At 38.2% G+C, this 72,089-nt stretch overlaps 1 protein-coding gene across 2 annotated transcripts; it reads right to left on the bottom strand.

Moving 5' to 3' along the window:
* Positions 1-20,531: 20,531 nt before the first annotated feature.
* LOC148034896 (uncharacterized) lies at positions 20,532-46,882 on the bottom strand. Of its 2 annotated transcripts, none has more exons than XM_087679843.1 (9): positions 46,612-46,882; positions 46,066-46,142; positions 25,768-26,034; positions 25,453-25,548; positions 25,156-25,284; positions 24,988-25,037; positions 24,789-24,886; positions 24,393-24,677; positions 20,532-21,618 (listed from the first exon to the last, which is right to left on the bottom strand). In XM_087679843.1, the coding sequence occupies exons 3-9, from the start codon at positions 25,911-25,913 to the stop codon at positions 21,055-21,057; spliced, it is 1,368 nt and encodes a 455-aa protein (XP_087535969.1). In that variant the 5' UTR covers positions 25,914-26,034; positions 46,066-46,142; positions 46,612-46,882; the 3' UTR covers positions 20,532-21,054. The 2 variants fall into 2 exon arrangements, with proteins under 2 accessions (XP_087535969.1, XP_087535968.1); XM_087679842.1 differs by having other exon boundaries at positions 46,073-46,142.
* Between the last annotated feature and the right edge of the window lie 25,207 nt (positions 46,883-72,089).

Below are 72,089 nucleotides of genomic sequence, written 5' to 3'. Positions count from 1 at the left end.
TTAACAACTACAATCCTTTGATTTTTACTAGCCAATCTTTCAATGTCTCCCATTGGATGTACCCTTGGATAGATCAGCCACAATTGAGCTAAAGTGAAGATTATTGATGGGTTGGCTATCCTCACATGTGCACAAATGCAAAACATACATTTTTTGTATCAATAGTAGGCTATAAGCATTTTGGCACCATGAAAGAATAACTCTATGAGTAATTTCCCCTACACGTCTTTTTGATGCAATGATGATACAAGTAGTGACTATTTGTGGTGGAAAATGCAACATTAGTGTTTATATGCCCACGATATATAGTGCTTTAATGTGCTTGTAGGTTGCCCAATGGTAGTGTGTTGCACATGGCCTCCTTGTAGATGATATCATTCCATTTTCATACAAATAGCTTATCCTAGGCTAGTTTCATCTAGCATATCCTTCCTTAGCCACTCATGAAGCTCATATAGTAGCTATCTCCATTCATTTCTTGCACTTCTTAAGTACATACTCCTATCAATGCATGATAATATTGTTGGTGATGTTGAGATATCGAGCTCCACTCGTGATACGCCAGGGTGACCGTTGTGTATTTATGTCACCGACTTGTCAGTTGCAGACGCGGTTGGTACACCGCCCATGAATAATAGCTACATGATAGCTATCCTTATCTACTCTAGTTCGTGGCTCAGTTAGTATGCCACCTTAGTTAGTTGAGTTTGGTTTGAGACCCATATATAGGGTTCTTCTATTTCTTTGTAGTAGAGTTCTTTTGGCTTACACAACTAAGAAGAGGAAAACTGTTTTCAGCCTCCACCCTTGTGTGTCTTCCCCCATTGTGCAAGCAAGAAAGCTTCAAGCGAGACTCCTTCCTTCTCTCCCACAATCTTGACATGGTATCAGAGCCTTGTTCGTGGTAAGGAGCTCAAGAAAGCAAGCCAAGCTCGCGGTGTTCTGGTAAGAGGAGCAGTGTTGCTTTCATTTTCTGTTTTGGGAGCAGATCTCTGCAGGTAGCACAGCCGGAAATTGCAAGAGTGCATTGTCTCAGGTTGAGACGCCCTTCGCGGTGAAGCAAGAGGGCAGTATATGCTGCGGGAAAGAGCTTTAGCTCTTGGCGACCCTGTTTTTTTGATTTGAGGCCATTTCGGGGCCTGTTTTGGAGGCGGAAGTTTTCTGCACGCACTCAGGAAAAGGCCCTGTTTTATGCTGTGCGACCACTGTTCTACAGGTCGGTGAAAAGTTACCACACAGATTGCATCGTATGCTTGTGTGCAGAGACATTGGGAGTTACAGAATCATCCCTTTTGCCTGTTGATGCAAAATCGTCACTAGGAAGTGACTGTGTGGTCAAATACCACTTTCGCCAGTTTTGCAGATTTGCCCTTGTGAGGGTGAAGCTGTGTTTTTTGCAGTGACAAAATTTTTTGCAGTATTCTGTAATGGCGTCTGATTCTCTTTCACAGATTGTAACTGAAAAGCTTGACAAGAACAACTTCCAAGCATGGAAGTTTAGAATGACGAATTTCCTTATGGGAAAAGGATATTGGGAATTTGTTGCAGGAAATAAAAAAGAACCAGTTCTTCCTGATGTTCCCAATCAACAGCAAATGCAGGCATTCAAAGCATGGCATGAGAGAGCCAGGAAAGTTATGTACTGGCTGTCTATCAGTATTTCAGACTCTATGATTGTGCATATTCAGGATGCAAGTACGCCAAAGGAGGCATGGGATACTTTGTTAAAAATGTATAGCACAAATACGCAAGCCAAGAAAATGCAGCTCAAGCAAGAGTTGCATAATGTGCAAAGAGAAAATATGAGCATCAATGACTACCACATGAAGGTGAAGAAGATTGCAGATGCACTTGCTTCCATTGGGTCGCCAGTGGAAGATGATGATTTAGTTTCCGTGACCTTGAATGGTCTAGGAAAGGATTATGCACAGTTTCGGACATCCATTTCAGTTCGTGAAAGATTTCCTGATTTTGAGGAGTTGATTGCTCTTCTAATTTCTGAGGAACAGAGAAATGGTGGTGCATCTTCTTCAGGAGGAACTTCAAAAGAAGCTGTCTTCTACTCAAATGCTGGAAGAGGTAGAGGCAGAGGTAGAGGAGGCTGATTTGGAGGCCGTGGCAAAAATCAGAATATGCAGCAAACTCAAGAAAACCAGTCCTATGGAGGAGGACGTGGTAACTCTAGAGGCAGGGGGAGCCAAAGAGGTCGTGGTGGATGGCAAAGAGGCCAAAATGCAAACAGTAATGTTGAATGCTACTACTGTGGTAAAATGGGTCATATGGCTAAAGACTGCTATAAAAAGCAGAATGACATCATGAATGGAAAACTGCAACAAGGGAATTATGCATCTTCTAGTAGACAGGGTGATGACAGAAATGAGCATTTGTTCATGGTGCAGCACATGAACAATTCTATGACAAGTGCAGAAGAAAGCAATGATGTATGGTATGTTGACTCAGGTGCATCAAACCACATGACAGGTCATGCAGAATGGATGGAGGATGCAAGGAAAATGGAAAAACCAGGATTTGTGGAGACTGGTGATGATACTGCACATCCTATTGTGCAGATTGGAAAATTTCCCTTGTCTATGCAGGGTGGGAAAAAGAAATACATGTCCGATGTATTTCATGTCCCGAATATCACCAAGAATCTGGTTTCAATTGGTCAAATGGTTGAACAGGGCTTGCAGGTCAGATTTAATCCTCATGGATGCTTTGTTGAGGATATGAAAAATAAAGGTCGCTTTATAGCAAAAGGAAAGAAGAAGGGCATAATGTTTACATTGGATGCAGACATGTCTGAATTGAGTGCAGCAATGTTTGCACATGGGACCGGTGTAGTTGCAGATATTGATATTAGGCATAAACGCATTGGTCATGTTAATGTACAGCGACTTAAATCAATGCAGGCCCAAAATATTGTTGCAGGATTGCCCAAATTCAAGGTTGCAGAAATGCATAAGGTATGTGAAGCCTGTCAGTTTGGAAAACAGGCAAGAAAACCATTTCCTAGACATGTTCAAGAGAGAGAGAAGCCATTGGAATTAATCCACTCTGATGTGTGGACAACTAAAGCTGCATCTCTTGGAGGCTGTCATTATTTTGTCAGTTTTATTGATGACTATAGCAGAAAAGTTTGGGTGTATTTTATGAAAAAGAAAAGTGAAGTTTTTGGGCATTTCAAAACTCTTAAAGCTATGGTTGAAAAAGAAACAGGCTTGCAGATAAAATGCCTAAGGTCAGATGGAGGGGGAGAGTACCTCTCAAATGAGTTTGCAAGGTTCCTGCAGGAGCATGGCATAAAGCAGCAATATTCATGCAGTTATACCCCACAACAGAATGGAATTGCAGAAAGGAAAAACAGGCATATTGGAGAGGTATCTCATGCCATGCTCAATGAAAAAGACTTGCCAGATTTTTATTGGGCTGAAGCAGTTGCTACAGCAGTCTACATAATGAACAGGACTCCCACTGCAGCAATACATGGAATGACTCCAGAGGAGAGGTATACTGGTAGGAAACCAGATATTTCTCATTTGAAAATTTTTGGTTGCATTGCCTATGTACATGTGCCAAATGAGTTGAGATCCAAGTTGGATCCAAAAGCTGAGAAGTGCATCTTTATTGGTTACTCTCTGCAGCAAAAAGGGTATAGATGCTATAACCCTTCTACTCATAAGTTTACAGTGAGCAGAGATGTTGTTTTTGATGAGATGAGTAGCTGGTATAAACCAGTAAATGTGATTGATGATGTAGATGCACAAAATGGTAATGCTGCACAAAATTCACAGCAGCAGTCACAAAATATTAGTGGACCTGGAGCGTCCTCTAGTAGTGGTTCACATTCTTCACCATGGACAGGCAGATTGAGATCAGGAGAATCTTCTCAAAGTAATGCAGATAGTGGTATGCAGGTATCACGAAAAGGAAAAGAGAAGGTTCATCAGTCCATATTTGATGTGAATGCAGGTCACTCTTATGTGGATGGTGAATCCAGTGGCTCAGAACAGAGCATTGATGATGAGTTGGGTATTCCTTCTATTGTTACACCTGGAGTAAGGAAGACCAGGGAAGTTTTGAGAGCACCTGGGAGTGAACCCACTTTGCGCAGGTCTACCAGAGTTAGGTATCCTGTGGATAGGCTGAAATATGATGGATTTACAGCCATTCACTATGCATATATGGTCAAGGTGATACAGGAACCAAAACCCACTTCCTTTGAGCAAGCCATGGGAAAAGAAAAATGGGAGAAAGCCATGGATGAAGAAATGGATGCCTTGGAAGCAAATGCTACATGGGAATTGGTACCTTTGCCTAAAGGTAAGAATGCAATTGGCTGTAAGTGGGTTTATAAGGTGAAGCACAATGCTGATGGTTCTGTGAACAGATACAAGGCAAGATTAGTAGTCAAGGGGTATGCACAAACATATGGCATTGACTATGAAGAAACATTCAGTCCGGTTGCAAGGATGGCAACCGTAAGAGCAGTCATTGCTATGGCTGCATCAAAGGGATGGTCTTTACATCAGATGGATGTAAAGAATGCCTTCTTGCATGGTGATTTGCAAGAAGGGGTCTATATGGAGCAGCCACCAGGTTATGTGCATGCTGTTCATCCTGAGTTTGTTTGCAAGTTGAAGAAAGCCTTGTATGGCTTGAAGCAAGCACCTAGAGCATGGTCTGACAAGATAGGACAGTATCTTGTCACTATTGGCTTTCAGATTTCCAAGGCAGATTTCTCACTTTATGTGAGAAAAACAGAGAAAGGTATTATGCTACTTGTCATTTATGTTGATGATCTGATTATGACAGGTAACAGTGATGAAGATATCCTTCATGTGAAAATGCTATTGAAGCAGAAGTTTGAGATGAAGGATTTGGGAGAGCTGCGTTATTTCTTGGGCATTGAGGTGATTAGATCACCAAGTGGGATACAGCTCTTGCAGAGGCAGTATGGATTGGACATGCTGTCCAAATATGGGATGACAGGCTGTAAGCCTATTTCAGTTCCTTTGGAGCAGAATGTGAAGCTGAGCGCAGATGCAGGTGAGCTTCTGGAAGACCCTACTATGTACAGACGCATAGTAGGAAGCTTGATTTATATGACTATTACCAGGCCAGATTTGAGCTATGATGTTGGATTGGTAAGTCAGTTTATGCAGGCTCCAAGGAAATCGCATTTGGATGCGGCTAGACGCATACTCAGGTATGTGAAGTCCACATTGCAGTATGGACTATTTTATGAGACTGGGGTTCAGATACAGCTGCATGGATACACTGATGCTAATTGGGCTGGTAGTATTTCTGATAGACGATCTACCAGTGGATATGTGTTCTCTTTTGGGAGTGCTGCAGTCACTTGGAGCAGCAAGAAACAGCCTACAGTTGCCTTGTCGAGCACAGAGGCTGAGTACAAGGGTGCAGCAATGGCTGCATGTGAGGTAGCTTGGTTGCATAAGCTACTTTATGATATGCATCAGTCTACAGATGGGCCAGTTGTCATTTATTGTGACAACATGAGTAGTATACATTTGGCAAATAACCCAGTCTATCATGCTAGAACAAAGCACATTGAGGTGCATTATCACTATGTGCGGGAGAGGGTTTTACTAGGTCTTATTGATCTAGTTTATGTCAGCACAGAGGATCAGGTAGCTGACATATTTACGAAGGCATTGGGCGCAGAGAAGCTGCGCAAGTTCAGAGACCTGCTTGGTGTGCAGGAATTGGGATTGAGCTCGAGGGGGAGTGTTGAGATATCGAGCTCCACTCGTGATACGCCAGGGTGACCGTTGTGTATTTATGTCACCGACTTGTCAGTTGCAGACGCGGTTGGTACACCGCCCATGAATAATAGCTACATGATAGCTATCCTTATCTACTCTAGTTCGTGGCTCAGTTAGTATGCCACCTTAGTTAGTTGAGTTTGGTTTGAGACCCATATATAGGGTTCTTCTATTTCTTTGTAGTAGAGTTCTTTTGGCTTACACAACTAAGAAGAGGAAAATTGTTTTCAGCCTCCACCCTTGTGTGTCTTCCCCCATTGTGCAAGCAAGAAAGCTTCAAGCGAGACTCCTTCCTTCTCTCCCACAATCTTGGCAGGTGAGAATATGCTATTTGTTGCATTAGTGGTTGCCAGTTTGACCATCAACCCAATCAACCTAGCTAATTAGTTTCCATATGCCATGATTAATAATAACATAGTATGCTATTATCTTTGACAATCTATGGTTAGGACATCTAAGGTGAGCATGTGGTATGATGACTATTCGTGGTGGCAAATGCAACATTAGCACTTATATGCCCATGACATATAGTGCCTTAATGTGCTTGTAGGTTCCCCAATGGTAGTGTGTTGCACATGGCCTCCTTGTAGATTACATCATCCCATTTGCATACAAATAGCTTAGCGTAGGCTATTTTCATCTATCATATCCTTCCTTAGCCACTCATGGAGCTCATCTAGTAGCTATCTCCATTCATTTATTGCCCTTCTTAAGTAGATACTCCAATCAATGCATGATAATATTGTAGGTGAGAATATGTTATTTCTTGCATTGGTGGTTGCTAGATTTGACCATCAATATAGTGGTTGCTAGTTTGATCATCAATCCAATCAATCTAACTAATTGGTTTCCATATGCCAAGATTATTAATAGCATAGTATTCTATTAGCTTTGACAATCTATGGTTTAACAATAGTAGGACATCTAAGGTGAGCATGTGGTATGATGACTATTGTTATAACTTTTTTTACTTGCTCCCAACATATACATATATAGCCTTCACTTAGCCTTTTGACTATTCATACTTTTACAAATCTCTACTCTTGGCCTAGACCTTTTTGTTATTTTCAAATATTTATGACCTTGCATGGGAGAGATCTTTACACTCAAATTTTACAAATAATTGATATTGGTAATTGTAGCACCCAAAAATAATAGTGAGTTGACAAAAGTGACATATCAAATGTTAATTCTTCATTTGATGGCTTCTTTTCCTTTTCTTCTTCACTTCAAAAGCTTTCACATGTGGCTTATTTAGTGCCCCTTTCTCTCAAATTCTCTTTTCTCCATCTTTTGGTCTATTGCATTGAAAGATGATGATAGTGGAGATATGTTGGTGATGGAATCACAATGGATATGCTACCTCCCTAGAAAATGCTAAAGTAAAATGTGAGAAAAAGAATGATGGAAAGAAGAGGGTCAAAAGAATATAATGCTCACATCACAAGGGACATGGCATTGATTCTAAACTTTGAGTCATGAACAAGAAATATAAAAGCGATTTGCCTCTTAAGTGCTTCCCATAAAACCAACTTAGCCATAGGACTTCTAAAAATTGGTAAATTAATACTTATAAAGATTGTATAGATTTAAAACTATACTACTCACAAATACCACCAAAAGGACTACAAAAATTCAACAACATATACAATAAGCAATATCCTTTTGATTCTTAACTTATCATCTCTCAAAACAACTCTACTTCTAGGTTTGGTGATGATCAATTCTTCTTGTTATTTTATCCTCATTCCTCATAGATAAATTTACATACAAGTTTTGGGACTACCAAATCACATATATATAATCATGTATATATCATTGCATCATATTTTGTACCACTTTTTTTGACAAAATACATATACTCATTTTTTGTACCAAAGGTTTGGTGATCAATCATATTTTGTACCAAAAATTTTTCACAAAAGATATATACTCATTTATATATATTTGCATCATGATTTTTGGTTTACATTGATTATCCATTTTTATTATGGCCTTCAACGAAGGGGGTGTGTGCGCATGCATGCACATGTATGCGCAAAGCTCTCTCTCTCCCTCCCTCCCTCCCTCCCTCCCTCCCTCCCTCCCTCCCTCCCTCCCTCCCTCCCTCCCTCCCTCCCTCCCTCTCTCTCTCTCTCTCTCTCTCTCTCTCTCTCTCTCTCTCTCTCTCTCTCTCTCTCTCTCTCTCTCTCTCTCTCTCTCTCTCTCTCTCTCTCTCTCTCTCTCTCTCTCTCTCTCTCTCTCTCTCTCTCTTATATATTATTATGGAGCATATGTACATTTCTAAACCCAATCTTGATTGTAAGAAGGAAGATATATTATAACCTTTGATATGTCATGTTGCTCTATTTATTGATTATTTAGGTGGAAAATTGGTGTTGCACTATGGGAAGATTAAATTTGCATGTAGGACATAATGACTATTTATGACTACTTTCCTATAAATTAGAGTTGGGCTCTAGTAGTGCAACATAAAAAGACTATGTCATGCCCATAATATCCACTTCTTTTTCAAAAAATTTGCTTTGGATAAAAACACATGTTATCTTGGACTCAAGTACTTGCTATAGATATCTTTGATTTGCCTAGCTTCACTGAGTACCTTTGCATCCTCTTGTGGACTTCCCTTCTCTTCCCAGCTTGTGGCTCATACATGTAGCACCCTTGCTCACCTTCTAGCTTGTTCTTCCAAGGTGTCATTCATAACTTCTATCTTGGTTGTAGCTACCAATATTACAAGGCATTAATTGAAAGTTATAAAGAAATCAAATGCAATAATTTGCATTAGTTAATAATACATGTGTAATGTAGTGTGACATGTAATAACCCATAGGTAATATGTAGTGGTTTTAAACCATTGTAATTTTTCTAAGATCTTAAGGATCCACCATAAAAGGAATGGTGATTATTGCAACACTAGAAAAATCCATATTTACAAGCATCAAATATATTTAAAGGGTATTAAATACAGGTTGAAAGTAAAGTAACACTCAATTCTGAATACTTAAATGCATATATGCAAACAAAACCTAAATGCATGATTGTAAGCAAATCCTTTGTAGTGTACAACATTTGGGTGTAGAGAGAGAGAGAGAGAGAGAGAGAGAGAGAGAGAGAGAGAGAGAGAGAGAGAGAGAGAGAGCGGGGGGGGAGAGGCAGGGAGAGGGAGAGGGAGGGAGGGAGAGAGAGAGAGAGAGATTTAATGAACTTCAAAGAGAAGATCCTAGTCTTTACACTTAATAAGTAGCAAATCCAAGATGTTAAAAAGCTAAACAAATCAAATATTGGTCCTATGATGAAATTTTGAAAATTTAAGAGATTTAAGATATCAAAGAGATACAATTTTTATCTTTCGAAAATGATCAAACAAACATCCAAAATACTTTCTCTTGTAACAACTAACACATAATCACAAATATCCTTAGTGCACTAGCTCCTATAACTACACACATAAACACCCAAATAAGCATGAGTACCACACAATCCAAGCCCATTTCTTTCCACTACAAAAGGAGAAAGAAATCACATAGCTAGATCTAGCTTTCACTAGAAACCTTCCATCCACACATACATTAATCAATGTCCGATCATACACCAACCAATATTTTAATATGCATGAACAAACATAGAGAAACTATTAATCTATATGGATCGTAACATTCAAAAAAAAAGAGGCATTGAAATTATGCTCCTCTACTTAGTAAGGAGAAATTTAGGAAAGATTATAGCTCCTCCTAACCCTGTTCCATATATTCATACCCATTATTGCATTTATTTTAAATCTTGTAATAGATCTTTTAATGTGACATTCTTCTATATAAATAGATGTGCAAAAACACATTCCTTCATTATCATCACCTTTCATTTAAGTCTGATTTTACAAGGGCATTCTCATTACCCCCTCCCACATATTATGCTCTCCATATATCCACTTGTCCACAACTAAGTATACATGCACTAACCAATAATACATGCATTAAAAATATAAACCATCCATCCTACAAAATTCCTCAAATGTTGTTAGTCAAATGAAACAAAGAAAAACCAATCAATGTAAAAATATATTCTTCTATTCATAAGTTTCATTTATAAGCTCCTTACAAAGTTTCAGTTCTACATTAAGCCAGCAACCGTTTAACCATGGTTTTTTTTTCCCATGTTTCTAGAATTGAGGCCTACTAACCCCAAATAACCTCCTAGTAGCCAAAACCCTAACCAAGGATGAAGGAATATAAGCCTTATTCACATTTCTTTTACTAACACAAACCTCAATAACATGAAAAGATAGTATTTGTTTTATATAGTTTATAAGACAAATATGTGGAGTAGAGGAAATTGTGGGGATTGGGACACAAGGTTGCCACCTCCCGAAAGCATTATAGAATACTTGACTATGGCATAAATATTAAGCTTTAAATTAGAGGCTACAAATAAAAGCCTCAATAAGAAATAATGATAAGAGGTTAAAATTTTACCATTGTTCTCCACGCAAGATCATGATAAAATAGGAAACAAATGCTACCTTTAATCATGATCACCATAACTTTCATCACATATTGTGCCTCTATCATGCTTAGCAACCTCACCCAAAATCCCATTAAAGAATAACACATTTTCTTATAGCATTCAATGGACCAAAATCCACATAAATTCTCTACTTTTTTCCCTTATTAACACTATGACTAATGGGAAAAGCCACTTTGTATGAGCTACCAATACATGAACTTATCCTCCTTCAATAGGGTTTCCATTTGCTACCAATAACTATTTTCAAATAGTAAAAAGCCTTCTTCCTTTTGAGCAAGAAGCTCAACTCCTTCTTCTACCTTAATTAGATGCATTGTGTTGCTTTCATGTTTCAACTATTTACAATCCTTACTAAGAAATTTTAGACACTTTTAAAGAAGGCAAATGATTTCTACTTTTCTTTTGTAGTCATCAATCATATATTGCATTTATATGTTTTGATTGTATAGAATTATGTTTTATATGTTGAACCAGGGCATATAACCTTTGTAATATCCCATTTATTGTATAATTACAAAGCTTTTGCGCAAACTTATCGTTTCCTACTTCATTCATTCAAAAGATATAGTACCCTATATAAATGGAGCTCAAGACCTCAAATTTCAAGAATAGAATAGATTAAATGTTCATTCACACTCTCTAGTGCCCCAATGTTCGTCAACTCAACACTCTCTAAGTAAATACAAAAAATATTTTAGACATCTTGATGTGGCATGCTTGCATCCTACACCAACAAATTCAATCAAACTTAAAATCTAGATATTAAAATAATGGCACATTAATAATTTTAATTGAATAGATAAAAGGATAATAATAAGAAAGTAACATCTTGGTGTTGCGTGCTTGCATCCTACACCAATGTGCTTAGGTTGGCATTTGAAAATAAAAGTTAGAAAATCTTTGCATTTTGGTACAACATGCTTGCATCCTACACCAATGTGCTTAGGTTGGTATTTGAAAATAAAAGTTAGAAAGTCTTTGCATTTTGGTACAACATGCTTGCATCCTACAGTAATTTGCTTAGGTTAGAATTAAAAATAAAGATTAGAAACTAGTAGCACCTTGGGGTACATGCTTGTATTCTATTGTAACATGCTTATACTAAAAATATCCTAGAGGAAGGGAGGTTGATGTTGTCATATATGTAGGGTGTAAAGCTAAGTGTCCTTTATTAGATCATTGGTAAATGGCTCCCTACCTATTTTTTCCATTGCTAGGTTATTAGTTCCCAACAAGAGTTTAAATGATTGTGATCCTATGCTCCACATCCATTAGAATGGTTGTAACTCATTGCAACTCAGAGGTACAATATCATATGCCATTGAGCACTTGGCGCTAAAACCTCATCATATGACTATCCTAGTGAATAAAGAATGAAACAAAAGATGTAGTACTAGGATTTCCTTTGCTATCATATGTAAAAACATTACTTATTTTTAAGAATAAAATAAGTACCATAATTTCCTCTAGCCATGTTCTAGGTTTCTCATGTGGGTGGAAAACCTAATGAAATCTTGCTCACTAAGGCCAAAAAAAAAAGTCACTCATAAGCAAAGTCATGTCAACTATAGCAAGGATGTAGAAATGGGACTTTGAAGTCCACTTTAGAGTAGCATCACCTATGAGGGCTAGAACTATTAAATTTTCCCAAGACAATGAATGGTTCAAACATGTCCAGGCAAACACCCTATCCTTGGTGCATGGCTTCGTGACCTTGATGAGGTATTTACACAAGGAAAAACTACTTCATAATAAACAAAGAACATCATATTTCACTTTGCCAAAACATTGAGGAGGGTGTCCATTGGCATCATTGATTGGGGCATGGTAGTAAACTCTCATTACATGTATAGCATGTACCCTCATCAACTAAGCAACCAACATTTGGATGAGATGATGTAATTGCACACATCCACATTTGGTGAAGCCATACATTCTTAGACATAAGCAATTTCTTATAGAACAATGGAAAGAATATATAGTGTTTCCATGAACAAAGAAGGGATACAAAGGCATCTAGATGCTAACAAATATGTAGATCAAATATCAAAAAACTGTGAAATTTTTTATCTTCAAGATTGTATCAGTCTATGGCTAGATATTGGCATATAAACTATATATATTAATGTTGGCTCGTGAGTTCTTGCAACTATTTTGTTTCCAATTTTGATTTTCTATCTATTTAACATTGAGTACCATTAGTTAATATCCTTTTGGAGAGAATACTCAAGATAAATGAGTTCAAGTAACATTGTTTCAAGTTGTATTTCACTACTTAGCTAAGAGTCCGAGATAATTTAAGAGTCTAGCACTTATCAATGTAATGGCTAAGCATCCCAATAACTAAATGCCATGAAGGATCATGGAGGTTTCCTTTTTTTTGCTAGGGCATGCGGGGACCTTTGATCTAACTACTCCTTTATGAGAGTTCATTTGAAGACCTGCCTTACTCTTTAAAATATGTAAGCCAACTATGCCCAAGATGTATGTGAGGGGGACCAAGGGCATGTGTCCCTTGAATTTCTTGGATTAACAATATGTTGGAAAAACTTGTCTACTATTGAAATGCTTGGTAGAGGTGGAGAAAGCCATGCCAAATAACAAAGAATTTCCCTTATACATGACTTAATAAGTGTATACACAAGGCATTCTAAAGAGAAAGATGAATTGGATAGATAAGCCTTTAAATACAAGCACATGCTTGGGGAGAGCAATAGTGAAGGCTAATGCATGATGGGAGAAAATAGCGCATTTGCACTACGAGACTAGACAAAAGATAGCACAATTGTTGGAAGAAGTGTAGCCCACATGAGGTAAAATGGCTAAGAGCTATAGAACATATGAGTGGGAGTCTCTAAATTAGTTCCCTAGTGAGCTCATCTACGACTTCCCTCTAGAGTTTACTAAGCAAGCAAACACAACTCGACCGCCCAACATTATTGAGTAAAGTTCTTTTGTAATCATGCACTTGTAAAAGCATTCTATATGGATCACGTCGACTTTTTATATTTTTGCATACCTCAAATTATACGTTACTAAGTTTTTGTATTCCTTGGATTTTAAGTTACTAAATGGTTTCAAACTTATGAATCACAACCTACTTTTAAAATTTTATGTTTTATCGATTGCAAATTTTATGCTTTGAATTATTCTCATATAACACCTTTGTATCTACATATTGGAGCTTGGTAGTCGTAGAGCCAATATCTTTCCACTAAGTAGGGGCAAAAAAACTCTTTGCTACATCAATTTGCCAAGAATTCCCAAACATCCCTTCCCTATATGGATACTTTACTCGTTGAAAGTATGCATTCTTACCTTGCTCCCTTGGAAGTAATCAATGCACGCTCTTCTAAAATCCAGCATTAGCCACTTGTTTTGTGTCTACTTAGACACCCAAAACTTTGAATCTAGGACAAGCCCTAGACCATGCAATGGGACATGCATTTGTGCCTAGTGTGACTCCACATTCCTTGTAAGGGTTGACCTCTCACATGAGTCAAAAGGGGTAAGCTACTCTTTCTAAGTGTCTCACAAAAATGTCAATAACTTTATCCCATCACAAGTCAATCATACACAAAAAGAGCACAAATGGCTACTCTATTCTGAGTGCCTCATATAGGCCATCATGAATTTTCATTTGTGAATCATACACAAAAGGAGCATAAATGGCTTTACCAATCAATCATCATCTTAAACCTTTTACCCAAATGCATATGACACATTTTCTCACTCCTTCAACATATCAAGGATTCTTGCCAAGCTAGTTGTGCCAAAATCTACACCCCTTGGCATAAAAGGTCCTTACACATTTGTCAGAGTGTTATCAAAATATTCCATATATGTATTGATACTGTCTGATTAATTTCACCACATGGTCAATATCCAAAAACACAACTAACATTTAAATACTTAGTCATGATGCATTCTCCTACACTCTTATACTTGAAAGTATTACTTACATAATGATAGTGACTTTCTTTGAACCTCCTCATTTTGCAATGGACCACTCATGGAAATGGTCTACAAAGAAATGTATATTTTCTCAAATATAGTTACTATAATGATCAATGACTTGCATTTGCTATTTGTCCAACATCTAATGCAATCATGTATCTATAAGAAGGTGCACAATTAAATACTTGGTAGTTTAAACATGTCTCCAACCATGTTTTCTATCCTATTCAATGGGCATTTTGTCAGTCTAGCAAAGTGAATCCTAATTTAACCATGGATATTAAGGAACTTGAAATATTGGGTTCCAAATGATATTCAAAAGGATGCCACATGCAACAAATGTGTCCCCTTTAGGTGCAACATCAAGTTATTTTGCTTTTCAAAACATGTACTTAATCCTTCTTGTCATACAAGCTCTCTCTTACATCGGAGAATCTTACACCACTTGTATCTACCAAAGGTTGGGATAATGGGCTGAGATGACCTTGCTCCACTACAAACTTGAGCATTTGAAGCACACTTTTTGCAATCAATCTCCACAATTTTAGAAGTGGCTGTTAACTCTGCCACTTCAAGGTTATTATTGTGTGATATTTTGGCCCCTTTATTTCTATGTTTATTGTTCTTCCAAAACTTCCAAAACAAAACTTTTACATTAGATGGTGGATTGCTACATGTAGTTATGTTCCCTCCTATTTTTAAGAGATACTTCTTAATGTATTTCTAGTCAAATCCATGTCTTGCCATTCCTAAATGTGTTTAGTTTTTAACTTCATTCTTATTGCATTGCCAGCATGTGTGGCATTACCTCTACTTTGCATAGTAACTTAACATTAGCTTCACATGTAGTGTTGACTAAGATATCAATCGAATTGTCAAATATTTTCTTCATAAATTTTCTCAATAAACAATAGGGTTTCAATTTTTATTACTTGTCTTTTGTGCACCAATATACTTTTTTAATGCATCATCTATATTTACAAGTATATATCTATCCTCTAAATTGTCATAAACTAGAGTCAGTGATTGGTGGTACACATGTGACCGATCTAATATGAGTGACGTTTCATAGAGTTCCCAAGGCATGATTGACGATTAATGTGACTGTAATTATAGAAAGTCAAGATTGAACCATATAAATCATTGCCTCTCGATGACTCTAGAAACCTCTATGAAATTAGTGTAATAAACTTGGTCGAGCTTGACCTACTCATCTATCCTATCCATGATTCCATAACTTACTCCATTGCCTCCATTCCATTTTGCATATATATCTTTCATGGTTTTTCTACTAACCTCATTATATTAGGAATACTTATGGCACTCCTTTCTCTAGATACTTCTACCAAATTTAGTGCACACTCATCAACAACTATGACTTCATCACAAGCAAACTTCATGAGAAGATCCATGGATCAATGCTCAAAGAGCAACAAGATTCACAACATATGTCTAGCCTCGTAATAAAATAGGTCAACATCGTAATTAAAAATATGTTTTTCATAGCATCAGAATTAATGTCTACTCCATCCTTTGAAGACCATATTGGACTCCAATAAACATATTAATAGTTAGGCATGCTAGATTTGCCCAAAGTCTCGATAAAATATTTTTTCAATAGATAACATTTGATTCTTTGGGCTTATAGATAGAAACACGAAGAATGTGCAACAAAGCTTGCATGACAAATACTAATGAAACTGAGATTCCATGTATAAAAGTGCCAACACACTCATGTTTTCATACCTTGGAGTGGAGTGTATTACCTACATTACTCTTTCTAAAATTAGCATAGATATAAAAGTTAGTTAATCCTTACAAGCCATGCTATACACATTTGTTCTAGCCCATATAAGATATTTTCAACCTAGAAACCAAGTTTTGTTTTTCTTATTCTATATGCCTGAGTGGCTACACCTTCTAAACCTCTACTTTTATAGTTGCATTTAAGAAAGCATTGTATACATTCATTTGGTAACTTTTCTATTTCTTTATTGTTGCAAGTGAAATGAGAAGCCTTACTAAATTGGTTTTGGCAACTAAAGTAACATGTTTCATTATAACCACTCCATGTTTTTAAAACAATCCTTTGGCAACTAGCCTATTTTATGCCTTTTGAACTTCCCCCTTGTTAAATTTCATCTTTCAAGCTCATTTACAATCGATGGCCTTTTTCCCTTTGGAAAGTTTACATGAATCCCAAGTCCTATAACCAACATGAATTTTCTTTTCCACAACCTTATTCTACTCATGTTTACTACATCTCTAAACAATGTGGATTCCTCTTACTACATGATATTGATAAGGAATACAAATCTAGATTCTTCAACCAAAGGGATTGAGTTGCTACTCTCTTATATGTTGACCTTCGTGATTCTTTTATTTGCCTTGTGGGCCTCCTAAGAGAAACCATTTGCTCTTCTTCACTTGTATCCTTATCTCCATCACTCTCTACATCAATTTCTATTCACAGTGATAGATGGTATAGACAAAACAATTTGGCTTTTGAATTCTTCTCCACAATGACACTTGTAAAACCTTTCCAACTTGTATATATTCATCCACATAACATCTCTAATCTAAGGAAGTCTTTTTTGTTAAAATTATATGTTTGGTGTTACTACTACCCATGAGAATGCATTTGAGAGATTTAGAATCCAAGTTATTTATGTTTATCAACCACATAAGCATAAGTAATGATCTCAAACACTTTCACATGGCTTCTAGTAGCTTTTGGCTTGTAAGCTTCAAAAGGAATGTATGCCTTTCAAGAGTTTTGTGCAAAACTTGTTCATTAAATAACAAGATGTATTGTGACTACTTTTGCATAAAACATAATAGGCACACCTTTCCTTTGAGCATAAATCTAGTGTCATCTACAAATAGCATGTTGTTACTCTTAGCCATACAATTTTGCTAAGGTGTTCCACAAGTCAATTGTCTTTGAATTTCATTTTCCACCAAACAAGCACCAAATTTATCAATAAGACACCCAATTTGTCCTAGCTTCAAGATACTTACTCCCATGTCCTCAATACAATCGTCCTATACTTTGCACTTGTTTTGAATTCTACAATAGAATACATGCGACACTCATCTACATATTGAAAATGAGCACACTGATGTGCAATTTAGGGATACTTTACAATTGTAGCTTGAGTAATTTCGTGGTGTATTTGAGACGTAGAAACGTTGGGGACCAATTATATGTTTGATTGTCAACAATGGATTAATGGGAACAACTATCCACTAGTCCTTTATGATGTATCATGTGTTTGTTAGCAAAGGGCTATGAAACTTTGCTACAAATATTGTAGAAGTAACATGATTCTCCCACAATTGCTACTAATTTCGAAAGCACCATGGGAGACATGCAATCCACTTAATACATATGATGAAAATTGAATGTAAATGATGCACATGCTCTTGAATTGTTTGCTCTACTTGTCAAAAGAGCAATCATACCTCATATTCACTCATGTGGAAAATACCAAATGAGCAATCATATCTTATATTTGCTCACATAAGACTACCAACCAAGCTTGAGATGCACTTCAAGCTTTATCAATTGCATACAACACAAGTTGCCTACCTGCTTAAATATCTAGAGCCAAAACATATCAATAAGCTTGATTGTGGATGTATTTTTTGCAAAAAGTGAAAACTCAAAGAGTAGCTCATTAATCAATGTTCTAACCACATTTCTATAGTCTTCTCAAGATTTTACATTTATACTTCAATTCATAATGAAGTCCAATAGTAATAAGATGGAACTTTTATGTTGCTAATGCAAACAAGCTCACAATATCAAGGTTAATGAAAAGTTGCAAGCTATAAAGGAAAGAAGAAACTTGATCTAATCATTGCTAATGTATCAAATTCTAGTTTTAAATAGGAGGATTTTGCACATTATGTCAAAGATAACTATGCATCATTGCATTTCTATACTCTTCTCAAGATTTCGCATTCATACTTCAATTCATGATGAAGTCCAATAGTAATAAGAAGATCAAACTTTTATGTTGCTAATGCAAACAAGTTCACAATATCAAGGTTTTGTGAAAAGTCACAAGATAAGGAAAGAAAAACCAAGATTTGATCATTGCTAATGTATCAAATTCTAGTTTACAAAGAAGGATTTTGCACATTATGTGAAAGATGACCATGCATCACCTCGGATGGCTTTAAAGGGAGGATGGATTGCAATATCATGGCACTAGTTTTGGTTGGCTTTCCCATGCATTGGCAAGGGTCAACATTCATGATAATCAATGGTGTCTTTACATAGAGTAGACCAACAAAACCTTGCTAAGAGAGCCTTCCTAGTCATTGATTCTCTTGCAAAATGGCCACCACATGGCTTGTCATGCCAAGCCTTCAATACAATCCCAATCTCCTCTTCTGCATCACATTTGCAAAGCATCTCATCTTTTACCTTTTTTGTAAGCCTTGCTTAGGAAAGTAGGCAGTTGATTCTAATTATGATCCTTTTGAGTATACCACACCAGAACAATTTATGTTTTGATGTTTGGTATTTTGAAATAGTGCTTACATAAAGGATGTACTTAATGGCAAGTGATAATAGTTACCAATATTCAATGCTTTGAAATAGTGTTATGAAAGTACTTATTATCACTCCTGCGCACAAGCAATGGCACCCAAAATGACCTCTTGTTCACCTTTCTCATGCATATTCCCTTGATTAAGCCACACATTAACTTTATTCCAAGAGTTGATCATCTTGATAAAGGTCTACCATACTTCTTGCCTATCAAAGACATCTATAAACTCTACTCCAAGTGGTGATCTAAATAAGGGCAGTGATGTCTAACAACATGCTTCCCTACATTTTGCTCATGATTCCAATATATCCTTAAATCGTTGATATAATTGGCATCTTTCTGTGTCAAGATTAGCTAGTTTACTTTAGGTGCATCATTACTATGGGATACTAAACAATGTTCAAGTAAAAAATTGCAAGATCAAAATATAGAAAGATTCAAGGTCATATTGCTAACCTTTTAGTCATGGAAGCTACTTTCAACTCTCAAAGACAACAACAATGCAAAATAGGTGAATGCTTCATCGATTTACATGTCCAATTGACATTTTCAATTAAATGTTTTCCAACATTACAATTGCAAGTTTTCATTATGTTGCAATCAAGTTGAGATGGAATTCCTACTTAAGGTCTAGGAAATACACATTTAATCAACTTGTAGTATGCCTCCCTCTTATTAAAGCAATACCCAACATGTTCTCATGAGCACGAACAACAATAAAATCATCATGATGTAATTTCCGAACAGATCGTACACTATATATTCAAAAAAGCTAGCCTTAAGTGACACAACAGCTTAGATTCCAAACATGTGAATGCTATGTAAGGAGTTGGGCATGCTCATTTCCTAGCTAGCCTTTGATGGAGTATCTACAAAGCAAGGGACAAAATCTCTAGCAAGCAAACAAGTCTTGCTTTGTCTTCATGAAGTTCTTTGGACTTGAGTTTGCCTCATGAATAATCAAACATGCAACATGCTACGTGTGGTGAAAGCTAAGCTGCCTTTGGTCATGATTAAACATCATCTAGAGAAGTATCTAGCTTATAGTGGAAGCAACTCATCACTTAAAAGTTTTAACTTCAACTGCTAAACTAGAAAACAAATTTTTAAAAGCAGATTCAAAACTACCAAGGATGGATCTGGCCTACAAATAAATTGAAAGACATGAAACAACATGCTAGATTACCTATAGAGAGCTCACCAGTGAAATAAAAGATTCTTCCTTTTTTTATATGGATCACTGTTTGAAATATTCTGATCATTTGTTCTCAGTAGGTCTTTTTATATGGGTTTCAAACAGCAAGTATTATGCCCATACAAAAAGGTGATCAGAATATTTCAAACAGCAAGTATCTATACCCATATAAAAAGGCCTACTGAGAAGAACTGATCAGAATATTTCAAACAGCGAGTATCCATAATTGGCAAACTGGACTTATATACCAGTGACTCTACACTACAAATCCGCAATTCGCAAAGCAGACGACAAAATGCCACTCCAGCAATACAAACTACTGCAAACAAAAACTCAACAGACATCACAAAAACGTTCATTTGATCTAAAAAGCAGTGCTTAGAGGACATTCTTACTCAATGAACAAAATGATTAGGGTGTGTTTTATCAAGTTAAACCCCTTTCTATTTCTTTCAAAGAGAACTGTAGCATGATAAGATATCAGAAAAGTTCAACAAGGCATAGAGAATGATAATTCCATTTTGTAGTAAACAGCTTGGCATTTCTAGAGTTTTGAAGCTTTTGCAGCTCCCCAGTATCCATAACAAGATAATAATTATTAAGTCTACAGTTCTGGATTTCCGAAACAATCTATTGTAGATTCTGGCCTATCAGTACAAATCCATTTTCTATTTTATTCTGAAATAGTTTGACCGTATACACCACCATCATAAGAGTCCATGCTCCTACACGGCATTCGATCTAGGATACATCTATTTCAGGGGAACAATAAAGAAAGGCATCTCTAGATGCCACAAATAGTATGCACAGAGATATAAACAACTAGGTGAAATCACCACATACAAATAAGCTAGTATACATAGGCCGAACACCTCATTGGCTTTTATGATGTAACAGTCATCTGCACATAATAAATGATATCAAAGGAAAAGAGCTGCCAATACTAGTCACATGCACAAGATCTCGAATTTTCCTGAGTTGATGTGGACAGAGTCCAAAACTCTTCTCAGATTTGACCTGCACTTTATGTTGCATGCTCCTGTGTACAATCATCTACTCTTGCACTTATTTCCTTGTCTTCTATAGTTTCACCTTGCATCTGATAATTTCCTTGTGTGACCTCTAGAAGAAGTGTCAGGAGTGCCTCGCACATTTGCGATGCATCAGATTCTTGAACGGCCTTGTTTGATCGAGAATAGACCATCCAACCATGATCGAGCTTCCTATCTGGTCTGACCACAACAGAACCTGGTATTTCAGCATCCTTCCGTGTCACAAGACCGTCACTTTTCTCGCCGTATCTTAGCTCCAAATGGAGGGCACATACAGCCATGGCAGCTGCCAAAGGTACAATTACAGGTAGCTTCGTGGCTGTTATAGGCTCCATCATGTCAGCTCCTTGAATAGTAGGTAAAGGCAGCCATGGAAGTTCTGCATGCGCAATGTGTGACATAGTAGCTAGAACACTTGGAGCAATGCTCACCTCAGTATGGAATGAGACAGTAGGGAAACCAGGAGGTAGTGGATGTTTAACCAGAAACTCCTGCCTCTTCTCATACGTCAGATCTTCTAAGGAGCGAATATCACCCTGTTATTACATGCTACATCAGTTTATTTGCCAACCAAATCAGGCCTGAACAGTTAGGTTCCTTTAGCACACATACTTGAGAGTGCTGACAATTGCTAAGAAGCTAAGAAGGGTAAAAGTCACAGGCAACAGCATTCTTGCACTAGCCAGCCTCTACTACTCAGTGAATGTGCTAATAGGTAGAAAACAGAACCAGAGAGAGCACATGAGAGCAAACAGATCCAGAAAGCAAAATCTTGAAGCAACAAAGATTGCCACAACAAAGAGAAACTATACAGATTAGCCTTGATGTTTATATCATAAAAAAGACAATAGATAAAAATCAACTATATTAAACTACGTTATGAAGAAAGGCAAACTACCACTTGACGTAAGTAATGAGGAGGTTGATGGTACCATATCACACAATCATTCAATTGTCATGATTAGACCACAAAAAAGGGGGATTTTCCTAGGTACTTTTTGACCTTCAATTCAGAGCTTGACCTTCAAGGAGGGAGAAGGTTGGGGTGCACTTAAGAGAGTGCACACATTTTCTTTTTCGTAGTATTTTGAATCTCTAGTGGGAAACCTGAGAAGAAGTGAAATCCCAAAGCTTCCTTTTAATACAGCAGATCACGCTAAATGTGAGAACAGATTTGACAGAAGAAACTTAAATACATTGGGAGAAAAATCTGGTTGACAGTGATCTATCTATTGATTTCTACAACATTGCTGCAAACTTTGATGAAATTCTGAATATTTATCAATCTGAGATCCTGTCAAAATCTCAAGGGATAAAGCCAATATGCTCTCCATGCACAAAACAATGAAAAATCAGTCAAGCCAGCATGATACCACAAAACACCCAGATGTCTGGGAGAAAGAAACACCCCCGGAAATCTGAGTTGAAGAAAACCAGACAGCCTCAAAGGCAAGTACAAAGAAGATGTAGCGCTCTTTCTATGAAAGACAAACATCTAAGACAATTGGCCAATGCTCTTCTAGTTTCTGTAGTGTTCCCAACCAGGACTCCCATATTGCATCTCCAGAGGAAAACTCTAAAATTACTCAGTTGTAGTCACCTGACTGTTTGTACTTCAGCCATGTGCACTGCTGCATTCTCACTCCAGCCTGCTGAACTGCTGTCTTCAGCTGACAGCTGATATCATCATCTCTACTCTATGAACCTACTGTGAAAACTGCTCTCAACCTGGCCTCTAGTAATGCATCTCCAAAGTAAAACTCTCAAATTTCATTCAGATGTAGTACCTGTGGTTTGACACTCCAGCCATCTGCACTGCTTTTGTCACACCACCCGGCTGAGCTGCTATCTTCCTGCCATCATCTCTCCTCTCCAGACCTGCCACATGGACCAGTCCTTGTCTACACTGCTGCCAGAGTGGTCTACATCAAAGTTCTGCATCCGCAATTGTGGTTTGCTGCATTCCAGATCCCTTCATGAAGGACAACACTCTCCCTCAGTCCACTACAACTGTTGAGAGACAAAATGATACACTCTAATACCATGTCGAGATACAATGGGTTTTGCAAGGAGAAACACAAAGTGTACAACAAATGCTGATAGAATACACCAGATATGATGTTTGTTTGGCTGTCACCTACTGTTGTAGTCTCTTCAAGGCATGTCACCAGCTCCTAGAGGGTCTCTTGCTAGCTAGAATGGCCTATTAACTATTGTAACAACCATGGCGACCTTCTCTCTGTCTCTCTCAACTTGCACAAAGCTGGAATGGCCCTCTCTCTCTCTCTCTCAAGCAAACCAAGGGGCAAATTTGTTTGAAGGCTTGCTGGTCATTAATGACAACAAGTAGCACTTGGATTAGCAAAGATCGATAAATCTCAGTTGTACTCTATCCATTTGCAAAAAAAGATAAAGAAATATCGAAAGGGGTGCTTATTTTGGGACCACCAAGGTATCCATTGTTCAAGAATTAGGAGGTAACGTGTGTATTTTAATTTATATCAATTAATTACTTGTCATAATTACTGTTAAATTAGGTTATTGCCATTCTATCCGAGGAGGAAGGCTGGTTTCAATATGTCTATTCCAACCTCATAAATCAATTATAATCCACACACATGAATCATACCCATTATCAAAACCATAAGGGATGCATCTACATGCTAAAATCCAACACTATTCTATCCAACAAGACAAAGTAACGCATAAACTAAGCATAGCTAATGCCTCATAGCAACAATGTACCACATGATAATCATATTAAGCATACATCGGCTGCCAACATGTAAATAATGCAATTGTACCTCTCTTTCATCACTTGCAAATGTACATTGCATACCATCCATGTATCCTATCCCTGGCTTGCAAATGTGCATCACATCCAAATGTACATTCCACATATTTGATATATGCTATCAACCTTGCAAATATTTACTTTCAGAGCTTATACTACCTCTGCACATTATTTCTTGAGTGTCTACCTGTAAGAGACTCAATCATACATGAGCTTGGCAAGAGCTATTTTTGACAAACCGGCTCAATAAGCAGAGGAGTTTTGCTACATCATCAAGTTCCCCCTTTCTCCAGGAAACGATTATTGTTTTAGTGTGTCCCAACACAAACATAAGTATTAATGAGAACTATGAGAATGTACAGTAATATCAAGTTTGGATTGAAATATCCAAAACATAAAGTTGAATCCTCTGAATGTGACATTGTTCTCAACTAACATATCAAACTAAAATCATACTACAATAAAACCCATAAAACAAGCTCATAAACCTCAGGGCAAGAAGGTTGTTCGTCCTACCTTGATAACTTTGCATATCAACAACTCCATAACACGCCGTGTTTCAGCATCTGCAATCTGACCCTCTCTGAGTATGTCAGAAGCTATAGGGCTTCCACCATAAGGAGACTGGACAACAACTAGCCCAGCAACTTTCTCCTTGAGATCAGACCAATATTTGGAAATGGCTGCAGCTGCATCCACACCACCCTTGCTGTGTCCAAGCAACATGACAGGCTTGTCACAACCCCAATAAAGTTCTTCAATGTAGTTTTTCAATTCTAGGGCATTAGTCTCAACTGATGCCTGTTGAGAAAAAGGCATGGCATTAGGACCACACAAACTGAACCTGAAGTCAAACTAGAGTGTATCTCTTAAAAAAGATTTCATCTGTGCACTTGCAATTTGAACAAATACCTCACTGTGGATTTTAGCGATATGACAAGTTAAACCCAGTTTTGAGAAGTACTTCTTTGTTTCAACAAAGTAAAGCGGGCCATGATTGCTGAACAAACCTGCTTCAAGAAAATTCCAAACTCATAAACATGTCCACCTGTGCAAAGTTCCACTAGCTTCAACAGAAAAATAATCAGATGCATTGGTATAATGATAATACCTGGCACTAGAAGGTAAACATAACTGTTTGGTAGCTTATGTATACCATTACTGAGACAACCATAATAAGAAACTAGTTTAGATCAGATAAATGACATCACAAACTTGAAAAGCCCCGGTTTCTATGAGCATCATCGAAAGGAACTCTTCCAAAAAAGGAATAGTGTACCTGACTAGTCCCAAAAGCTGCACAAACCTATCTGTCCGGTCCTCAACAGGCGGCAAGTCAGGCATGCGCTGTAGCCACCCAATGTCATCAACAGAGCCTCGTAGAGTTGCTTGAATGCGACCTACAAGTCTGAGAACCAATATGGAATAGAGATTTATCATTTATGCGTATATGTGAGACCGTTCCACAGAAAGAAAACATATTGACACCTTAGAAAGGTGAAAAGCACATGAATTTACAAACTCATGGAATCATACTGATACAATGAATGATCCTTGGCTGCTTTGAAAAACATACCGCCTGACTTCATTGCTCCTTTGAGTTATATGATTCTGACAAGATCTCATAACGGAGGAGACAACTCTCCCTGCAAGTACAACAGGGAAAAAACACCTGCAAATTCCATGATTTTGAGAAAACATGTAATGAAAGTACAAAATATCATCCAAAAGCCCATTTAAAAGCAAGTAATACAAAATTCATTGCCATGAATATCACAGAATATTCTCAACAATTGATGCAATGTCATCTGTCCAAACCCTCTCCCATGAAAGCTAGCCAAGGAATTTGAAAGAACCTCAAGACACAGAAGTTACAGGCCCTGGTACTAACCCTTGTAGTAGAGAGGATGGAACATTCACAAGAAGTTGCCCAACTTCCAACATTGCGGAAGCTATGAAGTTTCTCCTTTGTATGCAGGTTGACAAAGGGCAACTGCAGCTCGGCACAAGATGCAAGGTATTATAATCTTCTGACATTTAAGCTTTTCTATTCCATGCTTATCCTGCTTAGGATTGTGAACCCACACTAGGGCACAGTATCAATCTTTAACTTGCTTTCCTTCAGAGTAAGCAGTAAAGTCTTCTTCAAAATCCAGTACTGCTCAAACAAAATCATTATTAGAGACATTCTAATCATATTCCATGGAACAAAATTTAAGAGAACCAATTGGCATGTAGATACAACAAAAATCAGGGAGATGAACCAAAGATCAACAATATTTTATTTTCCAGTAATTAATCTTATAGTATATAGTCCAGCATCTGATAGTCCATATGGTTAAGTACATGGTAGAATCCATCCTTCATTAAAAGTTCTAATTTTGGCATGCTGACCACATTTACCAGGGGAGAGGATCACCATAGACCGAATTGGCCTATTTTTGGAGGAAGGACAGAGGGTGGAGGGAGAGGAAGACCTAGGAGCAAGAAAGAAATGTCCTTACCATCTATAAAAGCCAAATGCATGTGCAACTATTCAACATAGTTGGATTCATACACGAGTGTACCAAAAGTTACCCACATAGAGAAACCCATTTCAGATGTGCATAATCTTTGCATATAATACTTGGTGTTTTTTTTGTATAAAGTTTTGGGTCAATTTTTTTCTTTAAGGCTTGGCTTGCAAGTTGAAACTTGATGTTCATGTCACTATGTGACATTGTGATGCTTTGACCTTTTATGAATTCAAGTTAATACTGGTTTGAAGGTTGTGTTTTGTAACTCTCTAATATGAAATATGTGTGGTGTTCTATTTTCTTGGTTTATCTTTGTCTTGAAAATGTCACTATGTGATATTGTGATGCTTTGATCTTTGTAAATTCAAGATAATACTACTTTAGAGTCCCGAGTTTGAAGGTTATGTTTTGTAACTCTCCAACATGGAATGGTATAGTATTTTTACAGGTTATGTTTTGTAATTCTCCACTAGAGAATGGTATAATGGTTTTTTCTGGATTTATTTTTCCATTAAATTAATGTCAGATATGGTTCAGCCCCAAGGGCTGAAATTCGCATCATACTTCCATACCTATGTGTGTTTGCCTTATGGAAATGTTGGAAGAAAGCATGCTGTTAAAATGTGTGTAGTGATTGGTAAAAAGGGAGAAGAAACAGAAAAAGAAAATTTTGCTAAAAACAATTGTCCCAAACTATATTTGGGTTTAACATACAGCAAGGGTGCTGTATACAGGGTAAGTCCTGCAAATCAGAGGGGGTCATCCTAAGTCCTAAACTAAATCAGATGCAGGTGATATGTCCAGGATTTATAGAGGTAAGTTTCTTAAACAAGTAGCATGAATATGCAATTACGTAAGATTCAAAGTCCTAATGCACAACTCAAACAGAAGATAAGAGAACCCAAGAAAGGTGGAAGAGTGCATGAATATGCAATTAGGTTAGACTCAAAGTCCTAGTGCACAACTCAAACAGCAGATAAGAGAACCCAAGAAAGGTGGAAGAGACCCTCCCATCTTTATTAGAGCAGTTGAATTAAGATTAGTACAAGTTTCGGCTCCAAGAGCCCAAGGCACTTCAAATCCATGAAGTCACCAATTTGTCCTCTCCAGGACAACTCTTCACTCCATCTTGATCTGCCTCAAGCAGTCTCCACCTTGATCAAGCCACAAAGACTCTGTCTCACCTCAATCTTGCACACACTCCATCTCACAGCTAGACTCACTCTTTGTTGTTCCTCACAACTCAACACAAATATAGAAAGAAGATGTGTGATTGCTGATCAATTGATCTGCCATGATCATCAACACCATAATCAATTAACTAAGTGACAGAAAAAGAGTGGCTTTAAATAGCCCAAAACTCTTAAAGTAAATTACAAAGTAGGACAAACTTTAGGGCCTTTTAAATATCCAAAACTTTCACTTAAGATATCTTGGATACGACTCTCTTTATGAGTTGTCATGCCATTAGATGGTCGAGCACCTTCCATGCCTAAAGCTATCTCAAGACATCTGTAAATCCTATCAACTCAGAAAACAGCACCATACCCCATTCCATCAACAGTCCATATATATAGCTGAGGCGCCGCATAGATTGATTCAAGTTTATCTTTGTGGGTCAACATCCACCACCACCTTAAATGGCACGTTGTACTTCTTTTTAATAGAAGATGATCATTCTTGATACATTGGGTGTACTTTCTTAATCACAAGTATGATGCATTTATCTATTTCTCTACTAGGGTACTGTTGGTTCATAACCAAACTAGTCATTGTGTAGAATGCATGAGGAGTAATAATGGTGGCGAGTTTACCTCCCATAAGTTTTACGAGTTTTTACAAGAGCATAGCATCTCTCACCAGCTTACCTCTACCAGCTTCCCCTCTCAAAATGGAGTTGTAAAGCATAAGAACTAGGCCATCATGAACATGGCATGCTTTATGTTGTTCGCATCATAGCTCCCCAAACGCCTTTGGGTCAAGGCTATTAATACTTCAATATACATCCTCAACTAGTACCCGATTGTGGCTGTCCCTAGCGGACTTCATATGAGGCGTTCTTTGGCTCTCCGCCTACCATTTTCCACTTTAGAGTCTTTGAGAGTCGTGCACATGCACATACTCCTAAATAAGATAGGAAAGCTCACTTCCGGAGATGATCCCTAGATTTTTGTACATTACAACTTCAAAGCAAAGACCTAATCCTCGAACAAACAAGGCGATTGTTAGGAGAGATGTAGTTTTTTATGAGAGTGATATTATGCAATCTTCTACATTGGACTCTGCACTGTTTCCGTAAATTACTCTATCAAAGATAGTACCTTCTCAGCGCCGCCTGGGTCTATCACTCCTAGCCTTCCCGCAAATTCTTCAGCTCCTAGGCCCCCTCTACAAGACCTATTACCTTGCTAATACTAGCAAGCCATGCGAGATTTCGAGATTCTACCACTAGATTTCACTCCAAAGAGCCCTAGAATATGTGCCCGATTTGCATATCATGCTTTATTTGCATCATTGTTTACATCTAATTATATAGTACATTTTCAACTAGATAGTTTGTAGGAGGCTCTTCGGTACCCCCCAATAACAAGAGGCCATGGAAAAGAAACTAAAGAGTATTGACTGAAATGAGACTTGGACTTTGGTTGATCGTCTCAGTCATAAGAAAGTCATCGGAACAAAGTGGATTTTTAGGACAAAGCTAAAAGCTTATGTGACTTTAGATAAGTACAAGGCTTGCCTTGTAATACAAGAGTTTCAACAAAAGTAAGGCATTGCCTCTGAAGAGACCTTTGCTCCTCATTCCGTTTCTTGGTTGCGCTTGCTACTCACCATAGTTGGCTGATCTATCAAATGGATGTCAAAAGTATCTTTCTGAATGGTCATCTAGAGGAGAAAGTCTATGTGGAGCAACCACCCAAATTTTCTTATGTTGATCGAAAAGATAAGGTCTTTCACTTGTGGAAAGCTCTTTATGGACTAAAGCAAGTACTGCAATCTTGGTTCCAAAGGATAGACAAGTTACCATTCTACCCCTTATGACCCAAACTTCTATGTCCATATCACTTCACAAGGCATCTGCTATATCCTGTTGTATATAAACGACTTACTTATCACTGGCTCAGATTCTACGACCATAGCAGAAATTAAGGCCAAGCTTTGTGCTACATTCCATATGGCAAACCTCTATTTATTATCTTGCCTTTTGGCAATAGAGATAGTTCGATCTAGGGGATGTATTTTTGTATCACAGTAGAAGTACGCTCTTTAGTTGCAGGATCAGTGTTGCCAGGATCAAACACAACTTGTAGCCATGCCTCTTGATCCCACTATCCACTTATTTAAAGATGCCCTAGGTCAACCTTTAATGAGCATACCTATAGATCTGTAGCTAGGAAATTGCTTTGGTTAATTCATACTAGGCCAAATTTAGCATACTCAATTAGTTTATCAATCTTTGTGTTTTGAGATATCTGAGATGTAAATATTCTTATGGCTTGACTTATGCTTTATGTTTGCAAGGGTACACAAATTCTCATTGGGTAGAAGATCCTGACACCTTGCATTCCCATGGCGGCTGCATCTTTACCTTGGGCACGGCTTCCATCTCTTAGGTTAGCTATAAGCAAGAGATAGTGGCAGCTTCCACGACCAAGGCCAAGTATAGGACTCGTTTTTATGGTACCACCGAGGCCATCTACCCAAGGAGCTAACTGGCAGTGCTTCAATTCCCACATGTTGCATCGACTGTCCTCTATCGCAACAACCAAGGTGCAATTGCACTAGCTAGTAACCCCATTATCACACCTCAAACACTGCATGTTGAAATAAATTTTCACTTTACCAGAGAGCAAGTTGAGCTAGACACCATTCACCTAGAGTTTGTACCTTCATCAAATAATCTTGCAAACATATTGACCAAGGCAATCAATCAGTCGGTGCTACAATATTTACTACCTAGGATCAACTTAGATGCTTCCTTCCCTACTTCTTATTGACAAGGAGAGTTGCTTCCCTCCAACTTTTTCTTCGAGTTTGAGAGGAGACAGCATTCTGTTGAGCTGAAACACACTTTTCAGCTGATTAGCATTCTTAAACAGCCCCAAAACACACTTAATTAATGAAAAACCCTAAAAGGAAGAGCGGTCTGAGAGAGTTTCACTGATCCCCCAAAAACCCTAATTCTTTGGGGCACCCTTTAACATCTATAAATAGGCAGGTTGCCCCCATTCAGCCTTATTCTCATCTGTGCAAGTTTCACACCCTTGAGTGTAAATTTCAGCCATAAGTCTACCTCTACGTGGTTGTCCAGCCTTCGAGACAGCTGCCATGATAAGTAAGTCATAAGTGAATTCGTGAAACTAAACTAATGAATAGTCGAGTCCTCAGAAAACGTCTAACGATCCTGAGATACAGTGGCACGAGACTCGTTTCTCCTCCCAACCTCACCTAGATAGTTCCTGGCAACTCTCATCGTGATCCGATTGCCAGCCGTCAACTCTTGGTGAGTCCTACTATTCTTGGACTCTCTTTCATTCTAGGCTCCCCTAAACCCCGTTCGGGTGCCCAAGGCCCCCGGACGGTCGTCCCTCGCCCTGTTTCCCATAATTTACTTTATTAATGTAACATTTCCTTCCCCTTAAGAATCGGTTTCGTCCTCGAAAACGATACTTGAAAGGTCCAACTGTAAATTGAGAAACCTTTTCCTTAGGGTACTTACTCGCTATCATGTTGAGCTTTCTTCTAAACAATCTTTCCACTTAACCAAACATTCTTGATAAATAGTATTCCTTGTTCGTCTGTTACGAACATTTAATATTCTTTATGGTTCATGTGGGTTAGATTGGTCATCTAATAGCTTCTCAAGTTTATCATTTAAGATTAGATTATCCAAATCACCCAGCTTCTTCCTTAGCTTACTTACATGAAAAACTGGATGTATTTTACTCCCAGCAGGTAGTTGGAGCTTGTAAGCCTGTTCTCCCACCTTTTTAAGTATTGTGAAAGGACCACAATACCTGGGTGAAAGCTTTGGACATCGTCCCGTTTTCATGGTTTTAGTTTGTTCAGGCACTTTAAGATAGACCAATTCTCCTTCTTCAAAGGAGATGTCTCTTCGGTGAGGATCTGCATAAGCTCTAGCTCGATTTTGAGCTTTCTTAATATTTTCCTGAGCAAATTTTAACATACTATTCATATCCTCCAAAAAATCCTTGGTTGCTTGAACCTTTTTCTTATGCAGTCCCACTGCATGAGGAGCTCTAGGCTGAAACCCATACATTAACATAAATGGACTATATCCAATGAAAGAGTGCTTGGCACTATTATATGCAAACTCTGCTATCAGTAGATACTCTTCCCAATTAGTTTGCATTTTACTTACATATGCCCTAAGCATATCTTCAAGGATTTGGTTAACCCTTTCAGTTTGCCCATCAGTTTGCGGGTGGTCCGCCGTACTCATGCTAAGTTTAATATCCAACTTTCTAAATACCACACACCAAAATTGACTATCAAATTTTCTATCCCAATCAGAAACTATATTTGCCGGAAGGCCATACAATCGGTATATGTTCTCTACGAACAATCTAGCCAATTCTGGTGTTTTAACATCAGTTGAAGTTGAAATAAACCTAGCCATTTTGGTTAACCTATCCACAATCACCCACACAGAGTCGTGCCCCCTCTATGTTCTAGGTAATGCAACAATAAAGTCCATGGAGATACTCTCCCATTTTCCCGAAGGAATCTCTAATGGGTGGAGAAGTCCTCCCATTTTCAATCTTTCAAGTTTATTAACCTGGCATTTACTACATTTGACCACATAGTCAAGGACGTCCTTATTCATTCCAGGCCAATAGAACTGCCTTTTAATAAGACTATAAGTCTTATTAACTCCTGGATGTCCCGCGCTAGGGGTATCATGACACTCAAAGAGTATCTGGCGCCTTATTTCTTTATCTTTCGGGACACATACCCTACCCTTGTAGAGTAAATAACCATCATCAATGGTAAAGTTCTTCCACTTGAATCCCATTTGAGCAACCCCTAATGCTCCATTTCCTTGTTGAACATCCTCAGATATTCCTTCCTCAGTGGAGGCCCTTCCATTTGGATCCCCATTTTCTATTGTTTCCCATATGTTGGAATATGCCGGATCAACCAGGCATTTCTCTTTTAAGGATTCAAGCAAATCGAAAGTGAACCGAGTAAAACTCAATTCATTTATTATGGGCATTCCGCTAAGTGCATCAGCCACTATATTATACTTTCCTTTTCTATACCTTATCTCATAGTCGAACTCTTGGAGGAGTTCGGCCCATCTGGCTTTACACCCTTGTAGATCCGATTGGTCATTAAGCAACTTAATGCTTTCATGATCCGACAAGATCAAAAGTTTAGCACCGTACAGATAGTGCCTCCATTTCTTCATTGCATGTACTATTGCAAACAACTCCCTCTCATAAACAGAATAATTCTGTTTTGCACGGTCTAACTTCTTGCTTTCAAAAGCAATTGGTCGACCTTCTTGTAATAAGACCGCGCCTATCGCCTTATCACTGGCATCGGCTTCAATCACAAATGGTTTATTAGAATCCATAATTTAGTACTGGAGCTGTAGCAATAGCTACCTTAAGTTTTTGAAAACTTTCATTTTGCTCTATTCCCCAATTAAAACTCTTCCCTTTTCCTTTAAGTTGGTCTGTCATTGGAACAGCTATTTTGGTATAATCTCGAATGAATCTACGATAAAATCAAGACAATCCCAAGAAGATCTGCAGCTCTTCCAGGTTCCTTGGAGATGGCCATTCAATAATTGCCCTTACTTTTTCTGGATCCATCTTGATTCTCTCTTTCGAGATAATATGCCCCAAATATTTAACCTCTTGTGCAAAGAATTCACATTTAGTTTTCTTCGCATAAAGGAAATGTGTTCTTAACAATTGGAATACCAATCGTAAGTGTTCCAAATGTTCTTCTCTTGATTTACTAAAGATCAAGATATCATCCAAGAACACTACTACAAAATGTCCTAGATAGGGCCGTAACACACTATTCATCAGCTTCATAAAGGTAGCTGGTACATTAGTAAGACCAAAAGGCATCACCAAAAAATCATAATGCCCATATCTAGTACGAAATGTTGTCTTAGGAACATCTTGTGTCTTAATTCTTACTTGGTGATAGCCTCATCTTAAGTCTATTTTTGTGAAGAATTTTGCCCCTTGTAATGGATCAAAAATATCTTTCATTCTGAGCATAGGAAATTTATTCTTCACCGTTATCTTATTAAGTGCTCTATAATCAATACAAAGTCGCATAGAACCATCTTTTTTCTTTACCAATAAAATTGGCGAAGCCCAAGGTGAATTGTTGGGTTGTATAAACCCTTTATCAAGGTAATCCTTAATTTGTCTATCAACTTCTTGGTGCTGTGTTTCACTTGACTTAAAAGGTGGTTTAAAAATAGGGTGTGTATCCTTATTTGTGTCAGTTGGGTGATTTATATCATCCCTATCTCATGGAAGGTCACTTGGTAAATCAGAAGGAAACACATCTTTAAATTCATCTAACAAACCACTTAATTCATTTCTTACATTCAACTCACAAATATAAGAAAATTGTTGCTTTATATTACAGAAAGTAAAAGTGTTTTGTCAGGAAGAGACCATAACATATATACCTCACAAGCTTCCTTCTTTATCAGCTTTTGAACTTCAGTGGAACACAACAAAGGATTATCAGATACTTCATGTTCACCTTAAATCACAAAAGTCTTACCATCCCTTTCAAATTCCAATGTATTATGATGATAACTACGTTTTAAGGATGGTTTCAATCCCCATAGCCACTCCATCCCTAAAGCAATATCGGCTCTTTCCATATTCATAATTTGGAAATCAAGTTTATCTTTATAACCTTGGATCTCAATTTCCAAATTGGATACCATTGTATCCCATATTTTATTATCCTGACCTTGCATCATACGAATATATTGATGCCCACTCTTTTGTTGGGGAAGTTTCAATTTTTTGACGAGTGCATAATTTATGAAATTGTGGGTAGCAGAGTCATCAATTATGACTCTAACCCTCTTTCCAGCTATCAATCCATGCACTCTAACTAAATCATGTGGCCCAAAAGTAGACTGCCACATAGAAGTTGGCATACAACACCTGTGTTGTACATCCTTGTGCAAGACCTCTAAAGATTTATACTTTTCATGCCCCTTTAATTCTAGGGTCTGCACTACATGGATTTGTTTTTCTTTTCCCTTGCCCTTGTCCTTATCCTTTCCTTTATCTTCCCCCTTTTCCTTTGAGGGCAATTCCAGGCATCATGGTTAGGAGATAGGCAATTGAAACACAGCTTTTCTTTTTTGGCCTTATCGAAGTCATCTGGACTTAGCTTTGGCCTTACATATTGTTTCTTTTCAAAAGGTTGTTTCTTGCCCTTAAGAAATGGTATTTTCCTTTTAAATTTGCCTACAAATTTTGAGGTTTCCAATTCTTTAGTCTTGGGCTTCATATCAATGAGACTAGTGAGTGTACCTGGACACGTACTATCTTCATTGATTAATGCAAATTTAATTGCCTCTTCAAGCATCTTAGGTGAACTCCTTTTCACTTCCTTTTTACAGGCCTTATTTAGTCCCCTAATGAATCCTCTTGTCTTTTGAAATTCATCTATTCCTTCCAATTTGAGGATTATCTCACGATATTCCTCCAAATATATCAGCAGGGGTCTTCCCTTTTGTCTGACATAATCCTAATCTTCCCAATTTCTTTCCATTTCATTTTCAGAAAGGAATTCTTTCAAAAAGACCAATTCAAATTGAACCCAAGTTTCAGGTATTTTATTTGCCTCCTTTAAAGTTTGCCACCATTTATACGCCTTTGGCCCCAAAGTTAAACTGGCCTCCAACGCTTAGAGATGTGGTGGAGTATTCTTAAGTTTGTGCAAATCCTCCCATTTTTGGAGAAAATTAAAGATAGTGTCTTTATTCCTATCTTTTTCCTCCCCGTGAAACTAAGGGGGTTTCATATCTTTTAAACTGGATTATCCCTCAACTTGTGGTGGGGTTCCTTAGGATCTCGCATAGTCACATCCAAATCTTTCGATGAAGATGAAATATCCGAGGTTTCTATCTTATTTTTATTCCTTTCTAATAATAAAGTTAATTGAGATTTTATTTCCGCCAGTGTTTGAGTTAAAATTTCCATTTGAACCCCCTATGCCTGCACACGAGCAGTTAGATCATCAAATTGTTCTCGTGTGGCAAAAAATTCTTCCCATTGCTCTTCTTGTATCTCCGTTTCATGGGGATCTACCATTGGGTGGTCCCCAGAACCAAAACCCTCAATTACTCCCTCTCTCCCTTTCCCCTCCATTAATACACTGCAATTGGAAAGCAAATATAAGAAATTTGCGTACAAGATGAGGTACTTCCCTGATTACGGTGATAGGGCAAATGTCAATGGCCTTTATAATTTAGTGATAGCAAAATACGTGAGAAACAGTTCAATTTTCCTCCAAACTGTGCCAATCGCGTGGAAATAAGGCTTATCGGGTAGAGCCGTAAGATGAGGATGAAATTAAACACCCCCCCTGCGAGATCACATGTGAACTAATGTGATCACTATGACATGTCTTGTATCGTGTATGCTGGTGACGCCTTCCCTGGATTCGTACCCTACCAATCTGTAACTGTCACGCGGCTAATTTGCAGTCGTCGCCAATATGGAGCTCTCACGTCCAATGGTAACCTGCAGCTGGAACTCGTCACAGGAGCATCAGAGGAAAAACTGCCGTTTGATTGTTGCGCCTCACAAAATGAATCGTGTATGACAGGATGCGGGCCAGTATGACGTATGACGTGTGGGGCACCGTCTTCACGCCAGACCCGTATGACATGTGGAGGCACCGTCTTCTTGCCTGACCCGTATGACACCGAAAAAAAACCTTCATGAGAAACGGACGAAAGCAGGACCTGACGGCTGGGACCCAATGGCTGAAGCAGGACCCAACGGCTACCCGATAGCTAAAACAGGACCCGACGGCGGCTCTGATACCAGTGATAAGTAAGTCATAAGTGAATTCATGAAACTAAACTAATGAATAGTCGAGTCCTTAGAAAACGTCTGACGATCCTGAGATACAGTGGCACGAGACTCGTTTCTCCTCCCAACCTCGCCTAGATAGTTGCTGGCAACTCTCATCATGATCCGATTGCCAACCGTCAACTCTTGGTGAGTCCTACTATTCTTGGACTCTCTTTCATTCTAGGCTCCCTTAAACCCCGTTCGGGTGCCCAAGGCCCTCGGACGGTCGTCCCTCGCCCTGTTTCCCATAATTTACTTTATTAATGTAACATGCCACCTCTCCATCAGCCCTTGCAATGCCCTGGCGCCCCCCTCCAGGTTGTCGCCCACTATTTGGCACCTTCCTCCAAGCTGCGTTTGACATCTTCCAACTATCGCCAACATCTTCGTCACCTTCTGCAGCTTGCGTTTGGTTCTAGACCAGCCAGGCGACAGTTCCTACACACTCTAGCTACTTGCGTTTGGTGTGTCTTCCTCCAAGCGATAGGTGCTGGTGCTCCTCCTCATCCACGCGACATCCACAGTTTGCAATCACACTCATCTAGGGGCCGCCTTCCATCTCCATAGCTTCTCCTACTTGTGTTTGGTGCTCCAGACCTTTCTAGAATCATCGTTTTGCAGATTCCTCACTCCGATTGGTGGTCGGAGACTTGGGATCTATCTCCAGTGGACATCACTCTCCGACACATTGCTCTGCCCTTGAGTATCTGTATACTCTTAAATTCATTTACAATATTCATTCACTTCAAAGTTGTGTTCTTCTCTCCCTTCTGTTTGTCTTTTGAGTTTTTGAGCTTGAGTTTTGAGTTTTACATTTAGGGTTTAAGTTTTGCTTTGTGTTTGCGTTTGTCTCTTTGTGTTTTTGTTGTGGTCATACATTGTGTTTCGTGAATTCAAACCCTAGCAGTTTTCTTCACATGGTATCAAAGTCGGTGCTCTTGTAAAGAGTATCTTGCAGATATTGTGGGGAGCTTGGTTTTGCGGAGGCACACAATACGCCTCATAACCGAATCACAGTGTAGCAGACACCTTCTTCTCCAATTGCTATGATGTCCTATCAGGCTTCTCCATCACTGGAGGCCCTAAGATGACATTATGGACTCAATGAGGAGGACGACACTCCACCTTCACCGTCACCTTCTTTTTCTACTCCTATTCTAGATTTCACCTACATAACAGAGGACTTTGAGGAGTACTATCGCAGCAAGTATGGTGATGTTTACAACCCTCCTACCAATTTTACTACCACATTCGAACTGGTTAGTGAGGCTAGCCACCTCTCTGATCATGGAGGATATACAGCATTCGAAACGTTTGGTGATCCATCTTCCTCATCTCAACCAAGTCCAATGTCAGGTTTGTACAATCCTTTTGAGTTGCATAAATCAAAACCCTCGTATGTTTCTTCTTTTGAGGTACACAATCCAGATGGCTTTGCATATGTGAACTTCAATACAGGGGGCTCTCGAAGTAGACATAATTAAAGTACATCTACAGCTTTTGTTTCATTTGAGCATGTAACACACACTTCTCAATTTTCTCCCAACCCACCCTCTTCTACATCACACGTCTTCTACATCACACCTTGATCACCTCTCATCATCTTTTCAAAACCTTGGATTACACTCCACATCCACATCACACGCTAGGGGTTTGATCTTCCATCTCCACTCCTAGCACTTTCTCATTCTCTACCCCATTCTCTACCTCTTTACACCTTGGTACTTCGTTAGGGGAAATGTTACCCTTTAACACAATACCTCTCACCTTTTTGCGAATGAGCACACCCATAGCATCTAGGACGACTATAATGGACATCCCCCTCGCTACCCCCAGATTCACATCTCGCATGACCACTCAGACGCAGGGGTTTCCATCCTCAGCTTATGGTGCGTCTTCACACTCTCCTTGGGTTACACCTACGTAGGGATTCCCATCTACTCCATGTGTTCCCATCCCACCTCCTTGGGTTACTCATGCGACTACCATCCCCATCCCTAGTCAATCCATCCCTACCTATGGATCCACCTTGCACACTCACCATATGCCTCGTGAGCACTCCGGGGCCCATTCCCAAGTGTACTCCACTGCCCCATTCTACCCACATTACAGTTCCTCCCATTATCCATCACCTCGCGCTACCACTCCTATAGAAAAGCTGCCAAAAATGCATTCATCGATAAGACTCGTTTTAATGGATCCAATTTTACCACTTGGTCAAATTTCATGCAAAAAGTACTTGAGTCTCAAGGTCTTTGGGACCTCGTTGTTGGTCTAGAACCTATGCCAAACCCTCAACTAGCTCACCCTGACTACATCTGTCAATGGAGAGCCCGCAATGCCACAGCCAATATTGAGTTGATGCAAGGATTGCTTCTTGAGTTTTACTCTCAATTACAGCACTTCCCCCTCGCATCAGAGCGTTGGAGTCGCCTTCTCGACCGATATGCAGCCAGAGATCATACTCGACACATAAATCTCAACTTTGAGCTTCAAGAGTTCTCTATTAAAGGAAGGGGATGATCTGAAACTCAAGTTGGCTGAATATAGGCCTACTAGCTCTCTGAAGTCAAACAACGAACAGCCTATATGTTGCATTCTTCTTGAATAAGTTGCCCGAAAAATACTTCAATTTCAGCTCCCTACTTCCATCTTCTAGGTCACTATTACTCAATCGGTCGCATCCCATAAAATTTAACTCACTTATTTTTAAAAACCACCCAAAAAAAAAGTTCAATGTGGTTCCATCCGCCTTTGTAGGGCTTGATACGCCACTGGGCAACCAATGTGCACCCTTTGTCCAATGCCATGTCCTCTCTAAGGTGACTACTTGGACTCCCTTGGTAAGATAATCATCGCCTCTATAATCTTGGCAGGCCACTAGGCAGCCAATGTGCACCCTTTGTCCCATGCCCTGGATACTTTAGGGTGGGATGCCTTGGGTTAAGTAAAAATCAAAATGACTGGCCTAACCTTTTGGCCCAGTTTTGGGCCTGAGAGGGGGTGTTGGGCTAAAACATGCTTTTCAACTTATTAGCATTCTTAAACAGCCCCAAAACACACTTAGTTAATGAAAAACCCTAAAAAGAAAAGCGGTTCAAGAGAGTTTTAGTGGTCTCCCAAAAACTCAAATTCTTTCGGGCACCCTTCAACATCTATAAAGACAAGCTGCCCCCATTCCGCCTTATTCCCATCTGTGCAAGTTTCACACCCTTAGAGTGTAGATTTCAACCATCAATCTACCTCTACATGGTTATCCAACCTTCGAGACTACTGCCACCTCTCCATCAACCCTTGCAATGCCCTAGTGCCCTCCAAGCTATCACCCACTATTTGGCGCATTCCTCCAGGCTGCATTTGGCATCTTCCAACCATCGCCAGCATCTTCATCACCTTCTGCAGCTTGTGTTTGGTTCCTGACCAGCTAAGCAACAGCTCCTACACACTCCAACTGCTTACATTTGGTGTCTCTTCCTCCACGTAACAAGTATTGGTGTTCCTCCTCATCCAAGCGACATCCACAGTTTGCATTCACACTCATCTAGGAGCCACGTTCTATCTCCACAACTTCTCCTACTTACATTTGGTGCTCCAGGCCTTTTTGGTATTATCATTTTGCAGATTCCTCACTCTGACTGATGGTCACAAACTTAGAACCTATCTCCGATGGACGTCACTCTCCGACACATTGTTCTGCCCTTAAGTATCTGTACACTCTTACATTCATTTACATTATTCATTGACTTCAAAGTCATGTTCTTCTCTCCCTTCTTCTATTGGTGTTCGAGCTTCTAAGTTTTGAGTTTTGAGTTTTGCTTTCTGTGTCTATGTCTCTCTCTTTGTGTTTCTGTTGTGGTCATACACTGTGTTTCCTCAACTCAAACCCTAGCAGTTTTCTTCACACTTTCTTCTCTTGGTGGTTATAGAGTATTGATTACAAATTTTGATTCAAATATTATGTATATTATACGGATCTTCATCCACATTGTCAGGATGACCATGATTGTAAAAGGGTGCTTGGACAAGTGAACAATTCCCCTGCGAGAGCACTATCCAAGTGGCACCATTGCATAGCATTTTACATGAGCATGCACCCTCTTACATAGCTCCAGTGCATCAACATTCTATTCATATAAACATGCATCTGTGCATATTTATCCATTTTCAGTCTTTAGAGTGATCGACTCTAGATCCACCATATTCATAGCATTGCACATGGCAATCTCCGAGGCAGTCTCCCTTGCTTCCTTAGCTTATCTAGCTTGCTTTACACACTTCTTTCTTGACTCTCCATATACCCACCATAGATGCTTTCCACACATAGCTTATTTTCTTCATCGTCAACACCCAATAGTAGTTGGGCTCATTTATTTTATGAAGGTCTTAGGGCTAACCATCCCTATCTCCCTTTGGGGCACTATTACTTAATCGACCAAAAAAATTTTTGAAAACTCTTTCTTAATGATAAATCTTTTGAAAATCAAAACAAAAGCTCTCTTTTTTTTTAGAGAAAAAAAAGACGGTCCATTGTGTTTCCATCTACCCTTGCAGGACTTAGTAGGTCATTGGACAGCCAACGAGTACCCTTTGTTTGATGCTTTGTCCTCTCTAGGGTGGACACTTGGGCCTCCTTGGTAAGATGGCCATCATCTCTCTAGTCTTGGTAGGTCACTAAGCAACCGACATGCACCCTTTGCCCAATGCCTTGGTTGCTTTGGGGTGGGATGCCTTGGGAAAAAGAAAAGAAAAAGAGCTTATGCTTGTTTACAATCCCTTTCTAATTCTAATTTTGGGCCTGAGAGGAGACTTAAGCTAAATTACCATGAGCATTCATTAAATAGCCCCAAAACTCAATTTAATTAATGAATTTTAACCATTCTTTTAAATCGGAGCAGTTCGAGAGAGTTTTAGTGTCCCACATGTAAACATAAGGTGCAAGAATGATAGCCAAGAATGAGTACATATATCTCATGAGAAAGTACAATGCCACCAAGGAAAACAAGACTTGGGGGGAGAAATTGGTTCAAGTAGAGAGCCATGTGTCATCTAAGGATGGCCCTCGTGGATCATTGATACATGTAGAATATGTCCTTACTCATTTGGCGAATAGGGCACTCTCAAAAGCTCATGATGATGGTTTAGATATTTCCATGGTGGCAGTCTCTATCTTGCCTCCTGGGACATGAGCAGCAAGCCATGTTGATATCGCTGGCTTAGGCCTTCAAAGTAGTCTTGACAACTTGCATGGGAGAGATCCATTTTACAATGAGTATCTCCGGTTATTTTCAAAACTAATAAATGAAGTAAAATTGGTTTGGCGTAATTGATTATTTGTATTGGCAGCTTATGCTTCTTTTTTGTAGCTTTCACTCTTTTAGCAACTACATTCAATATGCTTCTTTTCTCTTGCTCTTACTCTTTTAGCAATATGTCCATCTCCATGATTACATGCTTCGTTTTTTCAATAGCTACACATTTTCACTCTTCTTCCTCCTTGTGCATTACACACTAAACCTTCACTGGCTCATTAAACAGCCCCAAAACTCAAATGCACTTAGTGTACTTCAATGTCCCATAAGCAAACCCACACACTTTTGATTGGTTCCTTCTCTATAAATAAGAGTGTGTTCTACGTTACTTATATCACTTGTATCCCAATTCTTAACAGTCTGCCCACTCCAGCTGCTGCCGCTATGATCATCCAATGACTGCCCACTCCTATGTTTGGTTCCAATCTGCTGTCACCTTCATTCCAGCCCCCGCCAGTCAGAGTCCAGCGGCCGCCCTAATCTGCACAACCTCTGGACAGCTACATTTCCACCCTGAGCAGGCCACCCTGCTGCCATTTGTCGCCTGGATGACATCCAAACTTCTGCATTTTTGTTTCAATAAAGTTTCATCCTACTGCTGTATTTCATCTCCAGCATCATTAACCCAACATCTAGAGACTGCAGCCAGGCTGCACACTTCTTCGCTTACCTTCTCCAACCTCAGAGACTTGCTGCATTTTGCTTTCCAGCCTGGTGTGCCCTCCTGTTTACAGCCTTCCACATCAGGCTACCACGCTGATTGGTCCATGGCTGCCGCATTTAAATCACCCTCAGCTCCAGTCTACTGCATCCTCATCATCTTCAGCCTTGACACCATGGTTGCTGCACTCGAGATCCATCACTAGAGGATGAAACTCTTTAACACTCTCTCCCTCAATCCAGTCCCATGAGATCCATTAGAACTGTTGGACTACTCTGCCCTTGAGCATTCTATACATACATTTATTCATCATTTATTCATATTCAGAAATCTTCAATGACCCGGATTAAATTCATTCTCCAATTTTGCTTTTCGTGTTAGTTGTTTTGTTCACTGTGTTTTGGTCATCGTCGAGCACTCAATGTTTTCTTTTGCAAACCCTAGCATATCTCCACATGGTATCAAAGCCAATGCTCTTCTAGAGAGTATCCTGAGGCTATCATGGATTGCTTGGTTTGTTCTTTATTACGCTGTACATCATGCACTCACTCACGATGGCTCAAACCACTTCATTTTGGATCATGGAAGTCAGCAAAAACACGCAATGAAAATGATGGTTGGGAGGAGGAACAACTTCACAAGCAAGGCAATCATTATGTGATGGTGGCTACAACCAACAGCAAGCTCCAAATGAATTGGAAGCAGATCTTTCTAAGTCAAAAAGGATGAACAGAAAGCACATGCATTGTCTAGAGCAGACTTGCCAATGCATTGGGTATGCCAATGCGAGTTACTCAGAACCCTTGATTTGTAGAGTTTGTGTCATCACTGCTGGTGACATTTCCTCGAGCTGATTCAACTAGTGGAGCTGCCGGCTGGACTGGCAGAGTTACTGCCTATGAAGGCTGAGCTGTCTACAGGAGCAGATTGCAGGCTTGCGTTGCTGTTTTCTGACCTGATGAAGGCCTATGGGGCTGACCTTGCTGTTCTAGGCAGTCAAGAAGTCGCTGCAGACCTGCATGGCTGTTGCTACGCTGTCCACAGGCTGTTTTGGCAATTGTGGAAGCCAATCTGATAATATAAGTGGCTGATCTGCTGTCATGTTTCCATTTGCTGCTGTGGACTGTTTTGACAATCAAAATGTAAAATAGCTGCGTGCACGCTGCTGAGAGTCATGAAGCAAGAGATCTAGGGTCCTCATAGCTGGATGAACCAATTCCGACGATGTGCTGGTTGGCACATCTAAGATCAAGTAAGAGGTTGTTGAGCCGGATCTGACTGCTCATGTGTGGTGTAGGTGCATACGAGCATATGGTTGGCACATCTAAGTCTTAAGATCGAGTAACAGGTTGTTGAGTCGGATCTGACTGCTCATGTGTGGTGTAGGAGCATACAAACATGGTTGGCACATCTGCATCTTAAGAACAAGTAATGGGTTGAGCTGGATCTGTGACTGCTCGTGTGTGGTGTGGGTGCATGTGAGCACAGTTGTGTTTTTCTGTTCATGGAGTAAAGAGGTACAGAAATAACAGAAGGTGAACAAGGTATTGAGCCAACTGTGTTCATGTTTCAGTGAAGTTTTGATCAACTGTTCAGGAGAATTCTAGCTCCACTTGTTCTTTGGTTTCAATTCCGTTAAAGTGTTGAAGCTATATACATCTAAGTTTTACTGCCCTTTTGTATACTGAGGCCGGTTTCACCAAATATGTAGGTTGATATTGAGAAAGCATTTAATTTTACAAGTCAGGATTACACCACAAGACCATGGCAAAACTCGGTTTTGTTTCTAGAATGCGTGATGTTGTCTTTTGACTATATAAGGACAGAAAATTATCTACTATTCTAGGACAGGAACTAACTGAACCTTGGTCTTTGGGAAGATTGGTTGCATCAAAGGCTGTCCTTTGAGTGGCCCCCCATCTGTTCCTCAGACGATAAGTTCAGCCTGAGATGGTTTGCATGGATTAATATTGTCTTGTGATTAGCAATTTGTGGCTCAAGAATATGCTATTAAGTCATTGTGCTCAGAAATGATAAGCAAGATAAGCAAGATGTTAAGACAAAGCTCTAGAAGCCTTTGGATGGTTGATAGTCTCAAAGTTAATTTTTGGAAGTCCAATCTCCTTAATGATAGCAGTCATAATTTCATTCATGTCTTTTCTCCCTCACATCTCCTAGTTGTGAGCCTCAATTTGAGTCATATAGGACCTTGGGAGCTTTGGCACTGCCTATCTAGTCATTTCTGCAAGTTTATGTCCAAACAAACCTAGCATTAGTTGTTCCTAACATTATGGTTGTCTGCCCAATGCCCAGTTTTTGGTGCTGCCACGTGGCATCATATCCAGCTTTCACCAACTAGTCCAACCAGCAGTTCCTCCATTTATGCCCACTTATGGACAGCAGTTTGCTGGGCAACCACTTCCTTTATTAGCTTTCCTCCTGAGTCCTCCTCCTAAGTCCTCTCCAACATCAGTACAGGTACCCCTCCTTCCAAACTTTCCCAACACCCAAAGGCTTAACAAAATCAACTAGATCTACCAAGCCAAGACCATAAACTGTGAAAACCACCTGCAAGTGCTGTATGGTGGGGCTCGAAAATGGAAGAGGGGGAGGCAGTTGGCTGTGGGGTTGGGGTTGCAGAAAGGTAGAAAAATGGCACAATGGAAGGGTTGCAAACTTAAATAATAATAAATGAGATAAAATGGCATTGGAAGTCAATCTACAAGCCATGAACAGAAGGAAGGAAGAAAGAAAAGTGACAGCACATCCAACCATAACTTAAGAAACAAATGAAATGATGGATGCATATAACATTAAAGCACAAATGTATAAAACATAAGGCCTACTAATTTAAACATATAAAACTGCTTGCGTGCTTTACAAAATGGAGATTTCTGATATTTCAATAGAGAAGAAACCCCATGCTTCTGGTGTACATAAGGAACAAATTTAAAACCTATCAACGTGCTTTTCAAAATTTCAAAACTAAAGATAGCAACTGAAAAGAAAACCCTGTTTTACAACCAAATGATGTCTTCCATTCATCCACATTGATGCGAATAGAATCAATAGAATTGAGGAAAGTTAGAATAACCATACAACAAGATTGAAAAGCAAGTGTTGAATAAAGGGGCAGGAAGTGAAAAGGCTGAAATACAACTAAGTTGACTAGAAATTTCAATGTCTTTAACCTTGATCGTATTTGTAGTCTAGCTGAGAAACCTTGCTTTTTGCAGACACAGAGATACCTAAAATGTGACACCTTTGAAAAGCCACTATCATCCTCTTTAGGCAGGTAAAATTTGATGCAGCTATTGAATGGAAAGAAGAGACTGATCAGCAGCTCACAGGCTTATGCATAAATCGAATGCTTGCAAAATGACAGGAACAAATGCTGAAGACTGAAACGCTAAATATTGTAACTTTCATTTTATCTGCAGTCCAACTCGGATAGAAACCCTTGCATGAAACATACAGCCAATTTATCATGGAAATAAACACTTCAGTTCAATACGTATAGTTATCGCAATGAAAGTTCTGAAGATCACTTATGAAAACCTGGACGTCATCCATCATCGTGAAACACAAGTGAGGTACGACCTTGTACCTAAGAGAGATGGTGCAGATGAGCTGTTAATCCTCTCTCTCGTGCCAAACTCTGATGCAGCCAATACGATCTGCCATACACAACAGGAACAATAATTTGCATGGTCTGGACTCTACACTAGGAACAGCTGCAGAAATGAAATCGGCCTCCCTCCCTCCACCCTGTCCCCCCAGGTCGTTGAATTTTTGAAAAATCATAATTTGCAAGGGGTCTTCTGACTAACAAGCTAACCAAAAAGACAGATAGTAAAAGGCCTAAGAAGCCAAGAGGCTACCAAAAAAAAATGCAGAAACACGACTAATGAGGCACAAAAGGAGTAGAACGGGTAATATCCAGCGATGAACTTCTAAGGACAATACTGGCAGAAATCGTAGGACCTTGCCACAACAATAATCCCTGTATACGACCCGGATGACCATGGATCTCTCTCTCTCTCTCTCTCTCTCTCTCTCTCTCTCTCTCTGTGTGTGTGTGTGTGTGTGTGTGTGTGTGTGTGTGTGTGAGCGCGCGGGCGTAAAACCTGCCAACAAAACACAAACCTGATGATGAGGATCGGGAAGGAGAGAACCACAGCAGAGCGAGAACGAACTCAGCGGGAGCAGAAAGATGATGAAAGGACGAAAATGGTGGGAAAAGCGAGAGGAAGAAGGCCGCTGGCTATGGAGATGACCAGCAGGCCGTCACTAGTCAATAATGTTGCAGGCTGGAGAGGCCTTCCAGTCGGTGAGTAACCGGCTCTTCGCATGCGCGACTGGTTTGTGTTGAACAAGGCGACATGAGAACCCTGCTTTTCACGCCAGTGTCACAATCTGATAAATTCTCCTACGTCTCGTCATCGCATCACACTCCAATAATTTAATGTTCTGGATAATTGGATTCGAAAATGTTGCAAGAAAAGGTGACAGGTCTCCTACCTCGAGCCAACACTCAGGGTGTGTTCACACGCAACTTTTCTTTGATGCAGTGTTCGTAACTTCCTTGTTTGCACAAGCCCTTGGTTTCAAGCTGATGGCCTGCCACATGATACAAACTTTGTTCAGCTCAGCCAGACCATTGGTTGCTTGTTCTATGCATGCCACACGTGCAACTGTGCACATGGCCTAATCAGAGTTTCTAGGCGGGAGTAACGTGCACATGTGAGAGGTTTTGTTTAGTTCAGTAGAAAAACAACAAGCAAGTAGGATGTTCAGTTAAACTTGCCCCAACCCCACCCCAACGTGGTGGCATTGCTCAGTAACGTGCAACAAACTATTCAAGGCAAAGCCAAATCTTTCAACGAGAGCTCATCATTGTAGTAGCATGCAAATGGATTGTAAAGTTGCACGATATCGAGACAAACTTGCACACCTTCTCAAATGTAACTGCATGGATTTTTGCTACTTTCTATGAACTTTGCACTCTTCTATAGTTTGCACATTTGGAGTATTTCAATGTTGGGACTTTGTTTTTAGATGCAAAATGATTTTGTATTAATCGAATAATGAGGCTTACATCAATAAATGTAATCAAGGGATGCCCAAACTCTTAATCACGAATTTAACAAGTGGTAAGTCTACGATCAAAACTCTTAATCCAACTATTGCTATTTTTTATGACCTTTGCACTATGGACAAGGTAAGTCTACGATCGAAAGTTTGCACTTTTTGAGTATTTCAGTGATGATACATTTTTTATGAATTTGCCCTTGGCCTTAAATCTCTCAATTAACTTACGAATTAAGAACATGATTGATTAATATGTATCTTCCTTGTTTTTTAAAGAGTGCATAAATAAGACAATAATGATGAAAATATAAATGGCAAGAAAAGTCCACTCTTTTCTTCTTTAATAATGAGCCAAATTAAGATATCTTACTACTATATTATTTTAGCTATAGGTTCGGAAAGCCCCGAACCTCAGGGCTTCTCGAACCTACCCCCTTTTCCAAACCTCCCTTTTTCAATCAAAACCCCTCTCCTCCTCTCTTTCTCACTTGCAATATCTCATTTTCTCTTCCCCTTCCCTTTTTTCATTAAAGCCTCCTCCCCTCCCCCTCCCCCCCCCCCCCCCCCCCTCTCACCTCCCTTTTTTAAATTAAAACCCTTTCCCCTCTCTCTCACTTATAATCTCTCTTTCTTTTTCCCATCCCCTTTTTAATTAAATTCTTCCCCCCTCTCTCTCTCTCATGTGTAGGGCCTAGGGTGACAAAGAGCAAAAAAGAAAGAAGAGGAGAGGGAGGGAGAGAGAGGGGGAACAGAGAGAGAGAGAGAATTATAGAGAGAGGAAATATAAAATTTAAGAGAGAGAGAGAGAGAGAAAAAGAAAAAAGGAAAAGAGAGGAGAGAGGGGGTACTGAGACATAGAGAAGAAAATGAGAGAGAGAAAATAAGAAGAAGAAGAGAGAGAATTATAGAGAGAGGAAAGATAAAAATGAAAAGAAAGAGAAAAAAAATTAAGAGAGAAGAAAAAAAAGAAAAAAACAGGAGAGAAGGAAATGAGAGGAGAGAGAGAGAGAGAGAATAAGAATAAGAAGAAAAAAGAGGAAAAGAGGAAGAGAGATGAGGAAAAAGAGAAAATAGAAAATTCTTTTTAAAATTTAAATATTTTTTGAGAGAGGAGAGGGGGAAGAGAGAGAGAGAGAGAATATAAAATTTAAAAGAGAGAGAAGGAGAGAAGAAAAAGAGAAATTTTAAAAGGGAGAGAGGGAGAGAAGAAAAAAATGAAAATTAGGAGAAAGGGGAGAAGAAGAAAAGGGGGCGGAGAGAGAGAGAGAGAGGGGGAGAGAGAGAGGGAGGGAGGGAGAGAGAGAGGGAGGGAGGAGAAGAAGAGAGAGAATATAAACATAAAGAGATAATTATATATAGGAAAAAGATAAAATTTACATACTTTAAAAGAGACTTGGGGGGGAGGGGGGGGGAGAAAGTTTAAGAAGAAGAAGAGAGAGAGAATATATAGAGAGAATTATAGAGAGAGAAAAAATAAAATTTAAAAATAGAGAGAGAATAAAAATAGAGGAGAAAGAGAGAAGGAAAAGAGAGGAGAGAGAGAGAAAAGAAAAAATTTAAAAAGAGAATGAAGAGAGAGAGAGAGAAGAAAAAAAAGGAAAAAAGAGGAGAGGGAGAGAGAAGGAAAAGAGAGGAGAGAGGGGGGAGAATAAAAGGAGAGAGAGAGGGAAGAAAAGTGGGAAGAGAAAAGAGAGAGAGAGAGAGAGAGAGAGAGAGAACTAAGAGAAAAGAAAAAATAAACTAAAATAGAAGGCAAAGAAAGAGAGAGAGAGATTTAAAAAAATTAGACATAGGGAATTTGGGGGAGAGAGAGAGAGAGGAAAAATAGGAGAGAGAAAGATGAGAAATGGATTGTTGAGCGAAGTTGGCAACTTTGCTTGCCGTTTCGAGGCAGCCGCGAAGCGGCCTAGAGTTCTATGTGCGTGAAGCGCGCACAGAATGCTAGTGTATCATTATTGGAAAGATTTCATGCCTTCATTGGCATGTTATTTTATTCCACGACTTCGTGATAAATGTAGAATGTGACAAAACACACCATTTTGGATAATGTGTGATCTTACAAAATTGATTACCTTTGATTCATAAAATGTGACTTCTCAAGATTAATCGAGTTCTATCGACCTCATCTTACTAGTGCCAATCACAAATTTTATGCATACACAAACCTTGATCTCTCTAGTTTGATACCTACTATTGAGGCTTCCTAAAAAAAAGCACACAACTAAGAAGCATTAGCTATTTATTGTAGTCATATACAATAATCAAGTTTTTGACTTTCCATATTCACCATTCAACACTTGCTTACAAATTTGTTGTGCTCCACTATGTCTTTTCTTACCATGTTGCTTCAAGGTGCTCCCATAGATGACAAGTCTATTTTAGGGAATAGAGATAGCTATAAAATAATCCAATTCCCTTGACCCAAAGTAGACACAAGTACCTCCTCTAAAGCCTTGATGGCATCCACTAGGTTGGTTTGGAATAAGTAATTCCTCGAGGATTCAAACTTGTCCTTATTATAAGAGGAAAGTAATAGTCATTTGTATTGGCACTTCCATTTCTTCCATACACGATGTCTTACATTGAGTAGAGGTGCATCTAGGGCATAGTGCTTGAGACACTTGTTAGAACTAGAGGATGAGGTTCATTTGTGTATTCATTTAGTAAAGTTGAAGGTTTCACAATATCACATGCTACTTTTTCAAAGCATGAGCACTTTGATTCCCACAAAACATTGGAATAGGAGGAGCACCCCTAGTGCAAGGTAGCTACCCTAATTGCCATTAACTCAACACCTTTCCCAAGTATTCACTTCATCCCTATGGTAGTCAAAGCCTCCAACAACTCGAGGATTGCCTAACCATGTCCTTCGATAATTTTAGCTCTGTATATAAGTACCAATAGTACACACCCCTTGAAGAGGTTAAGTCATTTCCACATCGGAATAGACATACTAAAAGGAAAGCTTGATACAAGTGAAGGGTCTTCCACCACTTCTCCACCCTATCTTGGATGATCGTATCAATAAAGATGTCACTATCTATTATAATGCCACATAAGTGCACCTCTAACACACATCAATTCTCTTGTTTCATAGAAGGGGCATTGACCTCAAGGCATCTAAGTTCCCAATAAAGATAATGATGTTGCATTTGGATAGACCTAAGCTCATTCCTCATTTACTTGTCCATGCATGCAACTATTTTAATGTTGTGTGCAACTCCTCTAAAGATTCTTCAATTAATCATTTGTAAACAAAAGCCCACGACTCTTCTAAGTCAATCCAAGCACACAAACCCCAAAGTCATTGCCCTTGTTCAACATGTCATTGGCTTAACCTTGACATGCAAAACACTTCACAATCTATTCGAGGCATGCCACTTATGCAACAAATTCCTTGTGCATGTAAAATCTAGCATGTGCTTTTAGAAAGAAGCTACAATCTTTTAGGGCTTTATACATAGGAGTCATAACCATAGATGTTAGTACCTTTTTTAGCACGAGTGAGATGAAGGAATTACTACAATAGTTGCTTGGGTTAGTAAGATTGCCCTTGTTCAAAATGGAGACCAATATTGATGATTCCAACTCCTTTGAAAATTTACCTTCCTTGAAGATTGCATTCAATACCCTTAACAACAACTTACCATATTTGGTCTTCAAACAATCCCATTATCCTCAACATCCCTTATCCTTATGAGGCACTTAAAAAACATTTGGAGGGATGTTATTGACACGTTGCTCCGTGGCACTTCAATTTCCTAAGCACTTTTTGAACTTTGTTTTAATAAAGGGGTTTGTTTAGGTTTTTCATGTGAGGCCTGAGATGCCACCCCCTACGTCCACCAACTTCCAATGCTCAACATCATTGCTAATTCCTAGAGGATCCTCATGCACCTTTGAGTAGTGGTGCTCCTATATCTTTCCTTTGGCTCTTTTTAGTGTCATTTGGATTTGAAGTTTTTTTAGGATAATATACTAAGTTGGTTGAGTGTTTGAGGTAATGCCCATGTTTAGAGTGCTTGGAATGTCATAGATTCATAAGATTGAGATGGCATTGCCTTGCACTACTTGTGGCCTAAAGGTCAAAACCTTAATTTCTACCAGCATCAAGTATGGTCCCAATGGCTTCCATAGCCCAAAGATATTTAGCTTATAAGTGAGTTTTAGGTTCTCTAAGGTTCAACTCCACAAGGCTAAGTTATGTTATTTATTCCATTTTATGAGGATTCCCTCATACTCACCCTTCATTGAGGTCCTTCCTCTATATCCATCAACTTAAGCACTAGAGGTTTTATCTCCATAGATTGAAATGAGTAGGCACGAACTTCATTGTTGAAGTACACTTGTTTCTTCTTTGCCCTAACTTGGTTAGGACCTCCTCAAGGTCAAAGGAGTGACTTGCGACCTCATTATTGAAGTGCCCCTATGTGCTCCCTTTACACCACATGGTTGGGTGTGGCCTTGAATTTAGCCCTTCTTTTCTTAGTCTCAACCATTCATGTAACTTGGATTGTGGAGGTTTTCTCTTTCTCTTTACGTAATTTAGCTTGTTCTTATTTATTCAAGAAGGTCAATTTCTCATCTCATCAAGATCTCCTTTGTGACCATGAGCCCACTTCCCTTTTGAGAAATATTGTTCCATAGTAGAGTTGCTTTGATATCAAGTGTTATGATCCCAAACAGCAGGAGCTCTAATACCAAGTGTTATTGTCTCATATATAGAAGCCTTCATACCAAGTATTATGGACCCTCATAGTTTGAGTGACCACTGGTAAAATGGCACAAATAAACACACTGAAAAGTATACCTTGGTGCTAACTTAAATTTTCAGATGTCATTCAATAGATTGTAACCTCCTCATTTCAATTCTTAACCAGACTAGATCATTATCTTGAAATTTAATAACATTTTGCTTTTTTATTAGCTTGAACTATGTACCTCAATTGGGATTGCTTCATCTTTTCAGTGACTTCATTAAAAATGTTTCTATGGTCAGTGGCAAAGCAACCAACAACTAGAACATCAATAGCAATGGTCATCATAGGAATAGGCAGATCTTGGTCCCAATTACTAGATTAGATTACACAACAATGTAGGATCTAAGAAGTCAATAATCATATTGTTGGTCACTTTAGTCTCACCATTAGTCTTAAGATGGAAAGCTGAAGTAAAATCCATCTTAGAACCTAAATTTTTAAAGAGGACTACCTAGAAATGATTGCAAAATTAGACATCACAATCAGATAAGATAACCTTAGAAAGCTCATGATGAGGAAATAATTTAGCAGCATATGGAGCAGATAAGGTTTTTTTTACACTGAATAAAATAGGCTTCTTTACTATATCTATTGACAATGGTCTAGATCATATCATGGTGAGAGGATGTGGTAGGAAGACCAATGTTAAAGTCCATAGAAATTTGCTCCCATGTGCCATTATGATTTGATAAAGGCATAAGAAAACCATATGTTTTCCATGGTGACACTTAATTCATTGGCACACAATACATTCAGATACAAATTTTGTTATGTCATGCTTCATGGCAAGCTAATAAAAATACTATTTGCATGCAACTATCATAGATTGAATACCTATACGTCCCATGTATGCAAGTTGATGCATTTCAGTCATAGCAATAGTTCTAAAAGGTACTGTCATTCACATAAGAATAATTATCAAATACAATGGTAATAGTGTTCTGAAATCTTTGCTAGATAAAAGAGAACTAAGGATCCAAGACATACATAGGAATCATGGCATCAAAGGTTTGAATTTCAATAGTGGAGATATGATTTGAATATACACTTTTGATTCTATCAAATCCAACATTAACATGACTTGGTTGGTATTGGATCACACTATAAAAATTTTGAATAAAGGAAATCCATTTAATATGTCAATCAAAAATTAAAGATTGGTTCAATAAATGTATCATGGCATGTTAGTCAATTTTTATAAGAACCTTGAATCCCCATAAGATGGTGTTTCCAAAAATCCAAAGCATGAACTACAACTAATAAATTTTTATCATAAGTACCACAGTTTTGTTTAGAGAGTTTTGACTTACAACATTCATAAGCTCTAGGATGAACATTCTTCATTAAGATAGCGCCTATGCTTGAACCACTAGCATTACTAACAACAAGAAAAAATGGTTGGGAAAAATTGTACAACTAAAGAATAGGGGCATGGGTCAAAAGACATTTCAAGGTATCAAATGATTTTTGCAGACAAAGGCCCCAATGAAAAATGATATTCTTATGCAACAACATGGCAAAAGGCAAAGCAATCATGGAAAATTTCTCACAAATTTTCTATAATACCCAATCAATCCTAGAAAAGATAAAACTTCATGCACACTCTTGGAAGCCAATCCTTCTAGTTTGAATTTTCTTAGGATTAATAGTGATACCCTCGGTAGAAACTATATGGCCCAAATATTCAATTTGATGTTGAAAGAACAAACTTTTATCATGATTAGCATACAAATAATTTTTGTGCAGTAAATCAAACACGATGTGAAGACATTTCTAATGTTTCTCTTTTGATTTACTAAAGAAAAGTATATTATCAAAGAAAATAATAACAAAACCTTGATAATCCAAAAAATTATATTCATCATTTGGGCAAACGTAGCCAGCATATTAGTAAGACTAAAAGGCACAACAATAAATTCATAGTGACCAAATTATGTCCCATGCAACATTAAATACATAAACTTAATCCATACAAAATTGATGATATCCTAATTTAAGATCTATCTTACTAAAAAAATTAGCTCCTTTAAGTTCATCAAAAGTAGACCATCAACTCTAGGAATTGATATCAATTTTTAGCAATGACTTTGTTTAAAGCTTGATAATCAACTCACATCTATATGTTTTATCTTTCTTTTCAACCAACAAGATTGGTGCACCAAAAGGAGAAGAACAAATTAAACCTTTATCCGACAATTTAGTCACTTGTTTTTGAATTTCTTTTTTTTGTAAAGGACTATGTCTATAAGGAGCTTTGTGCAGTGGAGTGACACCAATAAACAATTCAATTTTGCGTTGTGATTCATATCATAATGGTAGCAACTCAAGTAGGTAATCATCCACAAAATAATGTTTATATAAGTATAAAAGCTTTTTCTCTAAGGGTGACAATGCAAAAGACTTAGACTTTTCAACTTGAGTCACAAAAATCATGCATGCCTTATGTTGCTTTCTAAATACTCGCTTAGCTTGTGTATCATTGATCGATGGAAACAATTCAATTTTAGAGTTGCTAGTCAAAGAGATTATTTATTATTGGAATTCAATAATTATTGTGTGAGTATGATAATCAATGTTAGGATTAAATTGATGTCTTAAAGGCATACCAAGGACAATGTCTAACGATTGAAGAGATGCAACTAAGAAATCACTTTTTTCTTTGTATTTACCCATAGAGATTTCTAAACCCTTGAGTTATTGTATTTCATTGTATCTAATGCCTTGAAATGCAGATATAACCTTATACAATGAAGGATTAGTTTTTAGTTATAACCTTCTAACCAATTTTTTTGAAATGCACAAAATCTTTCATCTTCAATAAAACATGTAAAAAAATAGGTGTATCTAATTTTCCATCAATAGGTGCTTCTTGTTGTAATGAGTGGGTAGTCCAATCAGGAGCATAGTCAAGTTTTCCTCTTCAATATAGTGTAATTAAGTGGTGCTTTGGTTATTGATGGGTGGTATGGAACTCAACAATCCACTCGATAGTGTCCAAATCTTCCACAATAATGATAAATAAATTTTACATTTCTACTTTGGACATGAAGATTTATAGTTTGAAACTTTACCTTATGGTTCTAATTGTTGTTTGGATATCTTTACATGTTGTCAGTTCGTGCTTGGAAATTGAAAGACCTATTAGATGAAAAGGAGTTAGAACGATAAGGCACGAAAGGTCTCGTCGAGAGGTGCAACTGGGGTTGAAGGAACGAGGTGTATTGGATTATTGACTACGAAGCATCTAGGTAATGGATTGAAATTCTTTCTCGGCATCATGGGCATAAGAAATAGCTTCATGAAGAGAAGTGGGTTTGAGAGGATTAAGTTTAGTTTAGATTCTAGATTGTTAACCATCATCATATTTGCATCGTAGCCCACTCTTGGGAACTTCCTCAAGCATGCATAGCAACAAAAGCCTTTGCGAAACTCTTTCAAGTAGATAGAGAGATTATCACATTCTTGCCAATATAAATTTAACCAATTACGCCTTGCTTGAAGATGGAACTAGGGCAAAAAAGAAGAAGATTATTTAACTTCTTGAAAGTTTGCCCATGTCCTTGATCGATTCATGCTATGGTGTAGGACATTCCACCAAAGTGAAGCTTTATTCTATCAAATAGTTGTTTGCGCACTTGATTTTATCCTTCTCAAGAAAAGCTTCATTGTCAAAGTAATCATCAAACTAGATCAACCAAAACAAAACAAAATTTCCATCCTTGTTCCCATCAAATTTTAGAAACTAGAAAGACTTATAGCTTATTATGTCTTGAGCCACAGAGTTTTGTTAATGCTCATGCTCGTGAAGCTCTCGTGTGAAGTGTTCAAATTATGTTGAAGAAGATCGATTTGTTGTTGCCAGGGAATTTTAAAAAGAGGTGATTCCATATTCTCCACATTAACTTTATCAGTGTTGGAAGAACTCGAGATGATAGAAGAAATTTGGCATGTAAGAAAGAGCCTTTAATAAGTCCTCTTACATGTGAATAATCCTTTAAAGAACACTGAATGGAATTCCCAATGTGCAAGCAAGAATTTTCTTTTGGTGGATAATGGTGATATTACTCTACGTGTATATAGAATATAATTATGGGCTACACTCATGCAAGAACAGAGGTATATAGTGGTAGAAGTTGTTACTAAACCTTGCATAGGAACAATCTCTTAAAGGACAATTCAAAGAAAGAGGGTAAATGTGAATGCAGTTTATATAATGGTCCTCCTCCCCTTTTTGAAAAAAATTTAGAATGGTTGCTTGAAAAGAATAAGCCTTAACTTATAATGCTTAATAAATATTTATTAAGAATAGCTTTTGAGCTTTTTCACATGTAATGACATGGAGAAAAATGGCGTTTGCCAAGCCATTGATTGGGAGGTCGAGGTGGAGATGTTAGCACAAGAAAGACTTGGGAAGGCAATTTTAAAGCCAAAGAGGCAGTGGAAGTAGATCAATAGCCTCAAATCAGGCTTTCTCTTTGTCTTGATCAAAACCACTCTTGCCCTCCAAAACCACCAAGAGAGTGGTTTCCCCACAATTGTGTGTTTTCATAAAAAGGATGGAAGCGAAATAGACTTTTTATGAAACCTTAAACACCCTTTCAAACTTTAGGCCAGAAACCTTTGTATAAAGCATTCGTCCATTTGTTATTCTAGTGACGCTTTTGATGTGGATGATGATGAAGTCTTCAAGATAAATGGATGGCTCCCTACTTGATATTGATGTGCATACCAATCACCTTGCTCTGTTACCAATGTTGCTTGCCTTAACCATACAATTGCCAATAATTAAGAGAAAAATAGGAAGAGAACAAATTGCACAAGAATAGAGAATTCCAAAACTTTCACTACATAAGAATGGGTACAATCTCCCTCCATGCATAGGTGAGGACCTCCCCCATGTATGTATTTATAATAGTAGACTAAGCTTTTGTGCTCAAAATACATTGAAAGAAACCTTTTTGAGTTCTTGCCTTTCCTTACCTCCTTGCATGACTTTCTTTTGTGCAAATAAATCAAAATACACTCTATTCTAATAACTTTATAAAAATAATATTTTGTCTTCTCTAAAAAGTACATCAAAATAAACCTATTACACATGTGCATACCAAAGTCCTTATGCTAATATGAAAATATAAGATATAATATTTTTAATGATATTTTTTCACATTATGAAGCGCACAAATTTCACACATTAAAATGCGTAATCCAAAATACTAATGCCGCTTAACTCCATCTAGTTATTTGCTAACCACAACACAAAACACATTAGTGTCCTTCCATCTATCTACCATGCATATAATACAACTAGTACCATACGCACCCATTTGCATGATAAGTCACGGACTAGGTGGCAAATAGACAAAATCCACAATAATACAAATCAATATAATTCCATGGCACCATGACATATCACTATGCATTTCCCACCTCTTATGAATCACTTAAACCTCATTAGGTTCTCTTGGCTTAACCTTATTGGGTTCTCTTGGCTCATGACTCACCTCAACCTCATTGGGTCCTCTTGGTTCAAGCTCGAAGCAAGGGACTCAAGTACCCCAACTCCATAGAGAACATTGTAGCATCAAGGAGCAAAGGATGGTTATTCTCGAGGTGATGGAGGCACCTTTGAGAATGAAGGAGACATGGATTGCCCAAGCCTCATGCTCCCTTCCCTTATAGGGGCATTTGGATCCAACTCCAAATCATATCTACAAAGCCCTAGATAGGGAGGGAGGAGTACTTTACATACTTCATTGATGCGAGTCAATGTGAAATGCATGTTACTTTCAACATGAACATAAGAAGTATATTTATGTGTCTCTTTCATGTCCTTTTTGATTTTGATGAAACTTGACTATTCTATTACATTAGAGGGAAAGAAGATTATGTGACGACTTATTGTCATTTATGTTGCCTATACCACTTAAGTGTGATTAGAGGGTTAATGATAGAGGAAAATGAATAAAATTGGATCTTATGAGGATTACTTACATCAAAGGTCGAGGTAGATTTGGCTAATAGTTGCTTGAGTGTTCATAGGAAGACTAATGACACATTAGGGTAAGAAGTTGAGGATGATGATCAAATTTCAAACTCAGTTGAGTAGACGTTACATGAATATGAACTTCGTTATGTCATTATGATGGTTTTTAAGTTTGAATAACATTTGCACTTTTTACTTACATCAAATTATAGTCACCATTTTGTACACATGAATATGCCCATGTTGTTGACATGTTTTTCCAAATCACTTTTTAATCAAGCACAAACAAGGCATCAATATTTGACCCTTCTCATAACCTCATGAAAAATCACATGAGAATATGCTTAATTAACTTCTTATATATTACTTGCCATTTCAAACTACTTATTTAGAAAAACTTATAATTGCAAAACCTGGCAGACAAAGTCTCTAACCTTGTTTCTCCAAAAAAGACAATGGACTCGTGTTGCTTTCAAGTTTCTATAACTTTTGTGCTTTGTTACATGCATTGGATTAGAGTCACCATTTCGTACACTTGAACATTTCCATGTTGTTGTTATGTTTTTTTAGTGTGTTTTAGCACAAACATGCCATCAACCTTTGTCCCTTTCTTAATCTCATGTAAAATCAAATGAAACTGTGCTCAATGAATTTTTGTATTGCTTGTGGTTTCAAACTAAGTATAAAGAAAACTTATACCATTGCAAAACCTCAAAGACAAAGTCTTTCCTCTTCTTTCCCTAAAAACAATAATTACATTGTTATTTATGCTTCAAGAATGGTGCAAAACTACAAAATTTGTATCCACATTGTCTTGTAATGTAATATTTTGTCTACAACCATGGCATGGGTGATGCACATTAAGTTGACCCTTTTCGTAACCTCATGTAAAATCACATGACATTATGCTTAATTTTTATATTGCTTTCATTACAAAGCAAACTTTTAGCATTTCAAACACTTGCACATAAAGACTTTGCTCTTCTTTCTTCAAAAAAGACCATGGAGCCATGTTGCTTTCAAGTTTTTGTAACTTTGCTTTGTTAGGTACATTAGATTAGAGTCCCTATCTTGTACATTTCAACATTTCCACGTCATTGCTCAATGAAGCACAAACACACCATCAACCTTTATCCCTTTATTAACCTCATGCAAAATCACATGAAAGTATGCTCAATCAATTTGTGATTTCAAACTATTTACAAAGAAAGCTTATAGCATTACAAAATCTCAAAGACAAAATCTTTGCTCTCCCTGAAAAAGATGAATATGTTGTAATTTGTGGTGCAAAATTACAAAATTTGTATTCACATTGCCTAGTGATGTAATATTTTGGCTACAACCATGGCACGAGTGATTCATCATTAAGTTCATTTAGTTTTATAAAACTCTCCTTGTTTGTGCAACTAGCTTGAACTATAGAATGTTACAACACTTGCAAATTCATTTGACTTGTGATGTGATGTAGCTCCTTGAACTTTATTCTTAGACTTATAAAATCATATTGCAAGATCCTATGTTTCTCTTTCATATTGGCCTATCTTTGGAAGACCAAAAATATTTGCACAGTTTTCTTTGAATATTAGTGCAATGTCTCATGCATTTAACTCATGTTGTGCTTCATGATTTGTTTGTGCTAATTCAAGGTTGTATATTGCTTTTACTATATGACCATGACCTCTAGTGAATTGTAGGGATGATTTGACCCTCTCTCTCCATCCCCCCTCTCTAGTGTGCATGAACACACACACACACACACACACACACACACACACACACACACCCCAATGACCTCACAAGATCGAGGTTCAACATCCTATACTTAATCTTGGAGGAACTTTTTGAGGTATTAATTTGACATGCAATTAGGTCCCTTATACACTACACTGATGTTTGTCCTAGATAGTGTTAGCAAAAAACATGCCATGATAGTAGGAAGGGTGACAAAGTGGCAAAAGGTAAATCCTTGATTTGCCATGACCCCTACCCAAAAGTATCTATGCCACCCTTTTGCTCAATTCAGGTTTTAGCCCTTGACATCCCAATTAGGAGTTTCCAATTCTTCCAACTAAGTTTTGGTAACTTGTTGATGACTTGGGTTTCTCTTTTTTATTACCTTTGAATGATATTGCAACAACTTTCCTACAATAAGGTTTAGAGAACATGCATTGAGCTGGCTTGCCGACAACTCAAATGACTTGATCTTACAACTAGTTCTAATGAGCATGGAAACTTTTCGAAGGTGCAAGAGAAGGCTAAAGTGGAAATGGCCACAATGCAACTAAGATTGAGGTGGGATATCTATGGTGAGTCCCTACATAAAGTTTTCTTTGATGCATTAAAAAGTAAACAAAAGGAGCCACTAGTTAGCATAGAAGATGAGGGTGGTAGTATCCTCTTTACATATTGAGAAGTCTATAATGATTTTTCATTGCCTCTAGATCTAAAATTAGTTCTAGAAAAATAGTGCTTGTCTATATTGGGATCGGAGGAATTTACAAGTTGGATTGACACTTTAGGCTTCAAACAAATCAAAGCAAGCACATTGGCATGCTACATTGGGTGCCTTATTGAAGTTAGAGTTAGAATGGTTCAAAAATTTGACAGGTTGTGAACCAAAGTCAAGGCAAAGCTCTTTATATGATGGGTTTGTTTATATCTTCACTAATTCTAGTTGGGCTAAGCTCGAGAAATAGCTATGTGATTATTTGTGGAGTTTTAAAGACTGCAAGAATAAGGCGTCTACTATAGGTTGGGAGTAGGTGACAAATCCTAAAAAGGTTGGGGGACTTGGCCTTGAGTCCTTGATGGCCAAATCAAAGTGTGTGATATTTGCCTTGCTAAGAAGACTAAAAGAAAGGCAACCATGGGGAATAATAACTATGCATTTGGTTGAAAAAAACCCAATAGGTTTAATGGTCATCTAGCATGGGAAGATAAAGTTTGTGCCTCCAAGTTAAAGTCAATAATTAAAGGATCAAGCATGATAAGAGCTTTAGTGGTGGCTAACTCGAGACAAATTATGCGGCAAGCCAAATGGGATGCTGATAATTGTGGTGATACCTCTCGTTTGCAATCTATTTGGACTTTGCATAGTGCATTTGATAGTGATTTTTCTCAGTTTGCTAGATTGCCTTAAATTGGGAAACTAGATAGTTGGCAAAAGAATCAGATGATGGATTGACCTTTAGGACCTTTGTGGTCTAAAGTGGAAGGAAAGCAGTAAAGTTTACAAAATGAGTTTAAGCTCATGTGAAGAAGTGACCTAGATGAAGGAGGCCTTAGCTAAAATGAAATATTTGTGGTCCATGGTGGTGCAACTAAATAGACCTAGAAATGAGGTTGGGGTTAGTGCATGCAAAAATATTTTTTTTCTAAAATATTTAGGAAAGTTGGAGGAGCCATTTTCCTAATTATTATTTGCAAGTTTGGGCACACAAGTGCTACAAGATTTGGTATGCCATGCACTCTAATAAGATTAATGTCCTTCCTTGGCAAGTGGTATTCTAGAAATTGCCCATCGAGAAATCAATAGGAAAGTATCTACAAGCCCAACTTGCTTTCTAAAGGAGGAAGATATATTTCACTTTTGGAATGTATGGACATCAAGTAGATCTAACAAATGCTTGAGAAGAAGATGGAGAAAGGGGGACTACAGTCCATATTCGACATGGGCAAGCTTTGCTTGCAATCAAGGCAACATGAATGATGAAAAGTTGGAAGGTGTGGGAAGTCATAAGAGGAGTTGTGCTAAAAAATGTATGGGCTATAAGGAATGCTAGAGTGAGAGGTGAATCTAGATTTAGTAAAGGTGGCATAGATGATGCTCCTAGCAAATGCTTGAATGAAGCATGATGACTCTTTAGAATGCTTATTAGGGGAAAAGGAACTTCTAAAATATTACAACCAAGGTTTTGGCCTAAGGGCTTTTTTTTTTTGGTCATTTTTGTCTTTTTTGACAAAGGTCTTATCTTTATGGATGATGTAACTATTCACCATTATTGATATAATTGTTCACATTTAAAAAAACTCCTTTCTAGGAACCTCTAGAGAGATTGTGTAAGGGGCTTTAGTTGGATGCCCATTTTGATTCATTTACAATGGAAGATGACAATCATAACATGAGATTTTATAATATTTTCTTCTTACCTCATTTGCCAACCCCACCTTCTCTTCCTACTTGGAAATTCTCATTTCATTCCTTTTCAACCTTAAGAAATTAGATGCACTAGCACAAATTACGTCGTTCATGAATCTAAAGGCTAGCCCATATGGAGGATGAGGCTTACATAGCCAAATACTACAAGGCCTACAAAAGGATGGGAGGCCTACTAGTGGACAATCCTTCCACTTATCTTGGATTTTCTTGGCCTTGTACAATAGTACCAATCAAGTTTGAGGCATATTTTGAGAACAATCCCTCTCATCAAAACATGGAGCTTTGGGATCATTGGTCATGAAAAACATGTTTCGTAGCATCTAAAGAAAGCTTAAACTTAAAATTTTAGAGGGATTTTTGGACCAAATTACATCATTTGCTATTTTTATAACAACTTTTGTAAAGTTCAAAACTTAAAACTTGCTGCTTTAAATTCAAAGTTTTTTTTTTGGTTGAAAATTTTGCAATCCTTTTTGCATTAAACCTTGATGCTCCATGATCAGAATGAGCCTAAGTATGCTTGCTAGCTTATGCTTATGTACTAGAGGTTGTTATCTTGTAGGATAATATTTGTTATATATTGCACACGTGAGGGACATGTTTGTTATATATTGCATTTTAGCGATAAAGATTATCAATAATAATTTTTTTGATTAATTTACTCACAAAATGCTAACAATCTTCACTAGTTGTGATGCCAAAAACAAGCTCCTAGCACAGGCATTGATTTTCCGCACTTTCTTGATCCATGATTAGCCCAAAATGATATGTTGATAACAATACCACCCAAAAAAATATCAATAGCATCACATGATTAAATCATTGTTTTCAAACCATGATGAGAAGTTGGGAATCACCAAAATGATTCCATGATTGCTTATAAAGAGGTAGGGCACTAATTTTGGGAGCATGTGAGAGTAGCTACGCCTTAGTATGTGCAAGAAGAGGAATAATAGGGTGATTAATAGATAATAGGGGATTCTTTGAAGTTCGAGAGGAAGGTCTTCCATTAGAGGAAGGGCTTGATCTTCATGTGCGTTATAGAATAGAGGAAAATATCTATTTTGGAGAGTGATCATGCATATTGGGCCTATTTTAGTAATAAGGGGGGCGAGGGGGGGTTTCCCACTTTTGAATAACAAAGGAGAGTGAGCATGAAGAAATCAAGAGAATGAGACCATTGCATCCATCTACCTATACCAATCACAAAGGTTGCATCTTTATTGATCTTGTGGGATTGAGAATCCAGGGTAGACAACTCAAGTGCTCATGGTGCAAGAGAAAGTTTTGGCTTTAGAAAGCTTTGAGATCTTGGCCCCAAAGTTTCTTGTGGTATTCTTAGATTGGTATTTGTCATCTTTTTGGATTGCATAGTTCTTGGGTGCTCTTGTGTCCAATGAAGAGAAAGTCTTTATATCCTTTGTGCCTAATAAGCTCCACTACCCTATGTATTTTTGTTATGTTTTTAGAAGTCTCCTTCATCATCATGAACATGTGATAAATGTAAACAGACTTGCAAACAAACTCACCCTTATACACTAAGTTTTATTTCTAGGTTTCATGATATGTTCGTGTTTTTAAAGCCTCTTGAGCAAATAAAACTATGTAATAGGCCAATTCTATTATGGTCGTCACTTATATTGGTTTTCATCTATTGAGTTGCATTAGCCCTTGGGTTTTGGGTGTTTTATATGGGTTATGAATAATATCCCACAATACCAATTCATTCAACATAGAAATGGGTGTGACCCCTATAAGCATGTGAGGAAAGGCAATGAGCTATGGCTTCTCACTTTGATCCTCAACCTTTTACATCTAACAATTTAGATTTTGTTGAGATAGCCATGTCCATGCAAGGGGTAGGTCCAAAATAACCAATGTATTGATCTAGGTAGACGTTCAGTGCATTGCTAAGGCTCCCTTCTAGTCAAACAATTAAAGCTTGCAATAGGCCTTGGCTAGATCAATATATTTCTTTAGATGTATAATTTTTGCCATTGTAAATTTGATTCTACATGCGACACCTTTGCTAGAACTTTATAAACTCGATCATTTTGACATTAAATGTATGCAACTCCTACAAAACAAATAGCACTCGATCACAATAGTACCTTGATCATTCATGACTTTTATGATTGTATTCTATGTCATCTTCTTCTTGAATTGCCTGTAAGGTGCTCAGTTTTTCTAGGGGTGTCCCCTTGCTTTTTTCTCTAGTGTTGAACTTGCTATTGCAGAATATAGATTCGCTTAATCAAAAGAAGGTGCTAAAAGGTCTTCCTCTTCTTGATGGCTTGGTGTTCAAAGGTCGAATATTCTATATGACATTGTTGACATAGGGAGGACATTCCCAGCATTCTAGCCCTTTTCAAGCCATATGAAGAGTTATGTGAAGCGCCCATTTCAAAGGTTAGCATTGCTAAGACTAAATTGCTCAACCTACACTATTTTGAAGACAACTCAATGCTTTAAAAACTTATTTGAAAGACACAAAACCAAAGAGGGTTCTTAGATATTTAGGCTACCCAATGAGCTTAGGAATCATAAGAAAACATAGGTTTAACTAGTTACTAGAGAAAATTGAAGGAAATCTTTCCTATTGGAGCTTCCTCTCCCTCTCTTGGAAAAATCATTGTACTTATACACAGGTTCTAGTCTATGACTATCTTTGTGGCTTCTATTTTTCCATTCTTATAAGTCAAGTTGGGAGAAAAGAGAAGGTTTTTAGGGATTTGTCTAGTCTAGAAATGACAAAAAAGTTTGGCATATCATCAATTAGGATACATGGTATCATGACATGATGTTGGAAGTTTGGGGATTACTTGGTTGACTAAGAGGACCTAGTGTTTTGCCTATAAGTGACTAAGTAACTTGGAATTGACTAGCCATGGGTGATACTACTTCACACTTGGATCAAGAATCACTAATTGTGATATTTTGCTTCTCCAAGTAGGATCAATTGCTTTGCAAGTCTCTCTCCCTAAAGATCAAATGGTCCACTATGGCTAATCGCATCACGAATGCCTCATCAATGCTTAGGTAGACCTCTTACCTAGATTGGAGTTGGGGGTGGCAAGGTAAGTCTGATACAAGGCTCTCTCTCTTTGTTTATTGTAATCCCCTACCTATTAAATAGGGCCCCTCTTTGATCCACATCGACCCTATATATATGCTGAGTAAAGGAATCAAGGTTTGGAAGGACCTATGGGACTAAGGGGAGATGGATTGGCTCCCAGTGGAGATTGTTGCTGAAAATTTAGACCTAAATAGAGATGAGTGACTAGTTGGCAAAGAGCTTTACGTTGCTTATGGATGAATGACCTTCTTGCTCAAAAAGTGTTACTAATTTCAAATTGAAATTTTATAGATATAAAGAGATGCCACTTTCCATGGTGAAGTTCAAAATAGAAGGACGATGGAAGATGGTTGGTGTCTATAATATCAAAGTGCCTTGTAGAGACATTCATCCCCCTCTCATTTACAAGAAGCAACTACTTTAGTAAGGATTAAGCATATAATTGCATTGGTCACTTCCACTATCTTCGAGCTATGGGATAATAAGATACTAATTTTTAATACTTAATTTTACATTAGTCAATAAGCTCTTTAATCAAATCATCCAAGGAGAGGGATCCTCGATCACAAATGAATTCCAAGGGGCAACCAAAGTGTGTGACACTATTCTCACAAAGGAACTTAGCCACAAAATGGCATTATCCATTTTTAATTAAAATATATTGATTAGATCTATATTTTGGTTGAAGGATTAATGGGAGCCAAAAAATCAATTTCCCATTTCTCAAAAGGTGCTAAAGCTAATATGGGTGCTAATAGTATAGCCAAGCTCCTAGAAGGTCTACTCATCCTTGGGCACCATCACATTTTCTACAATAGTAGGATGTATGTTTAATAGGGGAGATCACCAATATCCATCAAGCAAAGGTTTCCTTGTGTTTAATTTGACAGCAAAGTGACTACATTAGGCTCATCGTTAATGCCTCAAGAACTTCATATTCTTGTACACATCTTCCATGAACACCCACTTGTGGAAAGAACTTATACAAGTATCCTCTAAATAATCCATAAGATTGTGATTGCATTGTCATATTTACCTCTTCTTTTGCTTCTCCACTCAAAGAGGATATAGAGCTATGCTTAAACAATTGGCAACATTGTCATATTTACCTCTTCTTTTGCTTCTCTACTCAAAGAGGATACTAAGCTATGCTTAAAAAACTGGCAACATCATTATACCATGTGAGTTGGGTAAATAATGATGCATTTAGTAGATAATCCTCAACCTCTTCTTCCTTATTAGATGTTGACAAGCTCAAAAGATGCTAGAACATGAGCTTTCCCAAATTGAGTAATTATTTGAAAATCAGATTCTTGAAATAACAATGCCCAACAAATTAGTCAACATGAAAGTTTTGCCTTGTTAAGGAGATACATTAATGCTTCATAATCTATATTTCCTGATAACTAATGATGAAATTTCACCATGACAAATACCATCACTAAGCCTCTTTCTTTGTGGTTTTATAATTCAGTTTTGCATCACTTAGATTTCTAGTTGCATACTAAATAGGATAATCCACCTTTTAGTGTCTACTTGACATAAAACATCTCATAATTGACATGGATGCATTGACATGAATATCAGACTCCATTCGAGTGGTAATGCTATTGTTTAATAAACTCAAAAGCTTATTGATGTGAATGAATCCAATGATGTGGACTCATTGGTAATGCTATTATTACAAATCAAGAACACAATCATTAATACTAATTTAGATGTCCCAACAATCCTTAGAAGTGGTTCAAGTTATTTGGTGGTGAAAATGTAGAAATTTTTATATATTTGCAAGATTCATTGCAATTTCTTCCTTTGAAACAATATATTTATTTGGGTTTAGCAATATGCCCACTTCTTTGCTTTGTTAGAACTCTTGTGACAATACTTGGGACATTTATTTTTTTTGTTCCAAAGACAAAAAATGTTCTAAAAACACTTCCATCGATTGGGAGAGAAATTGTTGATATGAAGCAATCATAACTCTTTGGAACATCAAAGGTGCATCATACAATCCAAAGGGCATCCTTTATAAGCAACTATATCCCATTTAGTAGTAAAATTAGTCTTAGTCTAAAAATCAAGATGGATTAAGACTTGGTGATAGCCACTAAATCCATCCATAAAGGAGTAAAGTTCATGTGACTGGGCACTTTATCTAATACATTTTTAAAAATAATGTGTGAATTAAAGTGGAGATTTTTTAAAAAATATACAAGTCTTATAGATGTAAGGGCACTGTCGAGTTCAAAAGGGAACTCAAAACCTTAGAAAGATCCAAAATATAGACTATTGCAACATGTCTACTCCATAACCTTTTTTAAACATCCATAAGCCATCTTTAAAGGTGTATTCTTTTCTCTTCAATGACATGAGAGTGCTTAAAAGAATAGTTCTAAGATTAGGCCATCCTTCTACTGATTACTTCCACTTCTTACTCCACCCAAATGCCTTCTCATTCCTCTCTTTGCAGATCTAGTTTATGACCACAACTCGAAGAACATTCCAAAATCTAAGAGATTCTAGATTTAGATTCATTGAATCACCAAATAGAATCACTTTTTGGGAAATGTTTTCACCAAAACCAGCCCTATTTACCCGCTATCTCATTCTATTTCAAATTAGTTTGGTTTTTTTGCAATCCTAGAATACATGACTAGTGGATTCTTCTTCTATTTTTCAAAGCACACACATAGGTGAAACCTTCATACATTTTCTTAGTCTCTTTCTTATAGGAAGTTTATTGAACAACACCTTCCACAACATTAGATTGAATATAGCTAATGGTGTAGCCTTCCACACCCTTCTGTTCCTTTTTTTCCATGTTTTTATTCTAGTCTTTGGAAATCTGCCCTTCTAGCCCTTAGCTAGCTCGGGGATAATTGGTTGGTTCAAAATCCTTATCTTATATCGTGTTCAGCCCCTTGGAGCATCTACTAGCTTAGATGCACCCCCTTCTCAACCTAACCCACCTACACCTGAAATAAATCGATCCTTTTGAAGGTAGTTTGGAGCTCTCTCTCCAGGGTTCAGTGAGTCTGACCAATGCCCCCAAAGCTTCAAAAACCCTTCCTCATAAGTTGCATAACCATAAGGATCACTTTGATGGAGGGCCAAAAGCCGTTGCCATAACTCTTCAGCTGAGTTAGTTTGTTGAAATCTCTGCAAGAAAGCTGCCTTCAATCCTTCCCATTCAGCTCTTTGGGCTGGATTTAGAGTTTGGAACCACATTCTAGCTTCTTCCTTGAGCACCAAAGGAAAAGCCCTCAACTTTAATGCTTCATCATCCCTCCCAGAGACAAGGAAGGCCATCTCAAGGTTGTCCAAAAAATCCAATGCATTTTCTCCATTGCGCCCAAAGAAGCTTGGAAATGCCATGTTGCCTTAGTAGAGTACAAAGATGAACACGTCTAGACTTAAGTTGTATTTTATGAGGGGAAGGATGAATGGGTTTACAGATGCATTGATTTCAGCAAGACGTCTAGGCCCCAATATGCTTCTAATAATGCCTTGGAATCTAAGCTTTGTGCTGGCTACAATATGCACAGTTTGCATAGCAAGTGGACGGATAGGTCCATACAACTCGTTGTGATTCATGAGAAACTATTATAATAGGATAAATACATGTACATTGAAGGATGCATTGTAGTCTAGCATTGGGAAGATTATAGGTTCTGGTGATACAAGAATCTCCCTTAATCTTTCAGCCCCAAAGTACATGACAAGACGCTGTTGGAAGAAAATCTTCCTACTGATGCATACATTAACTTGGATGTTTTGTACAGAGTGGAAGGTGTAGAAATTCGGGCCATTATTATTATTCATGAGTAGAAACTACTTAAGGGAGTAGAGAGAATGCACTTTCTTGAATTATGAAGGATTTTTCCCAGAATGTTTCTTTTTGGAACCCACCAACTTTGCTATACGGAGAATTTGCTCACCAGTGATTGTTCTTGCCTTAGTGTGTCCATCCTCGGCGACATATATTTCATAAGGTGTGATGGCCACCTTTTCAACCACACCCAACTTTCGAGCTAACAATAGTTGAAGGTAGTCTTCATACTTTGCACTTCTACAAAACTCCACACCGTACATGCATAGTTGTCCTCCTTTGATGTGGATTAGGCCAGAGAGAGAGAGGGATTTGATGATTTGGAGACGAGGACCTCCCGGAAGGGCCTTTACTTTGTTTGCAAAACACTCACCACAATTATGAGAACCTAGCAATTGATGGCAACATGATTTTTTCCGTTGTGAGAGAATGGAATTTTTAAGGTGAACACCTTTTATCCATATACGTGCCGTCATCCGATGATAGGCATACTTCCTTTCTTGGGCTTCCTTGGGAGACCATTGTGGAAGTCGTGGACTTCGACTAGCTTCAAAAAGAGTTGGTGAAGGCGTTGAAGAAGAGCCACTTGGAGTACTTGTTGTAGAGGATGCCCCACCATGTGTTGTATCGTCCCGCATGGATGAGAATGTCCTCAACGGGGGGGCACCAATTTCTGACGAAAGAAATTCGGTATGGCAGCCTCTATACTATGCCAAACTCCCTTCTGCCACAAAGTGAATGAGGTAAGGGCACCACCTAGTTATGGAGAGGAGATTGTGAGGGAGAAGAGATGAAAACTAAGAGAGGGAGAGAGAGAGAGAGTGAGAGAGAGAGAACTACGATAAAATAGATGAATCAATAAACTTAAGAGATGGAGAACCCTTGGGACATAACCAATATACACAATATGGACACCAATATCATGGGCTTATTACATTGTAGAGCATACATGAGCTATAGTAAGAGAATGAATTTCATAAGCTCATGAGGGAGAATGGGGAAGGCTCAATAGGGCTGAAGGAGGCCTCTTTGCTCTCTCTCTTCTTCCAAATTACAAAGGAGAAGGCCTCTTTATATAGGCCTTGAGGGTGTTTAGGGAGGAGGTTAAGATATAATAGGAATTAACACCACCAAAGATGCATTAAGCCGATTCCACCAATGTGGAAGCTCCATCTAGATGTTTTGTTGACCAATTTGTACTTAATCAAGCTCCATCATAGGTGAGTTGTCTCCATTCTCCCCCCCATAGCTTGAGTCCAAGATCTCTCCTATAAAAAAATATAGAGAATATTCATAAAATAAAATCATATCTAGCAATAATAGAGAGAGAGTAATGAGAGTTCATACATTACTACTACAATTAAGGATGATTTGAGGGTGATTTAGGAGAGGAATTCTAATGGTTTATTAGCTTGAGAGAGAGGAGAAGAGAGGGGAAAGGGTTGGGAGTCTAATGAATGTTTTATGGAAGTGTTAAGTGTGGGGAAGAAAGTATGGATGTGTATAAAATTGGGAAGTGGTCTCCACTGCAGTTGGAAAAAGTTAGCATCCACCATTTTGGCCATATCTCCCGTCTCGTAGCTCCAAAAAATTATAAAAAAATACCAGACAAAACTTCAGCTCATGCGCTACAACTTTCATGTTGAAAAGTTTTTTTGGATCGGAGTGGAAGTATTTTTAAAAAATCTTACAAAATCATGTGCCTGATTTTTCTTTCACATGCTTCCAAGAAGGGTCCCATTTGGTCGAATTGTCATAAGGCTCCAAAGTCATGACATTATGAGCCTCACATGCCCTTTGGATGGCTTCAAATCCATTTCATATCTTTCCTTTTCACATTATACATTTTCCCTTCACCTTCCTCCATTGATCTTTACTCTTCACCCCCCCTTGGTAAACCGGTCCATGAAATATTTTCATCCAGTGATTTCTTGGATTTCCCAAGAGGTTGTTCCCACCCTCTTCTTTATTTCAAAGCTCCAAATGTACAAAAAATCAACAAAGTATTAGACAAATATTTTTTTGTGATTTTCTCGGATCACTATGTTTCGGGCATATATGGTGATGTATTGACACTTGGGGCTCGACATAGAGCTTGGTTTTGATTCGATATCATTGGTTGAGCTTGAGATCACTTTGAAAAGCATTTGGATGCTCTGTCTTGGATGTACTTATGGCATGTATGTTGCGTGTGTCTGACAGGTCTTGACATGCTTAGCCTATGCCATTACTACATGCTAGTTACATTGTTTGGAGCCTATTGCTACTGGAGCTCGGTCTTGGCTTGACCTTGGATTCTCAAAGCTTACTTGAGCTATTTATTGGCTTGCCAGAGTTGTATCTTGGGATGTACTTGATGTCTTACATGCTTATGGATGCTACATACGGATGCTCTACTGCCTACATGTTTGGGATGTACTATTGATGTATTGTCTTGGACTTATGTCATTGGCACTGTGTCTTGCCTTGTCTTGAGCTCTTGAGCTCGTACATACGGCTTTTGTGCCAATGGGAGCATTCTTGAATGCTTATCAGACATTGAGCAGGTGGTACTTTTATGCATTGAGCCGTTACATGCTATTGAGCAGTACAGACACTTGAGACTTTGGGACTTCTTACCTTTTGGGATGATACATCATATGTCTTGGTTCACTGTATGCTTATGAGCTAAGTCTCAGTTTTGGATCCGTATCTTTGTGAATTGACACCTAGTTGTGTCAAGTTTT

This window comes from Lygodium microphyllum, chromosome 6 (assembly GCF_053477565.2).
Source record: "Lygodium microphyllum isolate KBCC chromosome 6, Lygodium_microphyllum_v1.1.10, whole genome shotgun sequence".
Taxonomy (NCBI): Eukaryota; Viridiplantae; Streptophyta; class Polypodiopsida; order Schizaeales; family Lygodiaceae; genus Lygodium; species Lygodium microphyllum.
Note: the sequence above shows the minus strand (reverse complement) of the source record. Positions and strands in the feature narration are given on the sequence as shown.

Coding starts and splice junctions, on each gene's coding strand:
- LOC148034896 (XM_087679843.1), bottom strand. CDS start 25,913: ATGTCAGAAGATTATAATACCTTGCATCTTGTGCCGAGCTGCAGTTGC. Junction 25,549..25,767: donor CCATCCTCTCTACTACAAGG/GTTAGTACCAGG, acceptor TGGAATTTGCAG/GTGTTTTTTCCCTGTTGTAC. Junction 25,285..25,452: donor AGGAGCAATGAAGTCAGGCG/GTATGTTTTTCA, acceptor ATTGGTTCTCAG/ACTTGTAGGTCGCATTCAAG.